At 39.4% G+C, this 72,089-nt stretch overlaps 3 protein-coding genes across 3 annotated transcripts; all 3 read right to left on the bottom strand.

Annotated features, from left to right (window-relative positions):
* Nucleotides 1–42,019: 42,019 nt before the first annotated feature.
* LOC133791619 (uncharacterized) lies at nucleotides 42,020–43,225 on the bottom strand. Its single transcript, XM_062229538.1, has one exon. It carries the CDS (start codon nucleotides 43,223–43,225, stop codon nucleotides 42,020–42,022), a length of 1,206 nt encoding a protein of 401 aa, XP_062085522.1.
* A 2,187-nt stretch (nucleotides 43,226–45,412) lies between these two features.
* On the bottom strand, nucleotides 45,413–46,219 carry LOC133791617 (uncharacterized). The gene has a single exon (XM_062229537.1). It carries the CDS (start codon nucleotides 46,217–46,219, stop codon nucleotides 45,413–45,415), a length of 807 nt encoding a protein of 268 aa, XP_062085521.1.
* A 1,451-nt stretch (nucleotides 46,220–47,670) lies between these two features.
* Nucleotides 47,671–50,209, bottom strand: LOC133791216 (laccase-4-like). Its single transcript, XM_062229143.1, has 5 exons — nucleotides 50,023–50,209; nucleotides 49,758–49,909; nucleotides 49,395–49,639; nucleotides 48,222–49,271; nucleotides 47,671–48,080 (listed from the first exon to the last, which is right to left on the bottom strand). The coding sequence occupies exons 1-5, from the start codon at nucleotides 50,113–50,115 to the stop codon at nucleotides 47,950–47,952; spliced, it is 1,671 nt and encodes a 556-aa protein (XP_062085127.1). The 5' UTR covers nucleotides 50,116–50,209; the 3' UTR covers nucleotides 47,671–47,949.
* Nucleotides 50,210–72,089: the final 21,880 nt, after the last annotated feature.

Here is a 72,089-nt window from a genome sequence, read left to right as displayed (position 1 = left end):
CCAGGATTTGCCAGCTTGACACCTAACTCAATCTTTGGTCTGAATCCCACTTGTGAACTTGGTAACCCTCAATAAATCGGTTGGGACCAACTCTGGTGCAAACTTGGCTAGACGATCAAATTTTCGAGCATACTCAACTACCAACAAATTGTCCTGTTTTAGACTGGAAAATTCTTCCACCCTCGTAGCGATGACAACTGAGTTGTAATACTTTTGTGAAACAACTCCACAAATCTAGCCCAAGTCATGGTGGTGACATCATGAGTCTCCTGTACCAAATCCCACTAGATTCTTGCATCCTTTTTCAGTAGAGAGGAAACTCAGGATATGCGATCCACGTTACCGAGGTTCATGTGTGCTAGAATCGACTCTACATTCCTGAGCCATTCTTCAGCCTCAAAGGGGTCGATTGTCCCTTCAAAGTTTGGAGCGTGCTGCTTACGAAAACGCTCATAGATTGGCTCTCTGTACTGAGCTAGATAAGGTGCATAGTTTGCCATTGGCCATCCCCCATATGGATATCCTACATTTTTCCCTTGCTGGGGTGCTTGAGCTGCTCGCTGAGGTTGCGAATGAAGTTGAGGCTGAGGCTGTGGCTGGGGCTGAGGCTGTTGTCATTGTTGCTGCAACAGTTCTCCCACTTGTTGTCGTAGCCGGATAATCTCAGTGGTGTTGTCAACTGGTGGTGGCGCATTCCTATTAGCAGTAGCAGTAGTAGCATGCGTTCCCCTTCTTCGGACTGGAAGGGCTTCGTGGGCCTCGTTGGCGACGCTGGGAGCATTGCCGTTCGTGCGTGAAAACCTTCGTAGCGACATCTTCAACAAATTTCTAACAGTCGAGAAAACACGTTAGAACTTACCCTAATAGTTTCTAAGGAAAATCTTAGTCTAAGCAAACATAACTCGGACCTATCAATTATGATTTTTTATGAAAAATTATGTAAGCCACCTTTATAAATTAGGGTGTGTTTTTATACTTAGACTATTAAACCACCTTTATTATTTTCTAAGTCTGTTTCTAATTACCCTATATGAATTAATTCTCTGGCTCGAAACTCGTCGCTGTTCCAAAGTTAACCATATTGAAGGGAGGGCTGGGATCAGTAAAATTGTTCCCACTACTATGGCCCCCTAAACTCTCAATACAGAACCTGGTTCATTGATTTGTATCCACCCTCATTATTTATTGAATTTATTCTAAATTTATTATTATTGTAAAAAAAAATCAAACTCATACATGCCATTAAAAAATAACAACTTTAATAATTTGGAAGGAGATTTTCACTTATTACAATCATAAATTCAAAAATAAATAAACAAGCTATAGTATTAATAACTACGGGAAATCTCTAATGTTATCCCTTAAAAAGACAAGGATGACGTGGAAAATGAGAATGAGACACGTGACATCACCAATTAGGGAAAAACGACAAAGTATTGAGAAAAGACCGACGAGCAAAACAGATAGGTCCAGGACCTAGGAAAGTCGACCAAGCCTAAACTCCCTAGGGGTGGTCGACCTGACCCCTACCCTTAGGGGTGGTCAGCCTAAGCAGGCCCAAGGGCCTAGAAGTGGTCGGCCTGACCCTTGCCCTGGGGGTGGTCGGCCCCAATAAGCACAAGGAACCCTAGGGGTTGTTGGCCTGACCCTAACCCCTAGGGTAGTCGGCCCCAATCTGCCCAAGGACCCCTAGGGTGGTTGGCCTAAGCAGGCCCAAGAGCCACCTGGGTCGTTGACCCACCCTATCTTTCATGGGGTGGTCAGCCTAAACCCCCAAAGTACACTTCACTAAGAAATAATCACTCTCATTCAAACTGAGATCAGTAGGCCTAGCACCCCGAAGATCAACAGGCCTAGCACCCAGAGGATCAACAGGTCCATCACCCAGAAGGTTGCAGGTCCAGCACCCAAGCTTTAGTCGTCGGGCCTAGCACCTAAGTCTCATATACCGACAGATACTCAACATTTTCCCAGAAGTTTCAATCGTGCATTGTCTACCATGATCTAAAGAAACAACGAGAAGACCCACAATCTCATGATCATGGGGAGGTGGACACGTATCTCCACTACCTGATAATCGTGTGCCAAACCACGATCCCAATATGACTGGTCATGTAACAACCCCTGGGTACTATAAATAAAGGACCCATGGCTTCATTTATAGGGACTTTTTTTGGACTCTCTTTTCTGGATCTGATCTCTTTCTCTGGAGTTTTGGGAGAAAAATCTTACTGACGAGTGAACTCACTAGTTTGTACTTGTAATTGTTGAGTGACTCAATACTAAAAGCTAAGTGGATTTGCACACTTTCAGCACACTTGAATTTGTTTAAACCACTTTGACTGAGTAAAATGTGATCCTAATAGCTGAGGGAAGGTTCTAGACTTCCTAAGTTTATCCTTTATTAAATTATTCATCTGAAATCATTAAATCCTTAATAAACATGCATGTGACAAGTGTCACGTCCTTAATTATTCTATCTAAACCTCAGGTTATAATAAATATTATTTCTAGGACCAGCTATATTAATCAAACCTTATGTTAAAATACTATAGACTAGACTTATAAAATCCATAACTATCTCTATGAGTTTCCAACTAAGTCCCGTCTTGGACCAATAACCACGAAAGCTAGAATACTAAGCTACTACTACTACTACTACTACTACTATCTAGCTAAGTAAAATTTCAAAACACTACACATTGTTATTGTTTACTTCTTATTAGGTTAACAATCCATACATTGCTATTAGAGTTTATTTATACTGATGTTATGTTTTTTTGAGCTCATGGTATGATTGTATACAACTTATGTCCCCTTAATATCCTATGATTGTGATCTTAGGTTATTGAATTGAGGGCTTGCAAAAAAGTATAACAATAAAAATAAAAAATTTGAATGAAATTCAGTGCTTTATTGGTGTAAAGCAAAATTTAAATACAAGCTAGATTAAAATGAATAAACATTGTTCCTACATTACTGATAGTAAGGTCGTAGATGTTCACCATTCCAAGCTTGTGGGACCAAACCTCCATTCAACCTTTCTAGTTTATAAACTATAGGTCGAATGATGGACTCGATGTGGTAAGGTCCTTCCCAATTAGGCCCGAGCACCCCAACGGATGGGTTTTGTGTGGCCAAAAACACGCGTCTGAGTACCAACTCTCCCAATCTAAATTTCCTGTCGTGGACCCTTTTGTTGAAATATCTTGTAGCCCTCTACTTGTATGCAATATTTCTTAGCTGGGCTTCGTCTCATCTTTCTTCAATTAGGTCTAGACTATCTTAAAGCTGGGATTGGTTCAAGGTTTGGTCATACGCCTTACTCCTTATAGTTGGGATCTCGACCTTAATAGGCAACATTGCCTCGCAACCATAAGCCAGGGAGAAAGGGGTATGTCCTGTTGAGGTTCTTGCTATAGTTCTGTACACCCATAGGACCTATGGTAGTTCCTCTGGCCATCTTCCCTTAGCTTCTTTTAGCCATTTCTTCATAGAGGTCTTTAGAGTCTTATTTACTACTTCGACCTGGCCATTTTCCTGTGGATGGGCCATCGAGGAGAAGCTTTTAATTATCCCATTTTTTCACAGAAATGTGTGAACATGTCGCTGTCAAATTGGGTCCCATTATCTGATACAATCTTCCTAGGCACCTCGTACCAACCAATTATATTCTTCACCATGAAATCCAAAGCTTTTTTTGAGGTGATGGTAGCTAGAGGTTCGGTCCATTTTGTGAAATAATTAACAGCGACTACCGCATATTTTACTCCTCCTTTCCCGGTTGGCAATGAGCCTATGAGGTTGACTCCCCATACCACGAATGGCCACAGAGAGCTCATCATAGTAAGCTCGGTGGGTGGGGCTCACGGTATCGAAGTGAACTATTGACATTTTTCACACCGCTTAACATATTCGAACGAGTCTTGTTTGACTGCATGCCAAAAGTATTCTTGCCTAATCACCATTTTCAATAGACTATGCCCCCCATGTGGTCTCCGAAAAATCCTTCATGGATTTCTTCTAAAATATTCCTTGCCTCGGGCAGAGTTACTATAACGCCTTACTTCCTTAGAGCCATTATTAAGTGAGTTTTAAACGTGCAATTAACTCGCTAATCGAGGTTTTAGGTTAAAAGTGTAGCTAAACTGTAATAAAAGTCATATAATTTGAAAATGTAATAATTCATTGAAATTATAAAGCGTTATACATTTGGGATCCCAAAATACTGTTTAGAAATATTTACAACTCAAAAAAATGAATAAAGTTAACTAAACGACAAAGTTTGGATTTATACATAGCATCTCCCAAAAATACCCCTGGCCGTGGCAGCCAGGCAGACCGAATATGTACACATCGCTTCACGCTCTCCATACTCATGGTTGGGCAATATTTCCCTTGCTTTTACCTGCACCATAAAGCACTCGTGAGCCGAAACCCAGCAAGAAAACTCAACACAAACAATCAATATATAACAAGGCAGCCAATATGCTAAACACATAGCGGCCATGCCGTCCTAGGCGCTGGGTTCGCGGTCTACACCGTGAGGATGACTTAGGCATCCGAGAAGGGTCTTACCCTGGCAACTTGCAATCCGTGTGCTCAACGTCACTTCCGGCCCTTTGCCGTACTCGGCCTCGCACTCCACGTGCTTAACGTTGTTTCCCGCCCCTTGCCGTACTCGGCTTCCTGCCGTTCTCGGCCTTCACCGTTCCCGACCCTTGTTGTTCATTCACAGATATGCAATACATAGCATATAATCAACAAATACATAAACAAATACAAACATAAACAATAGGGCTATGCCCTGCAGCACAATCACATAGGGTCGTGCTCTGCAAAAACAAACTATAGGGCCACGCCCTGCTCTACGGGTACAATAGTTTTCTTACCTGTGTCCCAAGATTCTCGAGCACCGATATCCTGAGCACAGTCCCCTAGTCCGAGCCTTGGTGAAAACCTTGTCACAATGTATCAACAACATCCATCCATCAAACTCTAATCCATTAAATAACTTTGGAATGAAATTCTAGTCTCTGGGACCTTGAATTCCATCAATCCGGGTGACTAAATCCATCTCGAGCCTTAACTTTTGGATTCCCGAGCCAAAAGCCTTCTCGGGGTCCAAAAACCCCTTAAGAGCCGTGGCCCCAAGGCCTTGTGCCGCGACCCGCCTCAATCAGAGGCTCAACCTCCTCGCTCAGCAGATGCACACCGCGACCCATCCATAGGGGCGCTGCGGCCTGCCCTTCATCCTGGCCCCCCATCTGTTCTAGAGAGCCGCGACTCACCAAGAACAGAGCCACGACCCGACCCCTTTAAACCCAGAAAATCCCCCATTTTAACAACCAAAACTCAGCCAATTTAACCCAAGATCAATCCCGAACTCAATTTAATCACCATAGTAGTTCTAGAATAGTCCCAGCAACAAAACCTAACAAAAAACTACCTTAAAACCTCATCAAATCCCAAATTCAATCTTCAACTTCAAAGACTCAAGAAAGTTAAAACTCAGCCAAGAACTACATAATTTAATGGCTAAATTCACAATTAGAAGCTTACCTTAACCTCTGCTTGAATCCAAAAGTTGAAATTTTGCTAATCCTCAAGTTTAGAGCCCCAATTCCTTGTTTAAGCTTCAATGTTTCCCTTGGTAAAGTTTAGAGAAAACAAGAGGGAGAAAAAGGAGATAGAGTCGGTTTATGCCAAGTTTATGAGTTTTTCTTATGTTTTGTCTTACTTAACCTAGGTCACTTAAGTTACCTCCAAGGCTCGGGGTACCAAAAACGTCCCTGAGGGCAAAATGGTAAATTTCCCCGATATTCCCTCCTAAACGTTCTAACTTTAAATATATCACCAAATATTTATTTTCATAACTTTATAACCCAATAAAATGTTTGATACCCGAAATACCCCTTGATCAGGTATCGGGTCCCATTGTGACTTCCTAGCTAAACCGCTCCATAGGACTGTCTCAGATCGTGCATCACAAATATATCATCACTCATACGTGGTAAAGATCACAATATTCATAAATATTGCATTTATGCCCTCAACGGGCTAAAATTACAAACATGCCCCTAATAATCAAATGGGGCCCACATGCATTTTTAATTCACATAAACATGAATCTCTAATCACATACCCATCAAATTCACACATTAATATAATAAATCACTTATTGCCTTCCAGGCACGCTAATCAAGGCCCTAAGCCTTATTAGCAAAATAGGGACGCTACAACTATCCCCTCCTTACAGAAAATTTTGTCCTCGAAATTACCTGTATAACTCGGGATACCACTCCCACATATCTGACTCAAGTTCCCACGTCGCCTCCTCAACCTTGCTGTTCCTCCACAACACTTTCACCAAGGCGATGGTCTTGCTCCGCAAGACTTTATCCTTCCGGCCGAGAATCTGAACCGACTTCTCCTCATATGATAAATCCTGCTCCAGCTCTAAGTTCTCATAACTCAGTATATGCATAGAATCTGATACGTACTTCCAGAGCATGGACACGTGAAATACATCATGAACCCCTGATAGAGCTGGAGGCATCGCTAATCTGTAAGCTACCTCTCCAACCCGTTCCAGAATCTCAAAGGGGTCAACAAACCTAGGGCTCAGCTTTCCCCGAACACCAAACCGTCTCACCCCTCTTAAGGGAGAAACTCTAAGAAACACATGGTCACCGACTTGAAACTCCACGCTCCTGCGTTTTAAGTCCGAGTAACTCTTCTGGCGACTCTAGGAGGTGAGCATTCGAGCTCTAATCTTTTTAATTGCCTCATTGGTCCTCTGAACCATCTCAGGACATACGTACCTTCTCTCACCCGTCTCATCCCAATGGATAGGTGATCTACACTTCCTCCCATATAACATCTCATATGGAGCCACTCCGATAGTCGCTTGTGTAGAGTCCCATAATATTTACTTAGCTAGCTAGATAGTAGTAGTAGTTAGTATTAGTTTGTAGTATGATAGTTATCGTGGATTTTGGTTCAAGCCGGGACTTAGTTGGAAACTCATAGCAACAGTTATGGATTTTATAAGTTTAACCTATAGTTTAAGAATATTAATTATAACATAAGGTTTGATTAATATTGCTGGTCTTAGATATATATATTTATTATAACCTAAGGTTTAGATAGAACTAATAAGATGGTGACACTTTCCATAATTATGTTTATTAAGGATTAAGTATTTTTGATGAATACATTAAATAAAAGAAAGATCTAGAAGCTCTAGAAACTTCTAGAAACTGTTAGGATCGTATTATGACTCTGTCAAAGTTGTTTGCTAAATTCAAAATATGCTAAAAAAGTGCAATTACATGTTTGATATATCAACATATGCTGATATATCGCAGCTATAAGGGCCGATATATTGCCTACGGAAGATACGGAAAACACTCGACTTTGCATGAACGTTTGAACGAGGCTCAAGATTAGGGTAGAGCCGATATATCGCCCAAGGTAGGCGATATATCGCCCCTGGTGATGTATTTTTTAATATTGATGATTTTTAAATTTAGAAATATCCTTAACCACTTAGACCCGCCTTTGAACGATTTTGACCGAGTTCTGGGCGTCTGTTGAACGAAAATTCGAATCTTTTTCATTTTATATCAATTTATTTATTCAAATTAAAAGGGGTTAGTTTCACTCCTTGAACTCTATAAATGGGACCTAGTACTCAGCCATTTTCTTCATTCTTCAAGCAGTCTTCAGAGCCTCCAATTTGCTAGCGTTACTATAGAGAGAAACACTTGGGTTTATGGTTAAAAGCTTTATTATTCCAAGCTTTTCTAAACACTTGGGAAGTGAGATATAGTGTGATTTCAGTATTGAGGTTTAGATCAGTCCATAAGATCATTCAAGGCATTCTTATCCCTAAGTTCAGTTATTTATGATTCTATAGTTTTCTTTTATTCAGATCCTAACTCTTGTTTATGATTTTTGATTAGGTATTTAAGTTTCTTGAAACTTAAGGTTCTTCTTGGTAAGTTTCTTCTTGATCGTTTAGTTCTCATTTCATCTTTATTCTTTAGAGATACTCACCATTTTTACTGTTGGCTTATAGGAGTGTTCTAATCCTATCCTTGTTCCCAAATATCCCGACTGTTGGTAAGGAAAATAGGATAGATTATGTGTGCTTTTATGTTTATGTTATTATATGTTTTACGTTATGATATATATATATTTATGTATGAATATGCCTTGTAGTCTTTGGGGCTTATAGTTTCTTAGCTAGCAAACCCCAATATTTTTATGTTGCTTGGGGCTTATAGTTGCTTAGCTAGCAAACCCTAATGTTTTTATGTCGCTTGGGGCTTATAGTTGCTTAGCTAGCAAACCCTAATGTTTTTATGTCGCTTGGGGCTTATAGTTGCTTATATAGAAAACCCCAAGATTATTTATCATTTTCATGGTTTAGAGTTATGATTTACCCTACCTCAACTAGTAGAGGACCTAGATGGGTTATCTTATACTACCATGTGATCTAACCTACCTCGATTAGTAGACAGAGGACCTAGATGGTTTATCACATGCCATGTGAATGAGTTAATGGCCATTAATATTGTAGTCCTATATGATATTTGTTTTTATAGTCATATGTTTTATAGTATATGTTTATGATAAAGTCTTATGTTTATGATTTATGATGTATGTTTTTAGTAGATTTTCCTTGTTGGGAATTAGGCTCACTCCTTTATTTTTAGCTTGATGCAAGAAAATGATTATGGAAGGCGGAAAGATTCTTGGCAACTTGGCTTGTGTGTTAAGGATGAATGGAATGAATGGACTGCGTGTCGATCAAGGACGACGTTATTTAGTCTTTTGAATTATGTTTCTTTTGTAATTCCGCACTTAGTTTTTGAACAATTGAATTAAAGTTTATGTTTTATGTTTTATGAATAATGGGATCCCATACCATATCTATCACATTTTACATTTTTATATTATCTTGTATTTGATACAATATTTTGGGTTTTCAATAAATATATGTTAGATTTTATGTTTGTATCAAAATAGTAGTAGTTATGTCTAGTAGTTTTAATGGTCCAAGGTCTTAGAAGTAGTTGGGTCATTACAGATTGATAACTATTGTTGTACGAAAACTTAATCAAAAGGAGATACTTACTCCAAGATCCCCCAAAATCCAGCATACAGGCTCATAGCATATCTTCCAGTATCTGAATTGTCTTCTCAGACTGTCCGTCCGCCTGAGGATGATAAGCGGTACTAAACCCAAACTGCGTGCCCATAGCCTTCTGCAGACTCTCCCAAAAATTGGAGGTGAAGGTGGGGTCCCTGTTGGACACTATCGACATTGGAGCCCCATGAAGTCAAACAATTTCCTTCACATACAATTCAGCATACTGCTCCACATTATAAGTTGTCCTAACAGGCAAGAAGTGGGCGGATTTGGTATACCTATCCACGATCACCCACACTGAATCATGTTGTCCCACGGTCTTCGGCAAACCAACTACAAAGTCCATGGTGATATCTTCCCACTTCCACTATGGGATCCCTAGAGGCTGTAATAACCCTACTAGCCTCTAATGTTCAGCCTTTCCCTGCTGACAAGTTAAGCACTTGGCCACATAGTCCACCACGTCCCTCTTCATTCCCGACCACCAATACAAGGTTCTCAAATCTTGCTACATCTTCGTCGTACCTGAATGTGAAGAATAGGGAGTGGTATGAGATTCATCCAAGATCTCTCGTCGTATACCAGAATCCATCGGATCACAGATTCAACCCTTGTACTTCAGTAGTCCCATCTCCGAGATAGAGAAGTCCTTAGCCGCTCCGACTAAGACATTCTCTTTATTCCCTCTCAACTGGGGATCCTCCCCTTGCGCTTCCTTGATCCTCTAAAGGAGGGTAGACTGAAGAGTGATGTTGGCTAACCGACCAACCACCAACTCTATACCCGTTCTTGTCATCTCTTCAGCTAAGTTTTCAGATATCTGCCTTGAACTGAACAATTGTCCTGGGCCCTTCTGACTCAATGCATCAGCCACTACATTAGCCATCCCAGGATGGTATAGGATATCACAATCATAATCCTTTACCAATTCCAGCCACCGTCTCTGGCGCATATTCAGATCCTTCTGAGTAAAGAAGTACTTCAAACACTTATGGTCGGTGTAATTTCACACTTCTCACCATATAGATAATGTCTCCAAACCTTAAGTTAAAATACCACCGCTGCCAACTCCAGATCATGCATGGGATATCTCTGGTCATACTCTTTTAGTTGTCTCGATGCGTAGGCTATCACCTTTCCGACTTGCATTAGCACACACCCTAAACCCTGTATGTAAGCATCACAATAAACCACAAACTTCTCATTGTCTGTTGACAGACTCAATACCGGAGTAGTGATCAATCGTCGCTTCAATTACTTGAAAATGTTCTCACACCTGTCTGTCCACACATACTTAGTCTTCTTCCTCATCAATTCAGTCAACTGTGTGGCTATCCTGGAGAACCCCTCAACGAACCACCGATAATACCCTGCTAATCCTAGAAAACTCCTAACTTCCAGAACACTACTCGGTCTAGGCCAATCTCTCACTGCCTCAATCTTACTTTGGTCAACCATAATCCCCTCCTTACTGAAAATATGGCCCAGAAACGTGACTTGCGGTAGCCAAAACTCGCACTTGCTGAATGTAGCATATAACCTATGCTCTCTCAACCGATGCAATACCAGGTGTAAATGTTACTCATGCTCTGTCTCTGACTGAGAGTACATCAATATGTCGTCAATAAACACAATCACGAACTTGTCCAAGTAGTCCTTGAAAACCCTATTCATCATGTCCATAAAAGTTGCTGGGGCGTTGGTTAATCCAAAGGACATAAACATGAATTCATAGTGTCCATATCTCGTGCGGAAAGTGGTCTTTGGTATGTCCTCCTCTTTAATTCTTAACTGGTGATAACTTGACCGAAGATCAATCTTAGAGAACACTGTCTTCCCCTGTAGTTGATCAAACAAGTAATCGATCCTAGGTAGTGGGTACTTGCTTTTAATGGTTAACTTATTCAGCTCCCTGTAGTCAATACACATCCTAAGAGATCCATCATTCTTCTTGACAAACAACACCGGAGTACCCCATGGCGAGAAACTCGGTCTGATGAACTCCAAATCCAGTAACTCCTGCAACTGAATCTTCAATTCCTTCAACTCTTCCGGAGCCATTCTATAAGGTGTTCTAGATACTGGCTCCGCCCCTGGCGCCAACTCTATAACAAACTCGATCTCCCGCTGTGGTGACAACCCTGGCAAGTCCACTGGAAATAGATCTGGAAACTCACATACTAATCTGGTCTCACTCGGTCCAACTGACACAACCCTAGAGGTATCCACAATGTTCGATAGGAATCCTATGAAACCTTCCTACATTAGGTCTCTAGCCTTCAGTGCCGAAATCATAGGTACCCACGGTCCACTAACTGTCCCCACAAACACAAAGGGTAGCTCTCCTTCTGGTTCAAAAGTCACCATCCTGCACTTGCAGTCAATTGTCACCCCATACTTCGATAACCAATCCATCCCTAGAATCATATCGAAGTCATCCAATGCTAACTAAACCAGATCAACAGACAACTCTCTATTGTCTATCTCTACTGGCAATGCTCTAATCCATATCTCAAGAGACTGCCAGTTCTCCAGTCGGCAACAAAGTCTGAAATCCCCTAGCATACAACTCACTAGGTCTACTCAGCTGATCTATCACTCTAGCAGACACAAATGAATGACTAGCCCCCGAATCAATCAATGTAGTAAAAGAAGAACCAGCACTAAAAATCTGACCTGTCATGATCAAGGGGCTAGCCTTAGCCTCAGTCTGGGTCAAGGTGAATACTCTGGCAGGAGTGAGGCTGTCGCTCTGCTTCGGTTCCTCTTTCTTGGCTTGTGGGCAGTCCTTCTTCAAATGGTTGACACTCCCACAAATAAAGCAGGCCCTGATCCTGCACTCTCCCTGATGTCGTCGTCTGCACCAAGGACATACTGGGAAACTCCTCCAGTTGTCACCCCCACCCTGACGGCCACTAAAAGCACCCAGTGCCCCCTATCCAAGCTAGGAAGAACGAAAGAATCTGGGGCCTTTCAATTCTGCTCACTGGGGCCACTACCCCGACTGGATCCGATAAAAGGAGGCACCATCCTCCTGGCATCGCGCCTAGCAGCACCCTCTCTCCAAATCTGATCCTCGGCCCCCTCAGTTGTAAGGGCCTTGTCCATTTCCTAGGCTTACGTAGTAGTCTTTGGATACAAAGTAATCTTCACATCATGGGCGATCATAACATTCAACCCCTGCACAAACCCATCCCTTCTTGCTGCATCAGTCGGCACCAAATCCGGCGCGAACTTCGCCAACCGGTCAAGTCTCAAAGCACACTCTGTAACTGTCATCCGGTTATGAGTTAGGTTAGTAAAATCATCAACCTTTGCAGCTCAGACTGCAAAACTGTAATACATCTCATTAAAGATGTTTCTGAACTCTTCCCAGGTCATAATTGGAACATTTCTTCTCTGTGTCACTACATCCCACCAGATGTGGGCATCCTCTCTGAACATGTAGCTGGCACAAGCTATCCTGTCATTCCCTTCCACTCTCATGAAATCCAGGATGGAAGAAATCATATTCATCCACTACTCTACCCATAGTGGGTCTGGTCCACCCTCAAAGGTGGGAGGATGCTGCCTCCAGAACCACTCATACAAAGGTTCCCACCTATTCTCCATAACAGGCTGAACTGGCACTGGTGCCACAGCCTGCTGAACTTGCAACCCAGTGCCCTGTAGAGGGGCCTGTTGCCTCAGCTGCTGAAGCTTTTCTTTGGTGCAGTCTGGCTTCCATTTCGGCAAACATCTGTTGCCAATTCTATGGGGTAGGTGAAGGGTCCTGACCCTGGTTGTCATCCTCGGCCCTAATGCTGCAGAGTGTGGCTCATCAGGCATGATAACAACATCCAAAACTACCTCCCAATTCACGTCAACCTTCCATAACAGCAGTCTACAGTACACATATAGCATACAACACTCAAGGGGCCATGCCCTGGCATCATGCATATGTTAACAGATTCATCATGCTGTATATAAAATAATCAGGCAAACAGGGCATTTAAGCACATAATCAAGCATATAATTCAATCATTACCAACCAACCCTGAGTCGAGCTTGTCACTGGCAGCGAGCGTACATGTTCGGTCAATCTCCAGGAACCATAAACCTTGGCTCACTCTGATACCAAGTTGTAACATCCTACTTCCTTAGAGGCGTTACTAAGTGAGTTTTAGACGTGCAATTAACTCGCCAATCAAGGTTTTAGGTTAAAAGTGTAGCTAAACTATAATAAAATTCATATAATTTGAAAATGTAATCATTCATTGAAATTATAAAGCATTATACATTTGGGATCCCAAAATACTGTTTAGAAATATTTACAACTCAAAAATATGATTAAAGTCGACTAAACGACAAAATTTGGATTTATACATAGCATCTCCCAAAAATACCCCTGGTCGTAGCAGCCAGGCAGACCGAACATGTACATGCCGCTTCATGCTCTCCATACTCATGATTGGTTGACATTTCCCTTGCCCTTACCTACAACATAGAGCACCCGTGAGCTGAAGCCCAGGTAGAAAACTCAACACAAACAATCAACATATAACAAGGCAGCCAACAAGCTAAACACATAGCGACCATGCCATCCCAGGCACTTTACCAGGCCCTGGATTCGCGGTCTACATCGTGAGGATGACTAAGGCATCCAAGAAGGGTCTCACCCTGGTGACTTGCACTCCACGTGCTAAACGCCGCTTCCAGGCCCTTGCCGTTCTCAGCCTCGCACTCCACGTACTTAACGTCGTTTCCGGCCCCTTGCCATACTCGGCTTCCTGCCATTCTCAGCCTTTGCGTTCTCGACCCTTGTCATTCATTCACAGATATGAAATACATAGCATATAATCAACAAATACAAACATAAACAATAGGGATACAACTTGCAGCACAATCACATAGGGTCGTGCCCTGCAAAACAAACTATAGGGCCACGCCCTGCTCTACGGGTACAACAGTTTTCTTACCTGTGTCCCAAGCTTCCCAAGCATCGATATCCTAAGCTTAGTCCCCTAGTTCGAGCCTTGCTGAAAACCTAGTCACAATGTATCAACAACCTCCATCCATCAAGCTCTAATCCATTAAATAACTTTGGAATGAAATTCTAGTCTCCGGGACCTTGAATTCCATCAATCCAGGTGACAAAATCCATCCCGAGCCTTAACTTTTGGATTCCCGAGCCAAAAGCCTTCTCGGGGTCCAAAAACCCCTTAAGAATCGCGGCCCTAAGGCCTTGTGCCGCGGCCCACCACAATCAAAGGCTCAACCTCCTCGTTCAGCAGACGCGTGCCGCGGCCCAGCTATAGGGGCGCCGCGACCGGCCCTTCATCCTGGCCCCCCATCTTTTTTAGAGAGTCGCGACTCACCCAGAACAGAGCCACGATCCGACCCCCTCAAACCCAGAAAGTCCCCCATTTTAACAACTAAAACTCATCCAATTTAACCCAAGATCAATCCCACAACTCAATTTAATCACCATAGTAGTTCTAGAATAGTCCCAGCAACAAAACCTTACAAAAAGCTAGCTTAAAACCTCATCAAATCCCCAATCCAATCTTCAACTTCAAAGACTCAAGAAAGCTAAAACTCAACCAAGAACTACATAATTTAATGGCTAAAATCACAATTCAAAGCTTACCTTAACCTCTGCTTGAATCCACAAGTTGAAACTGAGCTAATCCTCAAGTCTAGACCCCCAATTCCTTGCTTAAGCTTCAATGTTTCCCTTGGTAAAGTTTAGAGAAAATAAGAGGGAGAGAAAAGGGAGATAGGGTCGGTTTATGCCAAGTTTCTGGAAAGAACATCCGATCTTATCTACTTTGCTAATGTTTTGGAAAGAACATAACACTACAATGTGTAAGTAGATCATATCATAGATTAGGAAGTCAGTGTAAATCCTGTACATTGACTAATCTTAGGACAAACTTTTTTTGAACATATAATCATATTTATATTCCACTGTGATTACGTCACTATAAATACGATTAGCTATATGCTCAGGATTTAATAGAATTTTATATTAAAAAATAATCATGAAAATAAAACATGTGAGCAAAGTGATTGACCAAGTCAAAAAATGATTTCTATTCTTTTATTGATAATAAAATGAGATTACAAAGAAATTGGGTTTTAATTAGGGCATAAAACCCCAACAAACTCCCACTTGCACTAATTGAAACTAATGCCTTAATTCTACTAATCTCATTTCTTTGATATGCTTATCAAATGTAGCTTATGGTAGTGTCTTTGTAAACGGATCTACAAGATTATCTTCAGTTGCAATCTTCATAACCTTCACATCTCCCCTGGCCACATATTCTCGAATAATGTGATACTTTCTTTCTATATGATTGCTCCTCTTGTGACTACGAGGTTCTTTCAAGTTGGCTATCGCTCCTGTATTGTCACAAAACAACACAAGAGGTTTATCCATTTTTGGAATAACACCAAGATCCGAATAGAACTTCTTTAGCCAGACTATTTCCTTAGGTTCTTCTGACGCGACTATGTACTCAGACTCCATGGTGGAATTTGAGATTGCAGACAGCTTTACGCTTCTCCATATCATTACTCCACCCCCAAGAGTAAACACCATTCCAGATCCTGTCATCGACATCAGTCTGAAAATCTGAATTAGTGTAGCCTATAGGGTTCAGAACACCACCCTTGTAGACTAACATATAATCCCTAGTCCTCCTTAAATACTTCAGGATATGCTTAACTGCTATCCAATGTTCCGGTCCTGGGTTTGACTGATACCTGCTCACTACTCCCACTGCATAGCATATATCTGGTCTAGTACACAACATAGCATACATCAGGCTTCCAACAGCAGATGTGTAAGGAACTTTTCTCATTGCATCTTCCTCTTCAGGAGTCTGGGGAGACTGCTTCTTTGAAAGATGAATTCCATGGCGGGACGGTAGACGCCCTTTCTTGGAATTTGTCATTGAGAAACGTTCAAGCACTTTATCTACGTAAGCTGCTTGAGATAGAGCTAAACGTCTGTTCTTTCTATCACTAATGATCTGGATACCTAGAACATAACTTGCTTCACCCAAATCCTTCATCCGGAATTGAGTGCTCAGCCAATTCTTCACATCTGATAATTTCTTAACATTGTTTCCAATGAGTAAGATATCGTCTACATAAAGAACCAAGAATACAACTATTTGATTTGCCTTCAGTTGGTAAACACAGGGCTCATCAATATTTTGTTCAAAGCCATAGGTTTTGATTATTTCATCAAACCTAAGATTCCAGGAACGAGAAGCTTGCTTAAGTCCATAGATGGACCTATTCAACTTGCAAACTTTTCCTTCTTGTCCAATTACTTTAAATCCTTATGGCTGATCCATATAAATGACTTCGTCAAGCTTTCCATTAAGAAAATTTTTCTTGACGTCCATTTTCTAGATCTCATAGTCGAGAGCGGTTGCTATGGATAGGAGGATGCGAATGGATTTGAGCATGGCTACCGGACTAAAACTTTCCTCATAGTCCATGCCTTCTCTTTGGGTATAACCCTTTGCCACTAATCGAGCTTTATAAGTCTCAATATTTCCATCAATACCTCTTTTCTTCTTGTAGATCCACTTGCACCCAATGGCCCTAAAGTCACTAGGTGCTTCGACAAGATCCCAGACAGAATTTGAGTACATGGACTCCATTTCCTGTTTCATGGCTTCGAGCCATAGTTCCTTTTCAGAGCTAGCCATTGCCTGTTTGAAAGACAACGGATCATCATCACTAGTGTCACCAACAATCATAGTGGTTTCACCATCCAAACCATAGCGAACTGGGTTCCTAGAAATCCTCCCACTACGATAAGGCTCCATGACTGATTGCTTAGGAACAGTGGTACTTTCTTCATATAAATTGACGTGCATCGATTGGACATGAAGAGTAGGAATTTCATCATCAACTCACGTTGATGACCATGGAACATTGGTTGGAGTCAATTCTTTAACCATCTTCTCTAAGACTACTTTGCTACGAGGTTTAAAGTTTTGGACATAGTCATTTTCCAGAAAAGTAGCATTTGTAGAAGTAAACACTTTCTTTTCTGAATGACTATAGAAAAGTACACCTCGAGTACCTTGAGGATAGCCAACAAATATGCAAACTTCAATTCGCAGTTCTAGTTTTCCCTCATTTTTCCTCAGGACGTGAGTGGGACACCTCCAGATTCTATAATGGCGTAAACTAGGTTCACGACCATTCCAGCATTCTAAAGGTGTTTTGGGGATTGATTTAGATGGCACAACATTGAGAATATTGTTCGCGGTTTCAGTTGCATGTCCCCAGAATGAAGTTCGTAGAGTTGAGTAACTAAGCTTGCATCTAACCATTTCCAATAAAGTTCTGTTTCGGCGTTTCGCTACACCATTTTGTTGCGGAGTACCTGGGGCAGTAAGTTATGATAAAATCCCAAGTTCAGTTAAATGATCTTGGAACTGCATATCCAAATATTCTCCACCCCTATCAGATCGCAAGATCTTTAACGTTTTACCTAATTGGTTATGAGCCATTGCAAGGAATTCCTGAAACTTTGATAATGTTTCTGATTTCCTATGCATTAGGTAAAGACATGAGTATGTAGAGTAATCGTCAATGAAAGTGACAAAATACTCAAAACCACCCCTGGCTTATACATTCAAAGGTCCACAAACATTTGAATGCACAAGACCAAGTGGTTCTTTGGCCCTATCACCCTTTGCAAAGAATGGACGCTTTGTCAGTTTGCCTTTTAGACAAGATTCACAGACAGGTAATTCACCTAAGGTGAGTTGCCTCAAAGGTCCATCCTTTGTAAGTCTTTGAATCCTATCATAGCCAATGTGACCTAGTCTCAAGTGCCATAAATACGTCATATTATCGTTATCAGTATTTTGACTTTTATTGGTCCTAAGTTTAGCTAATTTGAATAAATCGTTGTTAAGAGTGAGGGGTGTGTTAGGTCGCACAATATAAAGCCTGTTTTCCAAACATGCAATACACAATTGTGATCCATTGAAAGAAATAGATATATTAGAACTTGTGAAAGTCATCACAAATCGTTCTAATTGCACATGGAAACTGAAATTAAATTTCTACTAAAATCTGGAATAAAAAATACATCATTTAAAATTAAAAATTTATTTCCGAACTTCAGACGAGCTCTTCCTCTAGCTTGGATCGCAACGAACGACCAGTTCCCAACTCTAAGCTTTAAGTCGCCTTCTTCCACTTCCTCCCATGGTTCAAGAAGCTGTAAAGAGTTACAAACATGGTTGGTCGATCCAGAATCAATAATCCAAATGGATTTATCATTATCTAAAACAAATGTTTCTAAGATAAATGAACTATAATCATTACCTTTGTTTTTCACTGCTAGAAACTTAGGGGAATCTCGTTTCAAATGCCCCTTCTCTTTGCAGTGAAAGCACTTATCTTTAACTTTCTTGTTTTTCTTGTTCTTCCCCTTAGACGTCTGTGCATTTGGTTGTGCACTCGTCTTTGCAGCCTTTCCAGGCTTGGGGTTGTTGTTTTGTCCCTCTTTCCTCTTATTTCCAGCTTTCGAAGACGAAGCTTGGTTAGTTTCATCCTTAGCTAGATCTGCAGCAGTAGTAGTAGTTGTCTTCTTTTATCCTCCCTTACTTAGTCCACCCATGATAGACTCAAAAGTCTGAAGCTCGTTCATGAGCTATGTCAGACCATAGTTAAGTTGATCATGAACGTGCAGACACGGTGCCATCCGAGAATTCATGGTGCCATCACGTACGCGCGGAGACGATGTTCTTCTATAATCTTCACAGTCTTCCAAAGTATCATTAGAATCACCTAGACTAGAGTGGGAAATTTTCAACACATGAGATAGATACAGAGAGAAGAAGAGAAAATTACAAAGAGGCTTAGAAAATGACTTATGTTTAGAGAGAATCTAAAACTATCAGAAAACCAGTGATTAAACTTATGTTTTGACTTCTCTCTAAGCACTCATTTTATAGACTCAATTATGCCATTTAATTTAATTAAAAAAATCAATAAAATAATAGCCAATTTGAAGCCCTAGGTCAAAATTATCATGGGCTTTAGGCCCGTGAAATTTCCCATTTGATTATAAGCCCATTGGACTGAAAATCAAGGCATGTATTATTTTCCATTGATTTAATTAATTAAATAATTATTTAAATCCTTTATCAAATTAATTATTCATAATTTGAACATTGATTTAAACTTATTTATTAATTTAGATACCAATTTATCTTAATTAATAAATCTGCCATAATTTCTCTTTTCTTCTCAAAATTACATAACTCTGTGAAACTATCCAAAATTGACCTGGTCAACTTTGATCATTCTATTTGATAACTAAATAAATTAATTGAGACTATCTAGATGATTTTATCTAAGGTACAATGGGGACCATGGGCCTATGAAATCAAGCTCCAATAAGTTATCATAAATCTAACAAATAAATTTACTAACTTATTAATTCCTCGTGACTCCACTATAGACTCGGAATTGCACTCTTGAATTCATAGAACGCTCTATAACAAATATAGATACACTATTAATTATCCATTGTTACAACCACAATTTTCACTCAATCCTCTATAGACGGTCTACAATGAGATAGGACTAAAATACCGTTTTACCCTTCATTGTATTTTTTCCTTAAAACACTTAGTTCCTTGTAAATGATATTTCAATAAACTAATTTAATTACTGAAATGAGATCTCTATCATTTAACACCTTGAACCAAACTAAAAAGAAACCATCATTTCATTTCTTCATTAGAAGCTATAGATGATCATATCTATGAATAAAACTCCCACTCAATTATAGTACCGAGTTCCCAAGATGTGAGTATGGGCTAGTCCGTAGGTTAAGCTGGTAACGAACAAGTCAAAGAACTTAAATAATACAATCAGTTAGAATACTAACCACTCAGAATTGAGATTGAATTGACCTAAGGTCAACTATATGATATGACTAGAATAGATAATAACGGTATGTTTACTTATCTTATCAACTGTCAATATCGGTCCTGTCAGATGTAACAAATACATCCGATCTTATCTACTTTGCTAATGTTCTGGAAAGAACATAACACTATAATGTGTAAGTATATCATATCGTTGATTGGCAAGTCAGTGTAAATCCTGTGCACTGACTAATCTTAGGACAAGCTTATTTTGAACATATAATCATATTTATATTCCACTATGATTATGTCACTATAAATATGATTAGCTATATGCTCGGGTTTAATAGAAGTTTATATTAAACAAATAGTTATGAAAATAAAACATGTGATCAAAGTGATTGACCAAGTCATAAAATGATTTCTATTCTTTTATTGATAATAAAATGAGATTATAAAGAAATTGGGTTTTAATTAGGGCATAAAACCCCAACAGATGGCAATAGTGCGGGGAATCAATTTGATGCCCTGTTTCAAGAGGTGAAAGGTGAGTTATACCCTGGTTGTACTTGGCTGTCTTCCTTGAACTTATTGGCGAAGGTGATGCACATGAAGGTTATGAATAAATGGACAAATAGTTCATTTGATAAACTTTTGAAGTTTATGAAATTTGCATTCCCAAAGGAGAATAAGATTTCAGCTTCATTCTATGAGTCTAAGAAAAAAAATGAGGAAGTTAGGGTTAGGTTATCAATCAATTCATGCTTGCAAGTACGACTGTTGTTTTTTCTAGAAGGAGAATTCCCAAAAACAGATTCCTCCTATATGTGGTGAGAGCCAATGGGTTGACAAAGACACAAAGGGGAAAAAAGTCTCCCACAAAGTGTTGTCGTACTTCCCATTGACTCCTAGGCTAAAGCGTCTTTATGGTTCAAGGCATACATCAAATGATTTGACCTGGCATAGTATGAGACGATCGAAAGAAGATGGTATGATGAACCATCCTGTTGATGAGGGTTCTTGTAAACAATTTGATTCCAGATATCCTGATTTTTCCAAAGAACCCATAAACGTTCAATTGGGTTTGGCTGCTTATGGTTTTAATCCATTTGGTAACATGAGTCTATCTTACAGCATGTGGCCAGTAATATTCTACACATACAATATGCCTCCTTGGTTATGCTGAAAGAGTCATCATTCATGCTGACCTTATTGATTCCCGGTCCAAAATTACATGGGAAAAACATGGATGTCTTTTTTAGGTCTGTGGCAAACTAATTGAAGGAGTTGTGGGATGAAGGAGTTCAAACCAGAGACGTTGCAATGAACAATGTATTCAGAATGTGTGCAACACTATTATGGACTATCAATGATTTTTCGACTAGTAGTAGTTTTTCTAGTTGGAGTGGCCAAGGATATATGGCATATCCTTCGTGCAACGAAGACACACCTTCATGTCAGGTAATTGGGAAGATGGCTTATATTGGTCATAGAAGATTCTTATATTCTACGCATAAGTGGATGAAGAGTTGCTTGTTTGATGGGAATTATTACAAAAGACGTCCTCCAAGAAAATTCAGTAGTCAAGACATACTCGAACAATTAGCGCATGTTCCAGATCATTTGTCAGGTAAACATGTCAGTTTTGGAGGTGTGAAAAGAAAGCGAGATCCAAAAGAGCTTAATTGGAGTAAAAAGAGTATTTTGTTTGAACTTGATTTCTGGTCCGAACTTGAATTGAAGCACAATTTAGATGTGATGCATGCCGAGAAAAATGTTTGTGACAGTTTACTCGGTACTTTTCTTATGAATGAGAAATCTAAAGACACCACCAACATACGAGTGGACTTGAATAATTGGGGTATCCGAGAAGAGTTGCACCTCAAGGAAGATGGTACGAAGTTGATCAAGCCACATCCTATGTACTCTTTCACACCGAATGATAGATGATTTTTTTTTTCAGTTCAGAAAATGAGTAAGAATTCTTGATGGCTTCGGTTCAAATTTCTCTAAGAAAGTAACTGACAATGATGGAAATATTGTTGGGTTGAAATCCCATGATTGTCACCTTCTTATGCAGTGTCTGTTGCAGGTAGGAGTTGGAGGCTACTTGGATAAGTCTATTTCAAAGACAATCATTGAGCTTTGCAATTTTTTTAAGCAAATTTGTGCTCGAACATTGGTTGTTAAGGACATGGAAATTGCAGAAGATCAAGTGATACAAATTTTGTGCAAGTTGGAGTTAATTTTTCTTCCAGCCTTTTTTGACATAATGATTCATTTAATTCTTCATTTACCTCAAGAAGCTATCCTCAGAGGAACAATTTACATGAGGTGGATGTATCTGTTTGAGCGATATATGAAGAAGTTGAAAAATTATGTCAGGAATAAGGCGCGCCTTGAAGGTTCTATAGCGGAGGGTTATGTTGCCGATGAAGCTTTGACTTTTTGTTCACAATATCTTCAGGGTGTGGAGACTAAATTTAACTGTCAAGAAAGAAATGCGGATATTGTTATTCCTAAAAGGTAATTGTCAGTTTTTGAATCACAATGTCATCCAAGTATCCAAAAGAAAATCATATCCATTGACTATCTTCATTGAAAAGAAGCGGAGTGGTTTGTACTCAACAATTTCTCTGAAATCCAACCATATATGGAGTAAGTTGCTCAACACATATATGAATTCATTAAATTTAATTCATAGCCAACTGTTATCTTACCTTAATCCTTGTGCTATACAGTGAATGCCTTTGAGAAAATTCCAACATATATCTTCAAAAAGATTTCCCTAGTGGGTTTAAATTGGCGGTAAATTATCGAAACTGTAGAATTCTTACAAAATTCGTATCGATTAATACTCAACTCATTGTGTTTTCTTTTTTTGTGTGTGTTATAATCTATAGATGGGTCGTCTGCGACAAGTACAACAGAATGGGTGTACTGATGAATTATTTGCTTTAGCAAACATGTCCAATCAGAATGCATACCCCTACACTTCTTGCATTTTAAACAGTGCTAAGTTTTTGGTACATAGTTGTGACGAAAGGCTTACCACTCAAAATAGTGAAGTTTCGGTACCAGGAGCTGATGATTTTACTTTCTATGGCCAACTTGAGGAGAATGTAGAGTTATGCTATTCCCACGGTTACTCGGTAGTATTGTTTCGATGCAAATGGTTCAACACCGACGAAAGCAAAGGTCGAAATGTGACTGAGAATAACATAACTAGCATCATGATTAATTCTGAATGGCACAAGAACGAGCAGTTTATTCTCGCCACTCAAGCAAAGCAAGTTTTCTAATTGGAAGATCCTTCAAGAAACAAAAATGGAAAGTAGCAGAAGAAGTCAATCATCGAAAGATCTAGGATTATCCAAGTATCGATGATGATAATGAGGTTGATGTCACACATAATTGTATTTCATCATATTTTGTACTCACTGTGGAATTAAAAGAGTTGGAGATTATGCATTTGGATTGACCTGATAACACCAGCGTAATTGGGGAAATGTCTTGATCTATTCCGAATGTGGATGATGATTTCATCAATGACGATGATGACAACAAAATTAGTGAAGATGATTTAGAAAGTACAGATGATGATGTAGGAATCGACATTGATGAGGAACAATATTTTCTTATGCATATTCTTATTGTATGTTTAATGTGTTTGTTTTAATTTCAAGACTTTTCAATCAATATATGAATTTTCTCAACAATGTTTGTTTTTCAATAATTTCAAATGCATTACCGAAATAATTCAACTTATGTAATTAACCTCCAACTAAAACTAATATTAAGTTAATAATTATTTAAACTATTAATATATGTATGTTGCTGTTGCTCGTTCTCATGGTGGTGATGGAGCGGGTGATCCTCCTCCAGATCCTACGCGAGTTCCTACTTCCTGTGAGACAGGAAATATACTATAATTAGTTTTTGCTTTATCAATAAATGAAAAATTGTTATTATATTATTCAAATTAATTTTATTGTTTAATTAACATATGTAGCGGCTGCCGCAAAAAGAAAAGGTAAGTCTCGATCCAAAAATTTGCAGCAGCTCATCACGACAATAAAGGTCCGTTGGCCCTACAATCTTATCTGAAGGAGGAAACCTACAAAGCAGTTGGTTATTTTGGGACATTGTTCACGAGACTTATTGGTAACCTTATTGGTCACCATGTTCCATTATATTATGAGTCGTGGTAGAGTGTTCTGGATGAGTACAAGATAGGATTGATGCAAAAGATTGAGGTAAATTTATCAACTTATTCACATGTAATGTTTTCTTTTTAATTTCAAAATTCTAACCATTTTAATTTTTTTGAAGGAATTTTTCATTCTTCCCTAAGCTCTCCCTGAGTGGCGACTGATAGAGTCTGGGATTGAACGAGAGTTACAAGATCTCTATAAGGATAGAAAAGGTCGCAAGAAAAAACACTTCGATGAACATGGAGGGTACGATGATATCGAGACAGGCAGAAAGAATCCAACGATGGACATGGAAAATGAGAGTTGGCAGAAGTTGGTTGACCTTTTCACCACTCCACAGTTCATGGCACGCTCAAAGGCCAATGCTGCCAACAGAGAAAAATAGAAGTGTCCAAGTCTCCATGGATCGACCTCTTATGCTTTTGCTCGATTTAAGAAGGTAAATAAAAATATATCTTAACTACTTATGAAAGCAACCAAAATGTAAACTCAGTAATTTTGTAATTATTTTTTAAAATGTCAGTATTTGTGTGATTATTTTTGTTTGGTATTATTTTAAAGGATTGTATATTTATAAATAAAACTCGTGTTAGGTGTACAAATGAGAAAATCCAAATGTCTAACGTACATTAAATATACTTAATTTTGAAAGTTAGGCAGCCAACTAAAAAAAAAAAGTTAATCTATACTATATACAAAATGTCAATCCATGTCCAAAGCGATGCTCCTAAGTTTAACGATATGATCCTAGAGTGATTTAGTCTAATTTAAATATCACGTTTTTTCTACGTGCACCAAATGAGAAAATGATTATCATCATTGTATTCCTTATCCAAAATCGTGTCCAACGACTTATAATATGACTATATTTAAAGTTAGAAGTTTTGATGCATTATCGAGTCGAAAAAAATATTGGTTAGCGGCAATGGGAGGTGTACCGAAAATGTTCATGATGGTAGGCTAGATAATATCAAAACGATCACCTCGACGAGTAGATCGCAATTATACAACCCATTAGTCCAAACAACCGGCTGTGTTGCTGGAAAATGCCCCCAAAGGGGAAGAGATAGCCAAAATCTTGCAATAGAAAAATGGCAGGTTGATCGGAATGACTTAGTGGGCAACATTCCCCCCTCCATACTGGTTCAAATGGTGCCAACCACTCCCTGGACGGTGGTCAGAGTTTGCCGAAAAGTTTCCTCAAAGTTTCGACTGAAAAACTTTGGCGTGTTCATACCGAAACGTCCTTGCTCCAATTGCCACCAAATTTTGGAGTTTTCGTCGTCGTTAGTCAGTGGTGTTGCAACTCCGGAACATGTCAGAAATGGTGGTCCAGTGGTGGTTACTCTGTGTCCTTGCCGTGGCTGTCATGGCAGAGAGAAAAGGAAGAAAAGAAAACAAAAGGAAAGAGAAGAAGAAGAGTCAGGGGAGGGAGAAGAAAAATAAGATCCATTTTTTAAAATAATACAAGAGTGGACCCCGCCACTTTTAAAAAAAAAATTCATTAAAAAATGTGGGGTTTACGTAGGTACTTATTACCTTTATAGATGATTATTATGGATTCACATATGCATACTTTCTTAAGAATAAGGATGAAGCTTTTAGCATGTTTAAAATCTATAAATCCGAAGTTGAAAATCAATTGGAAAAGAAAATAAAAGTGATTAGAAGTGATATGGGCGGTGAATAATTTTCCAATTAATTAAATTTGTTTTGTGAAATACATGGTATAATACATGAATGTACAACCCCTTATACACAAAAAAATGGTATAACAGAACGAAAGAATAAAACATATATTGAATGATAAATGCTATGCTATTACATGCAAATTTGAGTTTTGTGTTATGGGGATGAGCCTTACTATCTGTTTGTCATATTCTAATCATATTCCTCTAAAGAAGAATCAAATTTCACCATATGAGATATTGAAGGGAAAGAGACCCAACCTAGGGTATCTCAAAGTGTGGGCATTCCTTGCCTATTGCAAGAGCATGGAGCCTAAAATGAACAAGTTAGGTCCAAGGACCATGAAATGCATCTTTGTAGGCTATGCCTCAAATAGTAAGGCCTATAGGATATTAGACTTGGAGTCTAATGTTATAATTGAATGAAGAGAAGTTGAGTTTTTTGAGAATTTGTTGTATAGTGACAATAAGCTTCAACAATCAATCTCATTAGACGAAACTCAAGAGGAATTACCTTGAAAGGTTGTAGAGCAACTTATATTTCCAAGAAAAAGCCAAAGGCTTAATGAGATTAGATGACAAGACAAAACTCTCAAGTGGAGACCCTTTACCTAGTAGAGGGAAATCACAAGGGAGACACTCAGAAGTATCCGATGATACTTCAAGTGGAGGATGATCCTAAAACTTTCCAAGAATCCATGTCATCAAGGGAGTCTACCTTTTGGAAGGAGGCAATAAATGATGAGATGAATTCAATTATGTCTAACCACAGTTGGGAGATTTTTGATCTACCACAAGGATCAAAGCCAATAGGTTGCACTACAAGAAATTCGACATTTACCTACCAATATTAATCGTGGGTAAAGATAGCGTATTGGTAGGTAAATCCTTTTACCTACATATTTTGACCAATTTTGTATTGGTAGGCTATAATTAGTCGAGAAAGGTATCATTGCCTACGATTGGCATATTGGTAGATAAAACTTATGTGGACCCCACAGAAATGACTTGGAGTTGTTTGAAGTGGCATCTAATGTTTCAACTGACGTGGCAAGCCTTGTGGCAAATTTTTAGTGAAACACGTGGCACTAAATGATTGAGTTACTTGTCCCTTTTTATTGGTTACGTGGCACTAAATGACTAGTCCATGTGGTATAAGCTGGTATACCTATTTTTACCTACACTTATTTATTTGTGAGTAAAGATAATGTTTATATGTAGGTAATTTCAATTATTTCAATAAATTTAATTTAATATAAACAATAAATGAAAGAAGTTAATTTTAAAAATATTTACCATTTTTCCTCAAATAACTTATTTAACATGAATAACAAAATAAACAAACATATATTATAAAATATTCATTGCTTATTAAATGATAAGTGTTACACTAATTACATTTCATAAAATAAAATATCAACAATTCTATACAATTCTATACAATTCTCTTTTCTCTAACAACATTTTTCTTAATATTCTTCTTATTCTTCACTTTGGAATTATTGCATGAGAGCCTCCTTTCTCTAACTGAACTCTGAGAATATCGATGATGGCTTTGAGAGGTGAGGTTTGGGTTGGCGATAGTGGGAATGACTATAATTAACTTCAACATAAAAAATATCCCCAATTTAATCATCATAAGGATTTCAGATTGTATATGATTTATTATTATGGGCATTTATGACACTTGACATACCTGCATATATTAAAAACAAATATATGAGCACATCAAGTCTCATAATCACCAACATAAAATAAGTACATTTATTCTTAATCATCATTGGCAAAATAAATTCAAAGTAACAATGGCATAAATCCTCAAACTAAAAATCAGATTATAACCAGACCCTACAGCCAAAGAGCAACACTAAATCTTAATACAAATATCAGAAACAAAGTATCAAACAAAATATACTAAAATATATCCTAGGCATTAAAACATATTCCTTCCTCAAAATAGAACTAGACCCTACACTCAAATAGCAACACCAAAGCTAAATACAAATATCAGAAACAAAGTACCAAACAACATATATTAAATCAAATCTTTGCTCAAAATAGATTCCTTCATATATAGACATATTAAAACAGATTGTTTGCTCAAAACAGAACCAAACCCTACGATCAAAGAGCAACACTAAAGCTAAATACAAATATCAGAAACAAGAGCGAATCTAACTTGTAAGATGACACATTTAAAAGCATTAGCATGTGTACCCAGAAGAACCAATGCTTAACTATTAAAAAAACTTTGGAAACATAACAACAAATAAATAAATAAATAGAATAAGTGCTTAACTATTAAAAAAAACTCATCCTTAGTCAAGTTCATCAGCTATAATGCATAAAAGAAAGCTTGATCAATCAGATTTAGGACAGTGAAACACACTAATACTTGAAATATATTAGTTACTCTATAAAGAAAGATACATTTCCTAAGTTTCCCATTAAAGTTTATACATGAATAAATAAAAGTTAAAAACTGCATTCAAGTATAATCAATCAAATTTATATAAAACTACATGTAAAACTAACTTTTCATCAAAATAAAACTAATGAAAGCATAGGGAAAACAATATCAGATATGACAAACTCCCTGAACATGAACAAAACCCCAAAACTATGAATCACAACTCAAAGCTTAAGGACAATCAAACAAATAAACTAGAGTATAGCAATGAAACACATAAACCATATTACAACAATGAAACATAACTGAAAAAATCTACACAACTCAAAGTCGAAACACACTAATCATCAAAACAGAAATTTGTCCAACCTTATCTCAATAAAACAATAAATAAAGTTTAAATCTACAAAAGAATCATAAAAACTAGTTTCTTATATACATATATGGATAGCAAGCATATAAGTTAGTTCAAACAAATCCAGAATTATGTCAAATTCAGCAAGCATAAAGATTATGATGTTACAATCAAAGAATCTCACCAAAATCAGTTTTTCACCCCATACTCAAAATCTCATATTTCATTCAAGTAAATTAGTCAACAACATAAAATATGATTTGGCATAAATCATTTAATAGATTTGAATAACCACATAAAAAACTAAAAAAAAAATCATAGAGAACCATAGAGCCTAGTAAGGTCCATAGAGCCTATCATTTAACCCTATGTAAGCAATGAGAAACAGTAAGTCAGTAATGAATGAGCTACTCTCATTAGAAACAATACATCATAAGCAAGCATGAGAAAAGAGTAAGACAGTAATGAATGAGTTACTCTCATTAGAAACTAACTAAACCCCATTTGGATGAGTAGATTTGCATTTTCCTACAGAGGAAACAATTAATCTACATAACAATGGAATAAACATTTAATTCGAAAACTTTTAATTTCAAAATCACACAAAATGCAAAGAACTGATAAATGTTCACCATCACCGTCGGCAATATTACACAGATAATAAAAACTCATCAAAATATCTAGATTATAAAAACTCATCAATATTAATAATTATTGCTTTCAAACAAGATAAAAATGAAGATATACAAGACATTCTAGAGCCATAATGTAATGACCCAACTACTCTAGACTTTTGGACCATTAACGAAAACTATACATACTAATCCTTAATAAAACTTACAAGTGAAAATACCATAACTTTATTAAGAAACTTGTAAAAATAAGAGTTAAACTTACATAAAATCTCAAGTAGGATATGGGATCCCATTGTTTTAAAAACAAAACATAACATAATTTAAAATAAAAGGAATTACATAACAAGTGTGGAAAAATACATGTAAAAACCATAAAGACAAAACTACATCCTCGAATCGAAACACTCGGCTCTTGAATCCATTCCGCCTCAATACACATTCTCCAAGCTTCCAAGAACCTTTCCCACCACTAAGTCTATTTTCCTGCACATATAAACAAAAAGGAGTGAGCCTAATGCCCAGCAAGGAAAATTCTAACACATAGATCATATACATAAATTTCATAAGAAACATAAAAACATAACATAACACTTATATCATACACATACTATAATGTCCATTATTACTTGGGGTCCCATAGACTAAACAAGTCATATGCCCATGAGATTAGTGGGGTCCTACTAGCTAAGCAGGTCATATGCCCATAATCTATTTGGGGTCCTACTAGCTAAGCAGGTCATATGCCCATAATCTATTTGGGGCTTGTTAGTCATATGGGTCATATGCCCAAGCCTACATACATACATATCATAGCATATTTCATAACATAAAAACCATAAGATAACATATAAAACATATAACATATGAATTCTATCCTATTTTCCTTACCAAAATACCGGGATATGAGGACAGAGTTGGGACTTTGGAACACTCCTAAGAACCATTTGAAAAAGAGTGAGTATAGTGAAGAAGAGAAATGAAAGGAATGGAAGGACTAAACCATTGAGAAAATACTTACCAAAAACTTATGTGCAAGTTCTTAGATTTCCTAACCAAAATAAAGATTAAGGTTAGAAGGCTGAGTAGAAGACTATGAGAACTTAAAATAAAATAATACCAATGAACTAAGGTGTGGAAATACCTTGAAGACTTGTAAGACCAATCTAAACCTCGAACTGAAATACTATAAAACCTTACTTTCCCAAGTGTTTGATAAGATTATGATGATCAAGCTTATGATTCCCAACCCAAGTGTTTACCTCTCACACTCACCTAGCAACTTGCAGCCTCTGAACTTAGAGCAAAAGATGAATAATGGCTGGGTACTAGGTCCTATTTATAGGGTTTAGGAATGAAAGGATCTTAATTTAACTTGAATAAAAATAATGATTTTTTAAGTGAAAATAATTTGAATTATCGTTCAGCAGAGGCTGAAGACTCGTTCAGAAAGGTGCTGGACTTATCAAGAGGTTGAAGGTTTGAATGGGAAACGATTTTGAAAACATTCAAAATATGCTGAAGGAGGCGATATATCGCCCCCTATAGGCGATATATCGCCTGGACCATTATGCCTGAGGCAAACGTGCATCGTTTCGTGTTTTCCGTATCTACGTGCTGCGATATATCGGCATACGCTGATTATTTAAACACGAAATTACACATTTTTAGCTTAATTTGAATTGAGTAAACAGCCTTGACTAAGCCCTTAAACGTTTTCAAAGCTGCTGACTGACCTTAGAGTATTCAAATTTTAACTTAATAAATTAAGTCCTCAAAATACTTAATCATTAATAACCCATACATAACATGTGCTAAAATCCCATTGGTTCTTATCTAAACCTTATAGTATAATAAATATTATCCTCAATATCAGTCATATTAATCAAACCTTAGGTTAAAATTAATATTCTTAAACTATAGATTAAACTTAGAAAATCTACAAGTACTACTATAAGTGTCCAAATAAATCCCGGTCTGAACCAAAAATCAACAGTCATAAAGATAATACTATTACTACTATTAAACTACTATCTAACTTATCTAAGTAAAGTTCTTGGACTCTACACATAAACTGTGGCATTTAAAGCTTTTCAGAGACACAAAGCAGATTAGAAACATAAAAAAAAAACTAAATCTAAAGCTAATATCAACATAACAAATAATCTGAAAATCTCAAATCCAAAAAAATATCAATAAACAAAACAGAGTAGAAACACAAATTTCCTAACTCTAAATCTGTCAATATAAAAAATATATAAACAATATACTATGCAATTCGAACACCTAAAATCCAAAACACATGGCAGTATACAAACATGGAAAATATGCCTCAGATTAATGAAACATCACTAATCCTTCAAATTATTGGGGATTTAGTCATTGTGATCTCATACAAAATACCTCAATCCGAAAATCTCAAATCCACCAGCCAGTCCGAAAAATTCATAGCCTCCAAGCAATCCAAAACCCTCAATGCATCCAAGCAATCCAAAATCCTCAATCCAAACTAAGCAATCAAAAACAGATATTACTAACTACACATATTCTAAACAATAAACAGAAAAAATTACTTACAGAGAATAGAGGGCCTCAAGATCGAAGATGTACTAAGAGAACAAAGGGTCGCAAGCATATACAACACATGATAGAGGCTTAGTCATGGACGCAGTGGATTAGGTTGAACGACGACAATCTGGGTTCAAGATTGGAGATGAGGCGCCTGGGTTCAAGACTATAAATGAAGACATTCAGGTTCAATAACAGAAACAAGGCGTCCGGGTTCAAGAAAAGAGGTGAAGGCATCTCGGTTCAACAATGGAGAAGAAGGCATTTGGATTCATCCATGGAGATGAAGGGTCTCGGCTATTCTTAGCCATGGGCTCAGAGAAGAGAGAAGAGAGAGGCGGGGCTTGTGGCAGGGCTTGGGGCAGGGCTCGGAGAAGAGAGAAGAGAGAGGAAGTGCTCAAAGAAGAGAGAAGAGAGGCGACTGAGTGTTTGGAAGAATGGAGATGAGTTGAGAGATAAGTTAGGTTTAGGGTTATAAGTATATAATGATATTAAGTAATAAATTTATTTATGTTTTTATTATATTATATATGTATTGATAAAATGTGTAAATTATAAAATAACTATATATTGTCACACACTAGGATAATTTTGTACACATCATCATTAATTTTAATAAAATTTTAAAAATTAAAATAAAGTTGGAGGGAAAAATAAGCTCCAAAAGCTAAAAATTTTCCCTCCAATATATACCTAGGTAAAACTCTTTACCTACTAATTTTATTGGTAGCAAAAAATAAATTTGATATAGTTTATATATTTTGCAAAATTTACCGACGAATAGTTCGTACTATTAAATATTGGTAGGTAAAACTCATCTCTGCCTACAAATAAATATAAGTAGGTAAAAAATTGGTAGGTAAATGTCAGATTTCTTGTAGTGTTGCAAGTGGGTATCCCAAAGAAAATACAACACTAATGGTACCATTCAAGTCTATAAGGCAAGGTTGGTGGCCAAAATGTTTAGACAAAAGGAAGACATAGATTATTTTGATATCTATGCATCGCTAGCAAGGAAAACATCTATAAGATTGTTGTTTGCCTTATATCAATACAAAACTTATATGTTTATCAAATGGATGTCAAAACGACATATCTAAATGGCAACCTCGATGAGGAAGTGTACATGGAAAAACTAGAAGGGTTTGTTCTAAAGGTAAATGAACATAAGGTGTGTAGACTTATTTAATAATTATATTGTTTAAAACAAACACCAAAACAATGGCATGAGAAGTTTGGTGAAACCATTGTTTCGGATGGATTTAGACTCATTAGTGCAGATAAATGCTTATATTCTAAGACTTGTGATGACTATGTCATCTTAGTGCGTCTATATGTTGATGATATGTTAATATTACGTAATGACATGAGAGGCATAATAGAGACAAAGATGTTTCTATCTTCTAACTTTAAGATGAAAGACCTTGAAGAGGTTCATGCCATACTATGTATAAAGTTAGAAGAAATGTGGATGGGCATGCCTTAGGTCAAGCTCATTATGTTAGGAAGATGCTTGAAAAATTTAGTAATTTTAATATCAAAGAGGCAAATACACCCTTCGATTCAAGTCAAAAGATTGAAAATAATGAAGGGAGAGTGGTGGCTCAACTAGAGCATGCAAGTACAATTGGGAGTTTAATGTATGCCGCACATTGTACTAGAGCAGATATTGCATTTAAGTTAGTAAACTAAGTAGGCTTATTAGCAATCCAAGTACCAAACATTGGAAGGTCGTAGAAAGAGTTTTTGGATACCTCAAAAGGACATAAAAAATTGTGCCTCCAATATTCCAAGTTTCCTAAGATACTTGAAGGATATTCTGACGCAAGTTGGATATTTGGTGTAGGAGATAATCTCTCAACAACCGGTTGGGTGTTCACCCTTGGTGGGGGTCCCATTTCTTGGGGATCTAGGAAACAAACATATATATGTCACTCACCCATGGAGTTCGAGTTTGTAGCTATAGCGGCAACCGAAAAAGAGATTAAATGGCTAAGATTTCTCATGATGGGGATAATAAAAACAGAGGTTGATGTATCGACGATCTCAATACACTGTGATAAGCAAGCCACTTTGATTAGAGCTTACAATAAGATATACAATGGGAAGTCTAGACATATAAGTCTAAGACATGACTACGTGAGACAATTGATTGATAAGAATGTCATATCAATTTCGTATGTCAAATTCTGTGAGAACTTAGAGGATCCATTTACCAAACCTTTATGAAGAGATTTGATGAGTTCTACAAATAGAGGGATGGGACTAAAACTCCTTGACCAATAGATTCCCCAATGATGGCAACCCAACTCAAAACTAGTATACATAAAGTGTAGAGTTCAATTGGTGAAAACAAGTTGTTGATAAATGAATAGTTTGCAGCATTAACAACTTACAAGTCCCATCTAAGATAAGTTAATTTTGGTTGCTACAAGACATGAGGGTTAAACCATAGACTTATAATAAGATTCAATTGAAGAACAACAATCTTCTCTACATGTAGCAAAGATGTTGTAAGAATTTCACATATGTGAACCTAGAGGTGGTGCCACCTTTCAAGAGAGTATGAGTTTTCTCTTCAGATGATATATGAATGGATACGCACAAGGCCAAGAAAAGTACTGATCGTGCAAAGGGGGAAATACATGAGTAATCAGGTGGAGGTGTGTGAGACATTACCAGCTTTTATCACTAGGAATGTTGGGTTCAATATTTAAGTATACATTAGCATTTCAATAGAAGTTTTTTAGTGTTTTCACTATAAGATAAAGTTCAAACCCAAAATGTGCTTTGTTTTATGCACTGATATTTTTCAGGCTAGAAGAAAAGGATGTATTTAACTATACAGGCAACACATCACCTGCATGGTGGCGATGCATTGCCTGGGTGTAGCATCACCATATTGTTCTTATTTGAAGCATTTTGGGAGAGCGTAATAAGGTTAAACATGAATCTACTGCTAGCTCGTACTCCTTAGTTTATTGTTGATTGGGCTTCTACTTATATATCAGAATGGTTAGAGGTTCGACATTTACATTCTACCTCTAACAATGGACCTCAATTTAAGAAACCTAGTGCTTTGACTGTTTTACCTTTCCATTCACTCAATATGAATGTGGACGTCGCCTTAGACTCTCACCGTTGTTTTGTTGGCATTGGTGCAATTGTGAGGGCTTCAGATGGTTTTCTTTTTAATTGGCTTGTTTTGCTAAGAAGTTGGAGGGAATCTTTTCTCCAAAAGAAGTTAAGGCATTAGCACTTAGTTTAAGCCTCCATTGGATAGCTAGTCTTGATATCCATATTAATGTAATAGAAAGTGATGCTGAAGTTGTTGTTGGCAGTGTCCTTATAGTAGATAATGAATTAAACTTGGTTGGATGATCAACCTTGTATTCAGCGTAGTACTTACTAATTCTATTCAATGAGCATTGGTACATTATTATATATATATATATATTGTTGGGGCAACAATTTGTCTTTCTATATCTGGAAGTAAAAACCCAACGATGAATGATAACTTGCTTCTACTCCGGTGATGAAGTTTGCCTTCGACTCGCCGAGAACACCTGGAAGAAAGACACTCCGATGCTTAAGTCAATTCAAAAGTTTCCTCCATTTCTCTTCTAAGAATCTCATATTTATAGGACGAAATATGCAAGGTAGTTAGTTGGTTCAAGCGATCCCTGGAATGGGGGGAAAGAAAATAACTGAAATTCCCTCCAAAAATACCGACTTTAAAATGTTTCGCTCAGGGGTCAGAGGCGCAGATTGCCTCTGACCCACAACTTCTGCCCTCAGATCCTCTCTTTGTCAAAACGCTTCATTTTGAATATCTGATAAACGAGGAAAGGGTTTTTGGGCCGAACATTTTGGACCCAACAGATGCCCCCTGGCCCAAGCTTCGGACAGGCGTGGTGTGTTAATCTGTTAGAATCTTGGGCCGACTCTTCAACAGCAAAAAGTTCGCCTAGAGCCGTCATTCTCCGTAAACCGAGGTAATCCGTAGGTACATGATTATTTGATTACCTGACAAGTTACACTTAATGCAAACACGGTTATCGAATAAAACGTTCGATTACCTTTCATTTAAGTAGTTTTTATTTCAAAATAATTTTCATTCAAATTTCCAAATTTTGTTCCAACTTCCAGAGAGAAGCTCCGAAGAAACCCTAGAGATTTCCTTCAACTCAAACCTTTGACAATCATCTCATTCGGTGTGATAATGTCTTCTCGTTCATCTCCCGAGCCTTTGGATCGTGATGGATACAAGAATTTGTTCGAACGTATGCGCAGATCGTTCGACATTCCTGACAATGTCACGGTGAGGATGCTCTCGGAGGCCGAGCTTCGAGAATGGCGATTTAAGGATGTAGTGAAGCCTACTGAGATCGTCATGAGTCTGAGACACATCGAATGGCTCCGCTTCCCTCTTTCGGCTCTGCTTGTTCATATAATTTCAAACTCCGGGGCTCACATTTCGCAATTTCTCCCAAATGCTATTCAGTCTATAGTCGGGGCTCAGATGATAGGGAGCCTCAGGAATGTCAATATTCAATCGGACGACATTTGCGCGTGTTTCACCAAGTACACGAACAAGGTGATAGAGGGAAAGCCTTGGAAAACTTTCTACCTCTCTCACAAAAAGGATCGGACAATCTTCACTGATTTTGATAGCTCCCATCGAAATTGGGATAAATATTTCTTCGCTGTTGGAGGAGCGTGGTATCCTGAATTCCTGCCTCAGGAAATTTTCCCTCTGGCCAGGGTATTTATAAAAGGTGAGTCACATTTTTCATTCTGTTCTTTATTGAATTTAATGTGAATTAATCATATCTGGATGATTGTCTGCTAGTTTAACTCTGTGTATTTCTGTTTTGGTTTTTTGCATCAGATTTTTCTTGGCCTCAAGTTAGCATGGGTTCTGAGCGACAGAGCATGCTGACGGAGAAGGGGCTTCTGAATGAATCTAAGGAGAACGCCATTAGTATCAGGGGTGTACCGAACCCCTACTGTATGCAGATTATGACTCGGCTTTGTTTTGTGGATCAAGTCGATCCTGGTGCCATGCAAGTTAGATCGCAGAAGGGTGACATGACCCTAAGCAAGATTACAGCAGCATGTGCGAAGCAGCTGGGAGTTTTCATGAAGAAATCCCCTCCTACTCCTTCAACTCTGTCGCTGACAAAGGTTGAGTTCGAAAGGGCGTGTTCTGAAACCTACCCTGCATGTGCCAAGCGTCAAGGGGTCCCAGAGGATAAAAAGAAGGAGGGCTCTGGTCTGGCTTCTGCTGAGGAGTCTTCCCCTGATAAGTCTGGCTTATCGCGCAGGTCTTCCCGCATCCAAGGGCGATCGTCCACGCCTTCTGACGCTCTGCAAATTCAGCCTCTTTAGCAAGTGCCTTTGCCTACAGACGCTTTAGGAAAAAGAAAAGAGCGTGAGGAGTCCTCTTCCGAAGATTCGGACGACGGGAAGTGCATCTTGTCCAAGCTTCGGATCTCAAAAGGTTCTGCCCTCACTACTCAGGGAACACCCTTTGCAATCCCCAAACTTACCCCGGGGAAATTACCAACGGGCCAGGCTCTCTCGTTGCGCAAGAAGCCGCGGGGATCTACCCCCGTTGAACATTTACCTGAGGCGTCTCCTACTTCACATGCAATCGGGTCTTCCTTGGCAGCAGGCTCAGAAGGGGCGGCTCATGTAGAGGGCGTTTCCTCTTCTCCGTCCAAATTATTAGGAGTAGCGACTGGAGATGGAGTGCAGGGTGGCTTACCGCTTGAGGTGAAGTTGCCTGCTGTCTGTGTGAAGTCATCAGAGGCATTGCCCTCTGCTTCTGATTTGACTGAAGGGTCTGCTATTGGCCATAAGCGTGGGTCAGAGGGGAGACGCCCTTCCTCTGCCTCTCGTAAAAACAAGCTTCTAGAGGATGCCTTCGGAGAGGGTTTTGAGGCTGCGGATACCACTCTTCTGGCAGTTGGGGCAAGTAAAGTCGTTATGCCCGAAGCTATCCCTGGATGTCAGGAATCAGGGGCTGTTGGAGTAACAGGTGTTGACACTCTCAGTGCTGACGTTTCCTTATTACCGCCTACTGCTTCTGAGTCTCATCCAGGAGATGTCATTGCTGTGTCCCCGAAGGGTACTAACACTTTTGAATCTCCTAGCGCTTTCTTGGAGCAGCTAACGTCTTCTGCCGTGCAGACACCGGTGTACCTCCCCAGTGACTTGGGTGAAGATGATAGCTTATTTATACGCCCTTCGAAGACGTATTCTTCTGGCGCGGGGACAGTTGCGCTGGCGTCTGATAGCATTATGGTGTCGACGTTAGCAGAAGGTGGGAAGTCAGCTGCCCCTGTTGCTTCTGCAGCTGTGCTTGCAGGGGGAGAAGCAAGTGACAGAACCGAAGTTGTGTCAGAATATGGGCCTTCTGCGTCTACTGAAGTTATGGATGAAATGTTACGTATAAGTAGACCCCATTTTCCAGCAGAAGCGATTGGATCCTTGAGCAGGCAAGGTGATTTGCTACAACAAGTATCAGATCACATCTGGATGGTAAGTTGGTTTTAAAAATTAGGCCTTGTTTATATCTCTTGATATGTATAATATGTTATTTTTAACGGTTATAATTGATTTTTCACAGAGCTATGTATGCGCATCTGCTGCAAGGCGGGAATATGCAGCAGTACAAAATGGCTCTAAACTAGCGGAGCAGACGGAAAAATTGGAAGAGGAGCGGGCAGGGAGAAGGATGGCTGAGGCAAACCGGGACGTGCTTGTGTGGAAGCCATCAAGATGTTAGAAGCGGAGCTGGCAGAGGAGAAAAAGAGGGTGACTGCCACAGAGGAGAATCTAGTCGGTACTGTCGGGCTCGAAGTAGAGTGAGACAAACTGAAGGCTGACTTGGTGGATATGACCAATAAGTGGATGGAGAAAAGTCAATTCTGCATTCAGCATGAAGCCCGCATGGAGAAGCTTAGCAGTATGATGAACGACCTTGAAGAAGATATCGTGTCATTGCAAACTGATAAGGAGATTTTAGACAAAGAGAAAACAGAGCTGGAGCGAAGGGCAAACCGTCTTGAGGCCAGTGCAGCGGACGCCAAGAAGCAAAAGTTGGAGACTGAACTTCTTTTTGGGAAGAAGTTGAAGGAAGCAGAAGAGGCGGTAACCAAAACCAAGAAGCAGTTGGAGGAGATGGCAGAGGTATGCGACTCTTCTTTTGTTATTGATGTATTAGAAAATTAATGGGCCCATAAAACGAGTGTGTTGATTCCGTAATGTTTTGGGATTTGTAGAGGGCAGCAGAGGCGGCGATTGAAGCCACTAGGCAGCGCATACAAGATCGGGAGATCACCGAACGCAGACTTGTGAGGGTGGCTGAGGTGGATACTGCGAAGTATCTGGATCTGGCATTACGTAATAAGAAGCAGACCCCAGAGGAGAAATGGGCAAAACTGGAGATGTATTGTAAAAGCGTCGATGTAAAAATAAGAGAATATGACGTCGACAAGTACTTGAATGAACTCGGGGATTTACAGATTTCCTATCCGCCGTGCCATCTGGAGAAGTTGAAGATGAGGGGCGACGCGCTGGGGTCAATGTATAATGCCAACGGGGAGGCTGTTGAAGATAGTGTTGCCAATGTGGCGTCTGATCAGTAGACATCAAGATCTGTGCCTGTAGCAAAGGGCAAGCCAGATGGTGAAAGAGGTGCCGTAGAATGAACGACACACTATCGTTTTGTTAACTTTTGTCATGTTTTGCTGTGAATTACTTTCTGTATATACATTCTTTGGGATCTTTAGGCTGTTAGTATGTAGTTGATTGTAATAGAGCAAATTATCGATACAAATAGAACTTTGTCTCCTGTTGGTTGTCTTGGTGTGTATACTGTATGTGTTTGTTGTTGTTTATGACTTAATTGAAGGCGTGATGACAGGTGTGAGTCGTATGGTTTACTTGGATCAGAAGCTTCATAGACCCTTTAGGCCATTGCGTGCGAAATACAGCGAAAGGTTATACAGATGGTGGGAGAGGATGCCCAGTTAAGTGTTGTGTGAGTGATCCGTCTTGGTGTTTTGGTGATGGGTTGGAGCTGACAACATTGTTGTTGCAGGTGAGCACCGTGAGTTGACGAAGGTTCCCTTTTTGAGGAGAATCTTTGACAACCCACAGTGGCTTTACTCAACGTGGGCTATGGAAGAGCTTATCAGAAGTGGAATCCCGTACTACATATCGTGTGAACGCTATGGGTTAGGCCATCCGAAGCTAGAGAGTGCGATGGCAGAGTACATGCGTCGTATTGAGTGGGATTAATTATGGGCAAGAAAATAGATCAATTATGAAATCAGGAGTTAATATTGTCGTTAATGTAATACAACTTATAAATAACAACTTCTGATATATTGATACTTTTGAGTATACATCGCCTTCTGATCCCATGCTTAGCATCTGCCAATTTAAGTTACTGTACAAATATTTGTTTTTGTTTATTGAGAAAGGAATTGAGCAAATATGTGTGCCCATACTTAGCATCTGCCAATTTAAGTTATAGTGATAAGTGTGCTGTACTCCTGCGATGTTGCCATTATTGCTGGGTGGCAGACCTTCTTACTCGTAGGGAGTTGTTGTAGTGGTCTTGATCGGAACGGGTTCGGCCTCTGGAGACAGAAATTTTCCCATGAGTTCAGAGGGGTTAATGTGATCCCGACCAAACGCGGAGGACAAAGCGTAGAGTAGGGCGTCGAGGCAGATGCAAAGAGGTGAAAATTGTGAGGCAGGTATCTTTCCAATGCACCCATACCGTGTAATGTAGTGATGGGTTGTTTGGCTGCCGCGTATCCTGTCAGAGGCACCCATTGTGTAGTATATGGGTGCGACTGCGGGAAAAGTTCCTCCCAGACTTGGATTGCCAAACCAGCTAGTGTACATTGGAGAGGAATTTGAAGCATGACAGCAGATGGTTCTGCTGTGATAGTCAGGGCAGATTAGACAGCAGGAGGTGCTCCTCTTATGCGGGTAAGAGGGTAGGGTTTGTAGTGCACCTCCTTTGGACGGCCAGGGCAGCGTAGTCAGGACATATTAGACTGGAAAATGGTTGGCCGTAGCTCCCTGTGAGCTTAGTCAAGGCAGATTAGAATGCGGTACAAAATCCAGTGAAACGGCAGAGGCGGTAGGATCGTGTACGCAGATTGTGTGTAGTGGCCTTGTTGCCATGAACTGTTGAGATTCAGCCTGGTGCCAACGTGCGGGGTGTGATCCTCGCTATGCATTATTATTGCTCTTTGTTTATGGAAGTGTAGGTGTGGGTTACATATGTATTGAGATTAAATATGTATGGTGTATTGCTAGGGGAGGTTGGCAACTTCAAGCATTAGATAATTGTTTATTTATAGCCATTGTGGTAGGTGGTTTTTGAGTACACGTGAATAATGTTACAAAGTTAGGTGAGGATATAATTGAGGAAACCTTTCGAGTGAAAAGTTAATTGTCACGTGTCTGACTTGGTGAAATATGGTGGACAATAATGTCAAGGAATTGAATATACAAGAGAAATTTAAAAGAATGTGAAAAAATGGAAAATTGTTGTATTACTTTTGAATTGCACAGTACAACTATTAACAATAATATTGCTTTAAAGACATTGAATTCCAAGTACGGGGTACGATTTTCCCACTACGTACATTCTTTAGGGCATAAGACCCTCTGCCTAGTACTTTAATGATTTTGAAAGGCCCTTCCCAATTAGGTTCTAGCTTCTTCTTGTTGCCTGTGACCTTACGTAGAACCCAATCACCTTCTCGAAATGTGCGTGAGTGGACTCTTTTGTTGTAGTAGCGTTCTGCGACCTTTTGATAATTCTCTAGTCGTAGTTGTGCCATTGTACGTGCTTCTTCTAGAAGGTCCAGGTTGTGTAGCAGTTGAATATTGTTTGTTGTTGGATCAGATGCGATCTCTGTCCGAAGTGTAGGTAGACCGACTTCTGTTGGGATGACGGCCTCTGTTCCATATACCATGGCGTAGGGAGATTCCCCCGTGGAGGATCTTTTTGTTGTCCTATATGCCCATAATACTTTTGGTAACTCGTCTACCCATGCTCATTTTTTATCTTCCAAGTTCTTCTTAATGTTGGCGAAGATAACTTTGTTGGAAGCCTCTGCTTGACCGTTGCCTTGTGGGTAAGTGACAGAGGCGAAGCTTAGCTTGATCTTGTATGTGTCGCATAGTTCTTGTACCTTCGCATTTTGGAACGGAGTTCCATTATCCACGACTATCTCCCACGGTATCCCAAATTGACATATGATATGCTTCCAGATGAAGGACACAGTGTCTGTTTTGCTGACCGTGACGTACGCCTCTGCCACAACCCATTTTGTGAAGTAATCAGTGACTACAAGAGCATACCGTCTTCCTCCAGCAGCCTTAGGTAGTTCTCCTACTACATCCATACCCCATTTTGCAAAAGGCCTAGGTGCAACGATGGAGTGTAAGGTTTGAGCAGGTTGATGGATGGTGGGTGCAAATCGTTGGCATTTGTCGCATTTTTTGGTATAATCCCGCGCTTCTGTCAGCATGTATGGCCAGTAATACCCTGCTGTAAGTGCCTTGTGTGCCAAACTCCGTCCCCCTGTGTGATTTCCACATGTTCCCTCATGTATTTCTTCTAACAATTTCTTAGCTTCTGTTGGGCGCAAACACCGTAAGTATGGGCCGTTGAAGGATTTTCGGTACAACGTCCCACAGATTATGGAATAGCGTTGTGCCCGAAGGCGCAGAAGCTTTGCATCTTTCGGATTAGGTGGGAGCTCGGAGGTGGTCAAGTATTTCACGATTGGATCTATCCAGCATTCAAGTTCTGATGAGGTTGAATATACTTCCATGTCTTCGCTTGATCGGCTTATAGATATGGAGGACTGGCGTGTGCATCCTCCCGCAGAAGCTAATTTGGCAAGGGCATCGGCCTTTTGATTTTGCTCCCTAGGTACTTGTATGAGTTCGAACTGGCGAAAATGCGATCGCAAGTCAGTCACCTTCTGTAGAAGGCTAGCCAGATGGGGTGCTTTGGTATCGAAATTTCCAGCCACTTGCTCTATCATAAGTTGCGAGTCGCCTCTGACATTCAACCGTTGGATGCCCATTTCTCGTGCGAGTTCTAAACCATAGATTAGTGCCTCATATTCTGCTTCATTATTCGTCGTGGATTGCTCTAAACGAATGGCTTCTTCGATTTTGAGGTCCGAGGGAGCTTCTAATACGACGCCAATACCAGCCCCTTGTGAATTGGATGCTCCGTCAGTATACATCGTCCACATCCACTGATCTTGTGTATCTAACAATTCCGGCAGAGCGTCAGGGGTGAACGACTAAATTTCAACCAGGAAGTCAGCTAGTACCTGTCCTTTTTTAGCTTTTCGTGGCGAGAACTGAATATCGTACGTCCCTAGCTCAATGGCCCATTTGGATAACCTTCCAGAGAGGTCGGGCTTACTCAATACTTACTTTAATGGATAGTCCGTGTATACATTGATGGTGTGGCTTTCAAAATATTGTCGTAACTTCTTCTTTGCCGTAAGGAGTGCGAGTGCCAACTTTTCCATCATACTGTACCGGGTTTCAGCGTCCAAAAGCATCTTGCTGCAGTAGAACACTGGCCTCTGATGATTGGCTTCTTCTCGGAAGAGAACGGAACTCACAGCGAATTGTGAGACAGACAAGTATAAGAATAAATCTTCATTAGCAGTGGGGGAGCTCCGTATAGGAGGTGAGCTCAAATAAGTTTTCAATTCTTCCAATGCTTTTCTCTGCTCTGGTCCCCAGGTGGTTTTGGTAGATTTCTTTATGCATTGTAAGAAGGGTTGGCAACGGTCAGACATTCGTGATTTGAATCGACTTAATGCTACTACTTTGCCCGTCAGAGCCTGTATGTCTCGGATGGTTCGGGGCTCTTTGACTTCTGAGAGGGATGAAATCTGTGTTGGGTTTGCCTCGATGCCCCTCTGACTGACGACGTATCCCAAGAACTGTCCAGAGGACACCCCAAAGACACATTTAGAGGGGTTTAATTTCATTTTATAAGCATCAAGGACGTCAAAGCACTCAGTCAAGTCGTCTATATGTGAAGAGCTTTGTTTGGACTTGATGACCATGTCGTCAATATAAACTTCCATATTTCTCCCGAGTAATGAGGAAAACAGCTTGTACATTAGCCTCTGGTATGTTGCGCCGGCATTCTTTAGACCAAAGGGCATAACTTTGTAGCAATACAGACCACCTTTTGTTATGAAAGCCGAATGAATCCGATCCTCTGATTTCATGGGGATCTGATTGTATCCAGAGTAAGCGTCAAGGAAGCTCATTCTTTCATATCCTGCCGTGGCGTCTATCATCTGATCGATCTTTGGTAGAGGGTAGCTATCCTTGGGACACGCTTTGTTTAAATTTGTGTAGTCTATGCATACTCTCTTTTTCCCATTCTTCTTTGGGACCACGACGGGGTTGGCGAGCCAACTGGGGTACAAGCATTCTTCAACTGCCCCTGTGCTTAGGAGCCGTTGGACCTCCTCTTGTATGACTTGATTCACCTCTGGAGCGAACCTCCTCTGTTTCTGCTTGACAGGTGGGAAGTTGTTGGAGATATTTAGGCTGTGACTCATGACAGAAGGGTCTATTCCGGGCATGTCATGTGGAGTCCAGGAAAAAGTTCTCATTCTGGTCTTGAGAAATCGTATGAGGATCTGCCTCTCATCTCGAGAGAGCTTGGTACTTAACAGCACTGTCTTGGAGGGGTCAGCGTCGTCTAGACCCACTTGTTCTAAGGTATCTAGTGTAACTTGGGGTTTTTCTTGGTCTTCCTCTAGATTGATTCTTTTTAGGCACGCTGGTAGGTCCTACTGTAATTGCTATTTCTCAGGGGAGTTGTCATGGGAAGCAGTGCCAGAGTTATTTATTTCTTTTAAGGTAAGGAAGCACTTTTTGGCCTGCTTCTGGCAGCCTTTGATGTCGACGGTGTAACGCCCGTTGAGTGATTGACACCGCATTACCTGATGTAGAGTTGAGACTACCCCCTGCATTCGGTGGATCCAATTTATCCCCATGATGGCGTTGTAGCTTATGGTGGAGTCTATAATGAGAAAGTCTACTGGCAGGGCGCATTCTGCAGCCACCACAGTTAATCGAACGACGCCCTTTGGATAGACTCTTTGGCTGTTGAATCCCAAAATGGGCGTGGTGGAGGGCCGGATCTGATTCTCCTCTAGTCCCATCTTCTGGAAGGCTTCCCAGAAGAGGATGTCGACCCCACTGCCCCCGTCGATCAGAATTCTGCCCAGCTGGCAATGGTCAACTTGTAGGGAAATGATGAGTGGATCATCATGGGGTAGGTGGACGCCCTTCAGGTCATCATCGGTGAAGGTGATAGCAGAGGCTGGGTAGCTTCTGTCTTCTGAAGTGACGAGATTGACCACGTGGCCTAATGATTTGTATCGCTTCACTCATTCTTCCATCCTTTTATCGATTTTGGTTGTATGCTCTTGATTATCAGTGGGTTCTACGATCCCGTGGATCATAGGGACTTGCTTAAGAGTCTCCTGGGTGCTGTCAGAGGCTATGTGCACGGGGTCTGACGCCTGTGGAGCGGGGGCAGAAGCGGGGTTCTGCCGCGAGGTGCCTGGTCTGCCCGTCTCCTTGATGTATTGGGTAAGCCTTCCACTCCTCATGAGGGCTTGGATCTGATTGTTCAAATTGTGGCATTCAGCGATCATATGACCGTGATCTTTGTGGAAGAGACAGTATCTGTTTTTATCCCTTCTGTCAGATGGAGTGGTATTTTTGTAGGGCTCTCGCCAGATAGGTCTGTCTTTATTTTCTTCATAAATGACTTCTTGCAGGACGGTGTATTCGAAGGATGGGTATCGTGATGGCTGTTGATCCTGTCTTGGCCTTTTTCCTTCCTTCGTATGATCTGTTTGGTTCCGCTTCCTCTTGTCATCCCTGGCAGGTGGTGGAGGATTATTTGTTGGCGGAGCAGAGATGAGTGCAGACTTCTTCTGTGCGTGCTCTCGAAATTCCAGTACCCTGAAGATGCCCTCGACTCGGGTCTGCACGTCTGCCATGTCGTATGGTGGTGTCATGGTGAGATTCTCCTGTAAGAGAGATCCCACCTGCAGGCTTTTGACGAAGAGATTTGCTGCGGTGAGTGGGTCGACGTCGTGGATTTGATGCATGAGGTCAATGAAACGCTGTAAGTATGCTTTTAGATGTTCATTCTCCCTCTGTTCAATCCAATAGAGATCAGCCATTGTTCTGGGCGCCTCTCGGTTTGTGCTGTACTGCTGTAAGAAGGTCCGTCGGAGATCACTAAAACTGTTGAGTGACCCGGGCCTTAATTGTCAGAACCATAACAGAGCCGGCCCGGAGAATGTCGTTGAAAAGATTTTGCATTGTATGGCTTCGTTATTAGCTTCTAATGCCATCTTCTGTTGAAATTGAAATAGGTGGTTTAGTGGATCTCCCTTTCCATTGAACGCAGGCAGGGAAGGGATGACGAAGTTTCGAGGTTTTGGCTAATTCTGAATCCATTCCGAGAAAGGGGATTTCTCAGTGGTTCTTGATACTAGATCCAAATGTTCGGTGGCGTAGGCGGATCGCCCATCTGAGAACTTCTGCATCATTTCCCGCATCATGTCTTCTTTCCAGCTGTCCAAGAACCGGATCGAGGGAACACGACCTTCAGAGGGAGAGTCGTGTGCGATTTGAGGTGTGGTGCGTTGAGGCTGGACTTCGACTGCTGGCTAAGCGGGTCCGGTGGGTTCTGCTTTCGTCCGCCCATGCGTGTCAGAGGTCGGGGCTTGTCGCTCTTCGGCCCCGGTGGATGGCGGGATGCCTTGGGATCTTTCGTTACCTGGGTTCATGTTTTGATGTGGGGAATTAACGCGGTCGATTAGAACGTCAGATCTGCTAGAATCAAGATTGTCGTGGGCTTCGGTGTTGCGAGTCGTGTCAGCGGATCTGCGTAGCTCAGCAATCTCGGCTTCGAGCCTTGCTTGGGCTTCAGTCAATGTCTTGATTGCTTCGTTGGACCGCTACTGGCTTGCCTCCAACAAGCGACACATCCTTTCGATATGGTCGCTCATGTCCGTCGGAGGGACGCTCTGAGCAATTGGGCCCGAAACTCCGTTGCCTTTTGGTGGCATAATTTCTGGGTTCGTAGTGAATCTTGATTTCTTGGTTCGACAACGTGGCTAAGGCCGAAACGTTTGTCGTTCCCACAAACGGCGCCAATTGTTGGGGCAACAATTTGTCTTTCTATATCTGGAAGTAAAAACCCAACGATGAATGATAACTTGCTTCTACTCCGGTGATGAAGTTTGCCTTCGACTCGTCGGGAACACCTGCAAGAAAGACACTCCGATGCTTAAGTCAGTTCAAAAGTTCCCTCCATTTCTCTTCTAAGAATCTCATATTTATAGGACGAAATATGCAAGGTAGTTAGTTGGTTCAAGCGATCCCTGAAATGGGGGGAAAGAAAATAACTGAAATTCCCTCCAAAAATACCAACTTTAAAATGTTTCGCTCAGGGGTCAGAGGCGCAGATTGCCTCTGACCCACAGCTTCTGCCCTCGGATCCTCTCTTTGTCAAAACGCTCTGTTTTGAATATCTGATAAACGAGGAAAGGGTTTTTGGGCCGAACATTTTGGGCCCAACATATATATATATATATATAAAGTCAATCTAAATGTCCAAGCTCTCTGAATATTCTGCCAACAAAAGAATACATATTTTTCTTTATTACTTGACTTAACAATACATTCAATATAAATATTTCCCAAAAAGAAAAAGAATATAAAGAATGTGGCAATATTAATTATTGCTTTGTTATTCAAATATGAGCTGCTAATTGTTTTGCAAGCTCAAAAGAACTATCTTTCTTTCTTTCTTTAATTTCTTTTTACTTTAAATCATATGTTGAATGTTGATATTATCAAAATTTAATTCTCATATTTTTGATAAGAACATTTAATCCGCCGCCTAACACTTGGGAAGATCTCTTGGAGGTGGTATAACAGATTCATTAGGCCCTTTTCCATTGTCCACCACAAAGGCCATCTTTAGTCCCCATGTCGTGTGTACTTCCAAATGACAATGCATAAACCACACACCTACACAATTACATATATATATATATATATAATTAAAACAGTATTATTACATAAAACAAAAACAATTATTGTTGGTAAAAATATAAATAATAATTTAGAATTCATAGAACTGATCAATTATATTAATTAATAATTACGTACCAGGATTATCAGCTTTGAATCTAATAGCAACCCATCCACCAGAAGGTACACCCACAGTATTCCTCTCAACCGGGTCAACTAGATTGAACTTCTTTGGATCTCTTTTGCTGTTGAAATTCCCTAATCCCCTCCCAACTTCGAAGAAATTAAAGCCATGCAAATGAATGGGATGGTTTTCAGGGGTTAGCATCCCAGTATCCTGCAAAACCAGCTGAACTGTAGAATTATAAGCAAGTCTATAAAGCCTTGTTCCTTTCGTGGTTGCTAAGTTATTCGGCTGCTTTCCGGTGAAATTATAAGCCACTGGCGGTTTTCCAGGGAAGTCATCAGTAAAAACTCCACTAATATTGAAGAAATGAGCTTGAAGGAGAGCAGTTTGGGGCATAACAAACGTGACATTGTTGATATCGGCAACCACTCGAGTGCCATTGACACAAGTGGAGCAAGGATTGATTCCGAGTCCAACGGTAAATAACAAAGAATGGTCGATCTTAAGTGGAACCCTAGCAGGGTATTTCTTAGAATTAAGGCTTCGAAGAGATTTGGTGAAGTTATTTGCAGTGGACGTGGCATTTTTTGGAGGTGTGGAGGTGAGGATGGTGGGAGAGCTAGATAAGGTTCCAGAGTAGTGCAATGTGGCGATGGCAGTCTTATTATCGACAGCAATAGGAGCATCCATGAATGGGGAGGCGGCGACTAGATACTTGCCAGCTTTTTGGTTGGCGTGGAGGAGAACATTTGTTGTTTGACCAGGGGCTATGACGATGGTATCAGTTTTGAAGGGCTTAGTGTACACGGCATCGACTTCTACAACCGTGACTTGGTGACCAGCGATCTTGAAAAATAACTCTTCATTGAGTGCAGCGTTGACGATTCTTAGTAGGTATGTTTTGTCGCCTTCTACTGGTAAAGTAAACCCTCCTTGTGAGGAGCAACTTGATACAGGGCCTGGGTGGCCATTTATTATATGAGCATCAGAAACATTTGGAGCCGAACCAGATTTTAGTGCCTCGTTAATGACTGCTTCCACATCTGATTTCCACCACTCAGCTACGTACAAGATATATAGAATTATTAAGTATTAATTTTCTTGTTAGCTCTATACATAATACTAATTAGTGAACTATATTTTCTTCATTTATTAGATCTCTTCAATGGACTTGTCGCTCTCACCTAAAATAATAACTTTTTCTTGATGAGGTGCGGGAAATGGATACGGGACACCGCGCTTGGGTAGGATGACTATGGCCCCATGGACAGTGGCCCTGAGCCAGAGAATGTGTGCGTGCCACCAAAGAGTGCCCCTTTGGCCAGTGAGAGTAAAGTTGTACACATATTGTTGTCCAGGCTGAATTGGGCATTGTGTAATATAGGCAGGCCCATCTGCCCACCCAGTTCTAATTTGCCTAATCCCGTGCCTTTTTTCATAAATAAGATTATAAATTAAGTTACGTACGTACAAGAAATAATAAAAATATTTACATATAAAAGAACAGCAGCATAGAAAATAATCATGAATATGAAAAAGAGGCTCACCAATGGATACTGAGATTGTATTTGACGTGGTTGACCACCTTGATCAAAACGGTGTCCTCCTCTCTTGCATATATAGTCGGACCTGGGAACCGTCCATTCACCGTGACAATGGGTTTGGTGGAGCATAATTTTGTGCTGTTCTTCCTCACCACCTAAGTAATAAAATGGGTTAATTAATTTGTGGTATTAGATATCTAGTGTATTAAAAACATGGTACTTACGTACGTAGTGTTTTTACCAACCAAAATATATAATATATACTTACGTCAAACTTATAGTGTCGAACCATGCACTCGACCGATGCCGGAAATAGACAAGCCACCACTATTAAAACTCGAACCCATGGAGCCATCTCCATTGTTGATTTCTCTGTTTTCTCTCTAGCTAGAGTTTTTTTTTTTTTTACTCAAGTGACCACTACTTTTGAAATCTTAATAATAGATGGATGGTTTCACTGAGTGGTGATCTGAAGCGATTATATATATATATATATATAAATTTGTTCTCTAATATATAATTAATAATGGTTGCTCATATCATCATCCCATTTGCTGCGACGTCATTTTTAGTCGGGTACGTCGGCGGAGAATTGCATAATTGTAATTGGTGATCCCTTACTCGACGTCGTTTATACATAATATATGTACATACGCTACATAATATATGTACATACGCTGGCAAGCTCTTGTTGTACTTTGTTTTATTAATTAATGCGTACATATTACACAAAAATAGTCTTAATGATATTGATCCGTCAAACAAAGCATGACATTTTTTGAAGCTAAGCTATATAGGTGATCCAGCCTGATGTCTTTTTCTGCGAATGATACTAGCCGATTTCATCAAATTGGTTTATTAGGCGGTGAGTGACCACCTCTATTTGGGGTTTGGTGCAACTACTGATATACCCATAGGGAAATTTCATATTACATGCATAATAAATTTCTAAATTTGTTTAATATGCCACCATAACTTACTATCCCAAATAAATGACAATTTCAATTTTTTAGACAAAAATACCCCTAACATTGAAATTGCATCGCAATTGCATCGAAAAAACATCATTTGGGATAATAATCAAGTTTTCATGATTGCATCGAAATAGCATCGATTTTGCATCGAAATGGCATTGAAAAAGCAAATCGTTTGGAATAATAATCAAGTTTTCATGATTGCATCGAAATAGCATCGATTTGGCATCGAAACACTATCGGCATCGATGTAGCATCGATTTGGCATCGATGCCGATGGTGTTTCGATGCCAAATCGATGCTATTTCGATACAATCATGAAAACTTGATTATTATCCCAAACGATGCTTTTTCGATACAATTTCGATACAAAATCGGTGGTACATCGATGCCGGTGGTGTTTCGATGCCAAATTGATGCTATTTCGATGCAATCATGAAAACTTGATTATTATCCCAAACGATGTTTTTTCGATGCCATTTCGATGCAAAATCGATGGTACATTAATGCCGATGATGTTTCGATGCCAAATTGATGGTACATCGATGCTATTTCGATGCAATCATGAAAACTTGATTATTATCCCAAACGATGCTTTTTCGATGCAATTGCGATGCACTTTCGATGCAATTTCGATGTTAGGGGTATTTTTGTCTAAAAAATTGAAATTGTCATATATTTGGGATAGTAAGTTATGGTGGTATATTAAAAAAATTTACAAAGTTATTATGTATATAATATGAAATTTCCCTACCAATATCCAATGGTATATATATCCTATATCATACTTAGTGTCACTTTATGTTAATTAAGTATATATAACTAGTGATCTCTCTCTACTCTACTACTATTCATAATAGTCATATATTATAACTCTAAAACTAATAATAAATATATGTCCAAATATGTATAGCAAGATATCACATTCATAATGTGATTAATGCATTCCTAAACCCAATATGCATGCCAATATATATATATATATATATATATAAATTTTAAGGAGAAGCTAGGTGACTATTTTTTGTTTTATAACAATGATATAATATTAAGAAATTATATTTGTGGCAAAAATACTTAAATTATTATGTTTAGCACTTAACAAAATATAGACGGAAGGTATTTTTGCTGGCAGAAAAATAAATTGAGTTTTTAAGTGCTACAAATGTAATAATTTAATATTATTGTATTTTAAAAATAAGTAAATATTATTAACAGATGAATACAATTTATTTATATTGTATGATCTTATATAAAAGTTTGTTTGTCACAATATTAATATAAAAATTAATTAGAGACAATTATTATATTATTAGTGTTTTATTTTAAGTGAATTATTATTTTATATTCAATTTTAAAATTAATTTTTTTTTTTATCTTTTTTTAATAAAAAGAAAGCTTATAGTAATTTATTATTAATATAAACTGTTGATTAATTAAAAATTACTTTTGCACAAGTAAATTAAAAAATAGGTGATTCATGGTCTACCATCCGAGGACCAAAAATATTTAATAATGAGTGTTTGGTTTTGTTCATAATGACTTAAAACTTCTCTTTTTTTTAATACTTTTTTTGGAATTGTTTCACATACAAATTTTATTAGTTATTTAAATAAAATATTAAAATAGAGGAACTTTCTAGTGCACCCCTAAAAAGGGGCACACCGGTGCATCCCTCCTGCTTTTGGTACCTAGATGATTTTTTTATGACCGTGTACATTGTAAATTATTTGAAAATAATATGCTCTAAATAACAACAATATAAATAATTAGAAAAAAATGCACCAAAAATTATCCAAACACCGAAAGCAGGAAAGGGGTCCACCGATATACCCCTTTTGGGGAGGTGCACCGAAGAAACCCATAAAAAATATTTTAAAATGTTAAACGCACTTCAAAAAATCTTACTTTTAGTAACAATAAATTTTGTGACTACAAGTAAAAAATTTGTGACTAAAGAAAAATTATTTTACCTATGTCATCACTAAAAGTCTCTGGTTAAAAGTATTAGTCACTAAAATCACAATTTGTTGTCACTAAATATATTTTTTGTCACAACAAACTTTATCACTAAAAATAATAGGTTGTGACTAAAACTATATTAGTGACAACTTGTGATTAATTATGACGTTTTAGTCACAAGTAATTTTTTGTTGTAATTAAAAGTGGCATTTAGTCACACAAAATATATGTTGTGACTAAAAAGTTGTCAGTAAAGGGTACATTTATTTTTAGTGACGTAAAAACAACCAAATAATTACGGTTGGAGTCCATCCCTTTGTTGTAGTTTAAAAATAAATTATCCAAGTAAAATAAGAAAATTAAACCTAATGAAATATAATAATAATAGATTGCAAATGGAAATTAATAATGATCAATAAAATTAAAAAATAACAAATACCGATTGTTTTATAACAATGGTATAATATTATTAAATTATATTTGTGGCAAAAATACTCAAATTATTACATTTGTAGTACTTAAGTCCTCACACTACAACAGTTAATAGAATTTACGGTGTAATAATTAGAGGCGGCAGAATAGGGTCCGCCGCTATAATAATGTGTAATTATAAAAAAAAATTAATACTATCTACTAGCAGTGGATTTACCATTATTCGCGGCGGATAGTCCGCCGCTAATATACCAAAGGAAATGCCCGGGAAAACGTTAGTTTTTTTTTAAGATTTATTAGTGGCGGATAATCGATTTTATTAGAGGCGGACTACCCGCCGCTAATACTATTATTAGCGGTAGGAGAATATAAATAGCGGCGGGTGCTACTGCTAATAATCTTGCAATTTAAAATTTTCACAGCCCTCATCCACGTCTTCTATTTGTCCAATTTACTTCTTCTTGTCTCTTCGTTCCCCTCTCCGTAGTTCTCTTCTCTTCTCTCAGGCGCAAGGAAATGACCCAAGCTTGATCCTTCTCTCTCGCATCTTCTCTTGTCTCTCAAGGCAACAACAACATTTCCCATTTTGGTTTGGTCTCTATTATTTTTGTTTGGATTTTTTTTGGGTAGCTTTAGTATCTTTAGGGTCTTCATTACAATTTTTTTTTTGTCTTGTGTGAATTTTTTCTTTATTAGCGGCTCACCCAGACAACGGCTCACCATGACAACGACTCTCCTTCACTGGTTTGGATTATGTATACATTATTTGAAAATACACAAGTATAGTAACTACATGTTTTTCTGAAAAATTTATTTGGTATTTTGAGTGCTAAGTCCTTTTGTTGGTCTTAGTATGCATTCATGTTATTAATATTCCCCCACAAAAGTGTCCTTAATTTATTTTGAGCAATGATGAATACTAACATATTTTTAGTATAATAATTTTTTTAAAAAATATATTAATTTTCTCTTAGTCAGCATAATAATTTACACTGTGTGAAAATATTTTATTTAATGTTAGTTAGCATAATAATTTTGTTTCCTATGGCAAAATATATTAATACACACACTCTTTCTCAATTGTTGCTAAGTATGAGTTTTGTATTATTTCTTAGATTTGCAAAGTTTATCAGTTTTAATTAAAATCATTTTGAAAGAATTTCATTTGTTATGTCAAGGTTCCTCCAATGCACACGACATAGTTTCGCTCCGCTTAAATAATATTAAAGGTTATAACCACCGCTTATTTATTTTTAAATGATAACCACCGAAATTAATATTAAAGGTTTGTACGGTTTACTAGTTACCATAAAATGCTTTACTATAAAAGTGGTATAAATAAAAAAAAGTGATATAAATACATTAAAAGTGTATTTTATTTTGTTGGAGAAGTTAACAACTTAAATAATTTGTTTGTATGTGAATGTATATATTTATTTCAAGTGTAAGCTCATGCTAAATTGGTGGTGGGATTTAGCTGGGCTAAAGAAATGAGTTTTGTTAGTTGTAAATTGTAATTCTTATAAAGTAAGTAATAGACTTGGTTGCATTCTCTTTGACTAGACTGTAAATTTATCTGCATAAATGAATATGATTTTTTTATATTTATGTCTGTATTCATTTTAATCTTTATTGTGATATAATCCTATTTAAAAAAGAAAAATAAGGGCATAGTTAATTCATGCTAAAGAGATTATAATTTTTTTATGGTAAAAATCATATTATTTTTATTAATTTAGTGTGATTGTTATGAATCTTGTTTTGATTCATAACCATTCCATCAGTAATTGAAGTGATTGGATGATTTTTTTTCCGGTAATATGATCGTATGATTGATAATTATTGAAAATCTATTAAAAAATGTTAGTATTTATTAAAATTATTAAAAAGAAATAATAAAAAATGTTATGGTTGAAAATCTAATAATATTAAAAAAAATGTTAGTATTTATTTGTACGTCCTGATATTTCAGCCCGGGTCTTTTAGGCAGCTCGAGTACAGTTGGCTAGCCAAGGACAATATTAGATAATCCACGAATTGATATATCATCTACAAAGGCAGTGAGACTCCCTGGGCAAATAACACGAGAAGATGAATACAGAGCACAGGACACGAGCTGGAGACGCATATAAAGCACAGCGTCCTAGACTCGACCTGGAGTTATGTCCAGGTCAGGGTACGTTGAAGATCTTTCATTTCCAGGAACCTTTATAAACCTGGATATGTTATATATAAACGTGCGTGATTAGACATTACATGTCCGTTTATCCCTGAATTCTCGGACACGTAACATAAACGTGCATGATCAGACATCACATGTTCGATTATGCCAGACGACCCATGATCAATTTTACCTAATGATTAGACCATACCTTAATATATATTGTAATATTCATCATTTGTGCAAGACAGGTCACAGAAAGGATTTGTATTCACATGATGACCCCAACACCTATCCCGGGATGGTTCTTCTATAAATACCAAGATCTTGGATAGGAAAAGGGGTTGGGTTTTTTCTCTGTAATTCAAATACTCTGCCAAAATATAGAGAGAGATACAGTAATAATATCGACTCGTGGACTAGGGGGATTTTAGCATCCGAACAACATAAAAAGGAATGAGTGTTCTTAATATTTCATTCCGAGCATCCTTAAGTGTTATTATCCTTATTACGGTTTATCCTTAAGCACTAATTTATTCCAGCTAATTACGTAATATACTGTTGGCGAAAAACTGCGTCAATAGTTTGGTGCTTTCATTGAGAGCTGCAAATTAGTGCTAGTGGAAGAGATTCAGAACAAAATTCATCATGGTGGTCACTCGTTCAAGGCACGATAATGAAACAGATCAACATGGTGGGTAGGAGGCTCACCATACCGTTGTTTTCGACGAACAAAGCCTAGAAATTCAGCAGCGGTTGGGAAAGAAACCGATGGGCCACGATGACATGGGAAGTTCAGCGCCTCTGCTGCTGAATTCGAACCCAGATTACTTGACTGCGGTGGAGTTGGAGAACATGCAGTTGAGAAGCCATCTAGCCAAGGCAAACAAGAAAATCGAGGAGGTCTTGGCTCAGCTACCCCCTCTTGCAACTGACGTTAACGTCGGAAAGAGGCAAGACGAGACTCATAAGTCCTGCCGGGATATTCGACCTAGGCCAAGTCGATCGGTTAGAAACTCAACCCCGAGTTCTGCGCCCATGTCACAAGATCACCAGGGAACCCTGTTTGACAACTTTCCCAGGGATCGTCAACGAGCCAACCGTTCGGTCAGAACCTCGACTCCGAGTTTAGCACCACCGTCAAATACACCCCGGAGCGCCCATGGGAAACCACGTAGAGGGTCAAGGGCAAACTCACAAAGACAACATGTCTCAAACGACCTCCTTGTACCGTTATCAGATCACCAGACATAGGGAATGAGAAATGGTCGAGCAGAGTGACTGCAAGCTAATTTTGTTCGACCTGATGGGATGAGAATCGCCTCACCGATTAGACATCCTCCATCGCTGATAAGGCATCCATCCTCACCTCATTCTGCTCGAGACGTTCCTACCTATGGAAACAGCAGGAGGAATCCTCCTCCTACTGCCCCTACTCATGCTCCGCGAGCACACGGAAATGTCCCGGATCCTCATCCTCGCCCGCAAGCTCTGAGTTTCTCTAATGGAAGCTATTGGACGGAGGGTCGTCGAAGTGATAAGACTGGCGCAGATTTAAGAAATCAGCCGAGTTTAGCGCAGAACCCTCAAGTTGATCCGCAGACCGATCTACGAGATCGCCTAAACTCACAAAGAAGAAATCTAGCTCGCGATGGAGTTAGTGGCACTCACCACGAGGGAAGCCCTTCTGAAGTACGTGATAACGGGAATGTCCCACCAAACCAAGGTCGAACTTGGAGGGACAATAACCCGCCAAATGTGTACGATCGAATGGGAGCTATTGAACATCCCCAGGGAACTAGGGATCCAAAAATTGAGAGGTTAGCACAGATGGAGGAGCTGATGAAAAGACTCCTATCAGAGAAGGAAAAAGATGAATATGACTCAGGGGATGAGCGAGTTCTTCGCCCCCAGCATCACAGCAACACCATACCTGCCAGGTTTCAGGATGCCCCATTTATCAAAATTTGATGGAGATGGAGATCCGTTCGACCACTTGGGAATGTTCAATACTCTGATGATGGCCCATAACATCGGACCTAAGTTGAGGTGCTTGGTATTCCCTTCGACTCTGGTCGGACCAGCTAGGCAATGGTTCAAGCAATACAAAAGGCATTCTATCAGCTCGTGGAAGAGCTTCTCCGCTGACTTTAAGAGGGCATTCTAGGCTTCTCAAGCGGCTTGGATCAAGGCAGACTCCCTTGAAAACATAAAGCAGTAGCCCGGAGAGCCTCTGAAAGCTTACTTGAGCAGGTTCGCCAACATTGTTGCACCAGCTAGAGACGCGGATGAAAGTTCTAGGCTTATGGCGATGAGAATAGGAATCCTTGTTGGGGGAGACCTATGGAAAGAAATCCAGAGAAAGGGCGTCAACACTGTGGATGAGTTCCTGAACAAGGCTCAAAGGTGGATCAACTTGAAAGAGGTACGAGCTTCGGTCGTAGGAACCAGCCAAGTCTCTGCCCAGCCCGTTGGAGCGGTAATAGACGTTGCAGCTACGACTCAAACCGTTACCCAGAATTACCAAGGGGGAGGTAGCAAGAGGAAGGGAAGTGGTGAGGGAAGCCAGAACGGTTCAAAGAAAAACAAGCCTATGGAGAAGTTCCAACCGATCTATGCGACTTATGCCGACCTCACGAATACTAGAGAGCGCATCTTCTTGGCAAATTCTGCCCGCCTTCTGTGGAAAAAGCCGGAGCCTCTAAAAAATCAAAGGGCCAAGAGAGACCCTTCAAAAAAATTTCGATTCCACAATGACATTGGTCACAACACCGATGACTGCAGGCACTTGAAGGATGAAATCGAGACACTCATCAGGGCCAGGCCTTTGGCTCAGTATGCCCGGAATCGAATCTCTCTTAATCAGCTCGCTGGGCAAAACTTTTAATTAGCTTCGGAAGCCCCCGCGAATTAGACCGGAGCTCAGGTGAATCAAGATACCCCTCCCCTGATAACAGGGGGAGATATAACAACCATCCCCGGAGGCCCTCATTTGGCAGGCACGAGCAAAGGTGCCCAGAAGAGATATATCAATGAGCTGAGGTCTAACAATGGAGTTGAGTTCGTCTCGGGGCAACGTTTATCTAAGCAACAACGATTGGAGAAACAACCAATCAGTTTTACTGAAGAAGATGCTAGTCATGTCCAGTTCCCGCATAACGATCCTCTGGTCATAACCATCTAGCTCGCCAATCGGAGGGTTAGGAGGACATTAGTGGATAACGGGAGTTTTGTGAACCTGCTATTCAGGTCCACACTGGAGAAAATGGGATTGTCTGTGACCGAGCTAAAGACAACCTCCATGATGCTGTATGGGTTTTCCGGCGAGGGATCGGCAGTTATCGGAACGATCGAGTTAGTGTTAACCTTGGGTGAGGGACCACGAACTGTTTCCAAGATTCTTGAGTTTGTGGTCGTCGATTGTCCGACCGCGTACAATGCAATCTTGGGTGGACCCACGCTGATGGCATTCGAAGCCATAACTTATGTCCACCACCTTGTGATCAAATTCCCCTCATCTACGGGAATATGTATAGTCCGCGGTGATCAACTTGCTGCCAAGTAATGCTATAGCATTTCCATGAAGGGAAAATCACAACCCCGGTAGCAGAAGATGGCCGTGCACGATGGAGGCAAGGAATCCCAAGAATTAGGAACTGATCCTGGGATGGAAGAACCTCAGCAAGTCAGTGGTAGGGGAACCACCCCGAGTGATGATATTGATCCACGAATAGGCGAAGATAGGTCCGAGCTCCAAGATATTGAAGAACTCGAAGAAGTAAACATCGATCCCAAAGATGCTTCGAGAGTGGTTAAGCTCGAGAAAAATCTTGAAATTGAGAGAAAGGCGGAGTTGGTAAAATTTCTACAAGAAAATCTAGATGTTTTCGCCTGGTCTCATGAAGACATGGTAGGGATGCATACCCTTAATGTGGACAAAAGCATGCCTGCGAAATCCTAGAAATAGAGGCGTCTAGGTACAACCCGAGCTGAGGCCCTGGAAGAATAAGTAGCTCGGCTATTAAAATGCAGTTTTATTCGCGAGGCTAAATACCCGATCTGGGATGCCAATCCTGTCCTGGTCCCAAAGCCAAATGGAAAATGGCGGACCTGCATCGATTTCTCCGATTTAAACAAAGCCTGTCCCAAGGATTGTTTCCCATTGCCTAGGATTGACCAATTGGTGGATGCCACCGCGGGGCACGAACTCATGTCCTTCATGGATGCATACTCTTGATATAACCATATCGCTATGAACCCCGCAGACCAGGAGCATACTATCTTTTTATGACTCCAACCAATGTTTACTGTTATAAAGTCATGCCCTTTCGGACTGAAGAACGCTGGGGATACCTACCAGAGATTGGTCAACAGAATGTTCGCTTACCAGATCGGGAAAAACATGGAAGTGTATGTTGATGATATGTTGGTCAAGTCAAAAACTACTGATAACCATGTTTTTGGTCTGAAGGAATGTTTTGAGATTCTGAAGAGGTATGGTATGAGGTTAAACCCCTAGAAGTGTACTTTCGGAGTGGCATCAGGAAAATTTCTAGGGTTCATAGTCAATACCAGAGGGATAGAGGCAAACCCTGACAAAATCAGATCACTACTAGAAATGCCTTCGCCCAGGTCACATAAAGATGTCCAGAGTCCGACAGGAAGAGTGGCAGCCCTTAATTGGTTTATTTCTAAGTCCACTGACTAGTGTTTGCCATTTTATAACTTGCTCCGGGGAAAAAAAAGTTTGAATGGACTGAGGAGTATGAGCAGGCATTTCGCGATCTAAAAACACATTTGCCCGAGCCACCAATATTGTCTAAGCCAACGACGGGGCAACCCTTTTTTCTATATTTAGCTGTTACGAAAAATGTAGCCAGTGCTGTGCTGGTCTGGGAAGAGGACCGAGTTCAAAAGCCAGTATACTATATAAGCAAAAGACTTCTCGGAGCTGAGTCACGACATCCCTTAATGGAAAAGATGGCGTTCTACCTAGTTACGGCCTCCAGGAAGCTTAGGCCGTATTTCCAATCCCATTCAATTCACGTCATGACCAATCAACCTTTAAGGCAGGTAATGCAGAGACCTGAGGCATCGAGATGTCTATTGAAATAGGGCAATCGAGCTCAGCCAGTTCGAAATACTGTACGTACCACAGACTACGATCAAAAGCCCAGCCCTGGCTGATTTCATGGCTGAATGCACTGGATTCTAGGAGGAGCCCTTGAGAGAACCAGTGTAGGAGTTGTGGAGAATCTTCGTGGACGACTCATCTAACGAGAATTGGTCCGGAGCAAGGATCATTTTGATATTTTCAGAAGGGCACCGTTTCCACTCCGCTCTACGGTTCGGGTTCGAGGTGTCCAACAACAAAGCCGAATACGAAGCTTTATTGGCCAGGCTTAGAGTGGTGAAGGAGTTGAACGCCAGGTTCGTCCAATGCTACAGCAATTCCCAGCTCGTGGTAAACTAAGTGTCTGGAGAATATCAAGCGAGGGGAACCAAGATGGAGGCTTACCTAGCCAAAGTGAAGAAGGAGCTATCTCAGTTTGAATATGGCTTAGTCGAGTAGATCCCTCGTGAGCAGAACGCCAATGCCGACGCTTTGGCTAGACTCGCTACCTCCAAGGAAGCTGAGACTCTGAGTATAGTACCAGTAGAATTCTTGGAGAATCTGAGTGTGGTAGAAAGTACGATGGAGTTCGAGATGATCAATACCAGACTGACCTGGGTGACTCCCATAATGGAGTATCTTACGACAGGGAAGTTACCTGATGAGAGAAAAAACGCGAGGAGGATACTCTATCAAGCTCCAAGGTATGCAATCATGGACGGGACGCTGTACCAATGTGGCCATTCCTTGCCTCTTCTGCGATGTGTTCTGCCAGAGGAGGCCAAAACTGTTTTGCAGGAGGTGCATGAAGGCTTCTGTGGGGATCACGCTGGGGGGAAAAACCTGGCCTTAAAAATATTAAGGCAGGGATATTATTGGCCCACTTTATCAAAGGATTCCATCTCCTATGTGCAAAAATGTGACAAGTGCCAACGGTTTTCCACAGTCGCCCGAGCTCCACCAGTTGAGCTAAAAATGATATCATCCCCATTTCCATTCGCGGTGTGGGGAATCTATTTAATTGGAGCCCTGCCCACAGGAAAAGGAGGAGTTCGCTATGCGGTGGTGGCCATTGATTATTTCATGAAGTGGGCGGAAGCGGAGCCCCTGGCAACAATCACCTCAAAAAGAGTCCTCAACTTTGTAGTCAAGAATATCGTTTGCCGGTTAAGATTGCTAAGAAAGATTGTATCAGAAAATGGAACCCAGTTCGATAGCGATCTCTTCACCAAATTTTGTGAGAGGCATGGCATAATTAAGAGTTTATCTTCGGTGGCCTACCCGCAAGCCAACAGGCAGGTCGAAGTCGTAAATAAAACCCTTATATCAAGCCTTAAGAAGAGTTTAAATGAGGCCAAGGGAGTCTGGCTCGAGCAGCTCCCGCAGGTACTTTGGGCGTATAGGACCTCCCACTGAACTTCTACGGGGCACACCCCGTTCTCCCTGACTTTTGGAAGTGAGGTCGTCCTTCCCGTCGAAACAAAGATAACCACGCACAGGCTCCAGACCTTCAGCCAGGAACGGAATGATGAGTTGCTTAGCGCGTCCCTTGACCTAATTGATGAAAAACAAGAAGATTCGTAGCTACAGCTCGCGCATTACAAGCAAAAAATCACTCGTTATTTTAATTCAAAGGTCAAGAGGCGTATCTTTGGTTTAGGCGACCTGGTACTTCGAAGGGTCTTTTTGGCAGGAAAGGACCCCAAAGATGGTGCTTTGGGTCCGAGCTGGGAAGGGCCCTATCAAATAGTGAAAGTCATACAGGAGGGAACCTTCAAATTGGTTCGACTTAATGGAGAAACAGTTCCACGGACCTGGAATGCTATGCACCTAAAGAAGTATTATCAATGATCGTACCACTTATCTATGTAAGGCTTAGTTATAAAAGCCATTTAATTTAAAAAAATAAAAGAGTCATTGTGTATTTCTTGTTTCTTTATATGGTTTCATCTACGTGTTAGTTCAGATGATAACGTTGGTCCAAAGCAACCCAGAAAGTTCACTTTCAGATCACATGGGGGCATATAACCCGAGAAGGGGATTAAAACTTGGAAGTTAGTAAAATTGATTAACCAGTATTTTTTCTAAAAAAACACGAGGTGTCAAAAAACTAACACGAACTAAGTTTTAATTAAAAATCCTGGATACAACCAGGTTCAAAACTTGGAAGTTAGTAAAACTGATTAACTAGTGTTTTTTCCGAAAAAAAAATACGAGGTGTCAAAAAACTAACACGAACTAAGTTTTAATTAAAAATCCTAGATACAACTAGGCCCAAAACTTGGAAGTTAGTAAAATTGATTAACCATTTTTTTCTAAAAAAACACGAGGTGTCAATAAAACTAACACGAACTAAGTCTTGATTAAACATCCTGGACACAACAAGGTCCGAAACTTGGCGGTTAGCAAAATTTAAGATCCAATGGCTTCCTCAGAAGCTCGGGGTAACGATAAAACCTGATGAAAAAACTAAGTTTGGAACATTCAAAATCCCGGGTACGACCGGGTTCAAGGCTTGATACTTAACAGGTAGGATATAAATCAACATTAATTTTGGTCACAACCAAAAGTAAAATATCTACCTCGACCTAAGAGTCATTTCCTAAATATTTTAAATGTACAAGTCATGAAGCATAAGAAAAAATCAGGGAATAGATAAAAAGTAGATACTGGAATTATAAATAAATTGTCTTGAGGAAAATAACCTCGTACCAAGCCAAAAACGACAAATTTTTATAAAAAAAAACGTGTAAAAATAAACAAAGGCAAAAGAAAATTAAGCCCCTCCAGAGCGCTCTGAGGACGTCACCTCCTCGATCTCCTGTCCGCCAGTGATGGAGGCTTTCCCAGTCTCGGACTGCTCTTGATGTGCCCGGGCCTTGAACAAATCAAGGTAGAGATCCCACACGTCAGAGGGAAAAAAAAGGAGAAGTTGCCATCTTGGTTGAAGGCCCATCAATGATATAGCATACTCTCCATGGTGGATATTGAGGCCGCCTTTTCCTCTTTAGTAGCAGCCTCCGCCTCCAACTGCTTGGCCTTGACCTCCGTGAGCTAGGCCTGTAGGGCAGCTAGGGAAACCTTCGCAGCCTACTCGCCCTCTTGAGCCACTGTCAAGGCAGCCTTTGCAGCCTGCTCGCCTTCTTGGGCTGCCGTCAGGGCAACTTTGGCACTTAGTTCGCCTTGTTGAGTAACTGCGAGGACAGCTTGCGTAGCAGACAGGGCAGCCTGAGCGGTCTGCAGCTCGGCCTTAAGCTCTTCATTCCTAGCCCTGGCCTGAGCTATGCTACGGTGCTGAGCCAATAATACCTGTAAGGAGTAAGAAAATAAGTTAGACGCGTACTGGAATATAATCAAAATAGTGTGTTCGACTGAGAAAAGTGGGCTTACTATGAGGTTCATTCCCAGAGCTGACTCCATGACGTTCTTGGGGCTTCTCTCCTCAGTCACCCTCAAATCCTTAGAATTGGCTTTGTAAAAATGCTCCACCGTATAGTTCGCAGTCTCATAGATGGTCCCCCGAAAGGTGTTTGGAATCTTCTCCAGGTCCTGAGCATTCACCGGGATGCTTACGGTGGTGGCAGGGACAGTCGGAGCTGGGGGATCAATAAGTGCTGCCTGTTCCCGAGCAGAACCGGAAGGAAATCAGGGAGGAGGTGGAGGCAGACCCCTTTTGTCTTGAGAAGCAGCAGCTGGAGTTGTCGAGCTTTGGCCTTTCCCCTTAGCCGGGGATTTGGAGGTCGTTCCTGCCGCAGGTGGCACCTTCTTGGATGAGAACCAGGGCTTCTTTACGAGCGGCCCCGAGCTGGATTTCCCCTCCTGGAACATCGCGCGGATGTCGGGAACCCCTTGTTGTGCCATCTCCTCACCTGAAAAAGAATGGGAAGTACGTAAGTATGCGTACAAATTCCCTAGTTTACATAAGAACGTATATACAATATAACAAGAAGTCCTACCCTCCGAGCTAGAGGAGGAGTCTATTACCACGACCTCTGGCCTTGGAACCTCTATAGGAGAAGGGGAACCTAAGTCTATAACTTCTTGGATTAAGGGAGGTTCAGGCTCAGGTTCTACCTCGGGGCTGGATTCCTCCACATATTGCCTAAGTCCAGGGGCAAAGACACCTTGGAGAAGGGAGGGCCACGACCTAAGGTTGGTCCCATACTCTTCGAAAAGGGCCGACCTAAAGGAGAGGGTGTTGTCTACGACTATAGTTCCCTTAGGATGGCCCACGTTGTGGCGAACCACTAAGTGATCCACACACTGGAGTAGGGTTATATTACGGTCGGGGTCATTAGGATGATGGTGCACGAGCTGGTTTGGATTAAGCCAACTAGCCTAAGGTCAGCAGTAGCCTTATCTATGTCCCTAAAGAGGTAGGAGTTACCTTGGCCGGAGGGGCTGGCTGCTACCCCCGATGAAGCTTGTTCCACGTCTGGGTCCCGAGCGGCCTCAGGAGCTCGCCTCTTTCGCACGAGCGGCACCTTGGCCTCTTCTTGCTCTTCACCTTAATCGGCCTTAGCACCCCCTTCGGGGATAGACGCTAGCTCGCGGACAGCCGGGTGGTTAGCCCGAGTCCTCCTCAAGGCTAGAGTCTAGCCTTCAGTAATCAACTTACACGGCAACATCGTATCATCAGACATGAGCTAGCGGTAATCCTTCTCGTTGGACAGAAGCCCCGCCAAAGTGTCGTATTGACCACCAAGGGTCACTGATTTGGCCGTCCTCGCAAAAATGGTTGCACGAAGATACTCCAATCAGTATACATATAAGAAGACTAAGTATGAAAAGAATAATTCCACAAACTATGGAGGGAAAGATGTCTTATGAGGATGATTGAAATATCAGTATTCGTAGTTGCGAAACCCATTCGACATAAAGAACTTATCTTTAAAGTCATTGGGGTGGCTGGGCAGCTTGATGACTGCGGGTGAGTTCGGGAATCGGGTCAGAAATTAGAACCTATCGCCTCGTCCCCGTTGATCCATGCTGGCCTTGAGGCAGAAGAAGTAGAGAATGTCGACAGGCATTGGGACCTCACACTCATGCTTCAAGAAAAGGTACTTCAGCCCCACCAACAGCCGATACGAGTTCAGGGGAAGCTGAAACGGCACCAACTTCACGTAGTTGAGTTAGTCGAAAAAATATTGATCAATGTGAAGGAAGGCCCCTGCCTTTAGATGCTCATCACTCCAGGCCGCAAAGTTTTCCTAGAATGGGGCGCAACTCCGTTCCCCTTCAAGCGGAGGTCGAGCGATTAGGACGCCAGTCCCGACCTTGATGTTGTGGGCAACATAATCTTGTTGACCCTTCCTTGGGTCGTGATCTTGGAGGCTATCCTCTCTGCCTCGAAGAAGGCATCAGGTTCGACTACGGCCTCCTCCTCCACCATGGGGCCGAACTGGGGGATGGGGGATTCGAAGGCAACCTCTTTTCCCTTATTGGCTCGTTGAGACGATGAGCCAGCTACGTTCTTCTTGGACGCACCTTTATTGGGTGCCATTAGCTCGCCTATTGAACAAGAATGATGGAACTCTTAGTGGGCGACCTAGAATTTTTATACATGCAAGAAATAACAAAGAAAGGCTGAGGATTCTAACACACGAGGTGAGGCAATCTCAGCCCGCGATGTGATGCCACGTGCTACCTATGCTACGCACCTAGGTTTCCCAACAGACCCCTGATGTTTAGGGATCAGTATGTCAGAAAATCAGGCCACTACCTTCCTTGGGGATGGTTTAGACTTATGTCACCCTAGGAACGTGGCCCCTAAGCAACATATTTTCGAGCCCTAAAAACCTTTCGTCTTCTATGTGTCGAATGGGTATTCCCTAAAAATACCCAGGGATTACCCAATTCATGAACATCACAATCCTAAGAACATGATAGGGCCTACTCGGTCAACCTAACTTGAAGCCTATGTGCCAAAGACATTTGAAGGGCAACCTAATGCTGACTACGATGAAATACGGATCAGCTTGGTATATATAAAAAAAGGAGAAAAAAGTAGAAGAGAAACACACGAAAACCAGTAAAAGAAAAGTCTCGGCAAAAAATAGAAAACTTACAATGTATTCTTCAGCAAAAGAAGTAAGTAGCGTAGAAGAAGGGTTCTTGGAAAAATCCTTGGCTACTGGGTTTCCGAAGGTTTTGGCAACCTTTTTTTGGGATATTTGGGATTTTATCAGAAGAGGAAGAAGGGTTTTGAAGTGCAGAAGAGAGAAAATGAGGAAAAATTTCCAAACAATGTAAAAAGGAACGAGTGTTCTTAATATTTCATTCCGAGCATCCTTAAGTGTTATTATCCTTATTACGATTTATACTTAAGTACTAATTTATTCCAGCTAATTATGTAATATACTATTGGCGAAAAATTGCGTCAACATTATTAAAAATAAATAAATTATGGTTGTTTAATATAAATGTAATTATTATAAATAAATTTAATTTAATTTACAAATATTAAATTATATTTATTAATTTGTAATTATAAATAGAAAAATAATTTAATTTTAGAATAATTATAAAATATATTTATTAAAAAAGTTGTATAATAAATTATCATAAATCATTTGTGAAAAAGGAAGTGATTATAAAATAACATAAGTTATCATAATATAACATGTGATAAATTTAAATAAATTTTACAATGAATAAAAAAAATAGTTCTTGTTAACTATAGTAATAATTAATTAAGTAATAAGAGATAATAAAACCCAAGTTTGTCTAGGAATAACACTTGTCATGTTGGACACTGAAGTTACAATGTTGTGTGATAACTCTACAAAATAGAGTTATTTTACCACTTTTTATTTGGTAATTGTTGCTTAATTCTTGAGTTTTTAAATAATTTATTAAGTTTTTAAGTAATTTTGAATTTATTAGTCTTATCATGATTTTATATACTTTTGTGTGTTTTTATAATTATTTTGTTGTAAAATGTTGTAGTTAATTATTTGAATTATTAGTGGTAAAAAAATGTTGTATTATTGAACTTAAATGTAAAATATAATTAAGTTATAATTAATATTTTCAAAGAATTAAATTGATTTATTTTATAATTGAAAATATTGTATTATGATTTATTTTATATTTATTTTGTAGGGAATTTATGCTCTTGAAAAGCAATGAAAATGATGAAAAAATGGCATTTTTGTGAAGAATAGCAAAGGAAATTGGCATTTTCCCAGCTGTGGGCCTGCCCAGCCTTCAGTCCCGAAGCTCCATCTCCTTGCAGCCACTTCCTGGGCCCGTGCCAGGCCCATTTCCTCCACCTCCTTTAGCACTTCCAACTGCTGCCACCTCACGCCTACCAGCTGCCCTCTTCAGCCAAAGCACCACATAGCCTTCCTCAGCAAAGCAACTCCTCCAACAATCCACGTTGCTCCCAGCAACAAATCCATCTGGGCCCAATTCCACTAGGCCCACAAGCTGCCAGCAACGGCCTAGTTTTCCCCAGCCGAAGACCTCCTGCCCACAGCTGCCAACAGCCACTTTTTCCCCATTTTTTTGAGCCCAACAAATACATTTTGTCTACTTGTCCCCTTGGCCAAAAATACCAACTTTTTACCCCACTTTCTATACATTTTACCCCAAAACATCATTATTACACCCTATATTTTACCCCTATTTACCATATTATAATTAATTAAATTAATTTAAATTGATTATTTTAATACCTCATTTTGGCTATAAATATGGAGTTTTGAAGACCATTTAGGGTGTCCATTTTAGAGGGGAGGTTACTATACCATAATTTCTACACATTCAAAATCTCTCAATTCTCTTCATCTTTTTCTTCTTTTTGGTTATTTTCTATGTATTTTTAGAGGAAAATTTTGGGGGTTCATCCTCCAAATTTTCCTATTTATTTTTGTAATTTTTAGTTTGTATTTGCTATTCTAGTTATGTGTTTCTAATCTTTTTAAGATTATTAAGGTGACGATGAAACAATGTGTAACTAGATAGTGTTTATTTTGTATCTTGATTTCCCATTTTGTGCAACAAAGTTTATGGAATTTTCTTCTTCAAATATCTTCTTTCATCTTAAATATCATGTATTTTGGATTGTTAGCACATATTTACACTTTGTTCTTCATTAGTTCTAAAACATAATATTCTTTGTGTAAGATGTGTCATTAAATTGTACACATCCATGCTTAGAACAAAAATATTATGTTTTGCCTTATAAATAATGTTCATTGATTTATTTGTTATTTCATCAGATTGATTTACACTAAATGCTTTGAAATTATAATTTTGAAAAGTGAAGAAAAATCTTATCTTTTTAGAAGTAATTTGTGCTTAAAATTATAAATCTATTTGGAAAATGATAGTTTGATTTATTTTAACTATCCCTAAAACTTGGGAATCAATGTACTTATAAATATTATTGAACTTATATTTTGTGGATAATAATCCTTAATAATCTTATTTTACTATCTTGATTTCTATTTTTAATTTAGTTATATATATATTGTCTTTAATTTCTTTATTATTATCTTTAATTTTATTTTTATTATACAAAAATCCCATTAATCTTTGGAACTAGGTTAGAATTTATTAATTTTGATTTAAAATGGTTTTCTTTTCGATTTTAGACAACTCATTTGGGTTCGATCTCGTGCTTACACGAACACTATATTCCATATACGATTCGTGCGCTTGCGAGTATAAATTTTTAAAACATACCCGTTTTGGGTCCATCATTGTGTCCGGGACATTACTTGGATTTTGTTGATTTACCTCAACAGTTTAAGGACCAAGTGCTTGGTTGTATGAGGGTAAAAAATTACAAATCTTATGCTCTACATTATTTATTGGCATTATTTACAAAGTCATCTATTTTTTTTCTCAATGCAATATTACTATAATATAGACGGTCATCCACAACCTGAGTAAGTTTTGGCAACTGTCTATAAGGAGATGGGTGAAAGGTATCGTGAGAGAAAGACCATCAGACATAGACACTTCAAAAATCATTACACGGGACCAGAAGATTTGGAGAATGTCCTTTCTAAGCTACCTGACCATTGCACTAAGGAGATATGGAAGGATATTTGTGAGTTGTTTTTTAGCGAAAGATTTTTTACTCGCTCCACCAAAAACCAAGCAAATAGAAAGAAAATGAAGTATGTAACAATACAAGGCACAAAATCGTTGGAAGCTAAGCATCACGTATATGTAAGTGAAGATGTTAATTTAATTTTACAAAATAACACATTCTAAAACACTTTGTTTACATTTGTATAGGAGCACCAATATGCATATGTTGTTGATACTTGTATGGATGTTCATATTAAAAAATTGACAAAAACTTTTGTGAACGAGGCAGCTCAACAAGATTATGTAAGTGAATATTATTGTGTTCTCATATTCGAAAAGTTATCTTAGTTTTTTGTTTTTATTGTTTTCTTTAAATAGGAAAAAATGGCGGCAGAGCTTCAGAGGTCACAACTTGATAAGTAGTCTCAACATCAGAGTGAGGGGTCTGGTAAGGAATCTGGCATTGATTCGTCACCGATCGATCAATACGAGATACTAAGTAAAGTACTCGGGATGAGATCTGGCTACCAAAGAGGAGTGGGTTATAGAGTGAAAGAAAGTGAGAAAGTCAACCTCTAGCTCTACAAATCAAAGTCAGTCCCAGCACATACTGCTCCTACGCCTCATGAAGATATGACTACTATGGCTCTAATGATGAAGGCAATGCGTGAGATGATTCAGATGGTGACACCTCAGCAACCTAGTAATCTGTATAACCCACGATTTGACAACTTTCTCCAAAGGTATTTGCCATCACAATCTGAAGGTGGTACGCCTTCTCAGAGTAACACCGCCCATCCTGACCTTCATACACCGCTACAGCAACATTACCAGCCTCCTCCACAGTATCCACTATATATGTCATCGCAATAGCCTCCACAGTATCAAAATCAGTACATGTTGGGACGCTCTTCCTAGTCTCCTCCACTATCTTTTAACTTTACCGACTTCCAAGGAGGATCGATGTAGCATCCGCAACCTAATCTTAGGTATGGTGAGGTTAGAGGTTTGTCGTAGCAACAACCATTTTCCAGGTATGGTGAACCTGGGTGTTCCTCGCAGCAGCAACCATTTTTTAGATATGGTGAGTTTGGGGGCGGGTCGCAGCAACAGGAGCAACCTTTTTTATCCACCCCGATACAGCCACAACATCGGGATCAGTTTGGGGACCTCACACTTGGACGATCTTCACAGCAGCCTTATATTCCTTCACCGCAACAAACACAGCCACCGCCACCGCCACACCCACAGCCCCAACAAAATGTTGAAGATGATTACCAAATTGACCTTAATGATTACATTTAGTTATTAGTTTATGTATTTTGATTAAATGAGCAATGTAATTATTTATTATGACAGTAGCGATATTAGTTAGTTTGATAAATATTAAAATTATATATTAATTTTAATGTTAGTTATGTTTAAATGAATTAATTGGTTATTTTATTAAAATTTATTATGAATTAGTTTTAAAAATATTTAAATTTAATAAATATTAATTTATTTTAAGTAAATATTAAAAAGTATATTAAAAAATAAAATTTAGAAAATTATTAGCAGCAGACCCTGCGACTAATAACCGCCGCTAATTAATTTTATAATCGGCTCTGACATATGTATTAGCGGCGGGCTCCACCGCTAATAATAAATTAGTAGTTGTGGATGTGTCAGTCTACCGCTAGTAAGTGTTATTAGCGGCCATTAATTACCGGCAGGAAATTAGAAGTGGAACCCCGTAAGTAATTTCCATTAGCGGCGGACCTGATCGCCACTAATACTCTTTTGTGTTGTAGTGCCAAGTTATTTTTTTGCCGACGAATGTACCTTCAATCCATGTTTTGTTGCAGCCATTAGTTCCAATCGTTAAGTGTGTTTGTGCGATGTTGGAGAAAGTGCTAATTAAATGAAAATTTGTGGTGAAAGTACCTAATTTAATAGACATGTGTAGCAAAAGTACCCAAGTTATGAGATATTTGCAATAAAAGTATTCAGGTTATAAGCAAATTTGACATCACGTGGTGGACTTAGCGGAAAAATTAACAACTGCAAATAAATATGAATGAAATGTATTTTTGCCGATAAAAAAATAACTTAGGTATTTTAGTGCAGCAAATGTAATAATTTAATATTGTTGTATTTTTATAATAAGTAAATAATATAATACATGTTAACAGATGAATGCCATTTACTTATATTTTATGATCTTATATAAAAGTTTGTTTGTCATAGTATTAATATAAAAAATTAATTAGAATAATTATTATATTATTAGTGTTTTATTTTAAGTGAATTATTATTTTATATTTAATTTAAAAATTAATTTAAATTTTTTTGTGTTTTTTAATAAAAAGAACACTTATAGTAATTTATTATTAATATAATCTGTTGATTAATTAAAAATTATTTTTGCACAAGTAAATTAAAAAATAGGTGATTCATGCTCTACCATCAGAGGACCAAAGTCCTTTAATAGTGAGTGTTTGGTTAAATGAATTGCATGCTCAATGACTTTGTTGTCTAGATTAACTTGTTTACATTAAATGTAATTTTTTTCATGGGTTAAATAGATCGCATGATTAATGAGTTTATTGCTTGGTAAAAAGGTTTAATTAAGAGTGCTTAGCTTTAATTAATTATAATAGGGAAAC

Source organism: Humulus lupulus, chromosome 7, assembly GCF_963169125.1.
Source record: "Humulus lupulus chromosome 7, drHumLupu1.1, whole genome shotgun sequence".
NCBI classification, from domain to species: Eukaryota; Viridiplantae; Streptophyta; class Magnoliopsida; order Rosales; family Cannabaceae; genus Humulus; species Humulus lupulus.
The sequence above is the reverse complement of the archived record's forward strand: the minus strand, read 5'-3'. Positions and strand labels throughout refer to the sequence as shown.

Bases quoted from the DNA above. Each gene is read 5' to 3' on its own strand.
- LOC133791619 (XM_062229538.1), bottom strand. From the start codon at position 43,225: ATGTATACTGACGGAGCATCCAATTCACAAGGGGCTGGTATTGGCGTC.
- LOC133791617 (XM_062229537.1), bottom strand. From the start codon at position 46,219: ATGGCTGATCTCTATTGGATTGAACAGAGGGAGAATGAACATCTAAAA.
- LOC133791216 (XM_062229143.1), bottom strand. From the start codon at position 50,115: ATGGAGATGGCTCCATGGGTTCGAGTTTTAATAGTGGTGGCTTGTCTA. The intron at 49,910-50,022 runs GTAAGTATATAT...TTTATTACTTAG, and splicing joins TTCGACACTATAAGTTTGAC to GTGGTGAGGAAGAACAGCAC. The intron at 49,272-49,394 runs GTGAGAGCGACA...TCTTGTACGTAG, and splicing joins AGAAAAAGTTATTATTTTAG to CTGAGTGGTGGAAATCAGAT.